This window comes from Taurulus bubalis (assembly GCF_910589615.1).
Source record: "Taurulus bubalis genome assembly, chromosome: 17".
NCBI lineage: Eukaryota > Metazoa > Chordata > Actinopteri > Perciformes > Cottidae > Taurulus > Taurulus bubalis.
The window spans coordinates 23355368-23427456 of NC_136605.1; the positions used below are offsets into that span (position 1 = coordinate 23355368).

At 46.0% G+C, this 72089-nt stretch overlaps 2 protein-coding genes across 2 annotated transcripts in view; one reads left to right on the forward strand and one right to left on the reverse strand.

Annotated features, from left to right (window-relative positions):
• Positions 1–4981: 4981 nt before the first annotated feature.
• LOC306749630 (uncharacterized protein) lies at positions 4982–43405 on the forward strand (the record flags this gene model as incomplete). Its single annotated transcript, XM_079232941.1, has 22 exons — positions 4982–5107; positions 6049–6126; positions 6626–6691; positions 11688–11839; positions 11913–11997; positions 12299–12401; positions 17706–17868; positions 20598–20712; positions 25705–25911; positions 31763–31819; positions 32306–32374; positions 32464–32553; positions 32724–32833; positions 32934–33402; positions 34560–34688; positions 34782–37616; positions 37908–38055; positions 38805–38916; positions 39126–39285; positions 42189–42290; positions 42369–42455; positions 42569–43405. The coding sequence occupies 22 exons, from the start codon at positions 4982–4984 to the stop codon at positions 42731–42733; spliced, it is 5628 nt and encodes a 1875-aa protein (XP_079089067.1). The 3' UTR covers positions 42734–43405.
• A 21947-nt stretch (positions 43406–65352) lies between these two features.
• The window catches only part of radil2a (Ras association and DIL domains 2a), a gene marked incomplete at its 5' end in the record, with an annotated part of 41493 nt that continues 34756 nt past the window's right edge, over positions 65353–72089 (reverse strand). The window contains 3 exons of the mRNA XM_079233115.1: positions 65353–65475; positions 65558–65697; positions 68790–68905. Of these exons, the coding sequence (XP_079089241.1) occupies positions 65385–65475; positions 65558–65697; positions 68790–68905 (347 nt within the window). The 3' untranslated portion in view covers positions 65353–65384. The remainder of the gene's footprint in view (positions 65476–65557; positions 65698–68789; positions 68906–72089) is intronic.

Genomic DNA, 72089 nt, shown 5'->3' on the forward strand with positions numbered 1-72089 from the left:
GCAGTGAAACATACACAACGCAGTGAAACATACACAACGCAGAAAAACATACACAATGCAGTAAAACATACACAACGCAGTGAAACATACATAACGCAGAAAAACATACACAATGCAGTAAAACATACACAACGCAGTGAAACATACATAACGCAGTAAAACATACACAACGCAGTAAAACATACATAACGCAGTGAAACATACACAACGCAGTGAAACATACATAACGCAGTGAAACATACACAACGCAATAAAACATACACAACGCAGTGAAACATACACAACACAGTGAAACATACATAACGCATTAACACATACATAACGCAGTGAAACATACACAACGCAGTGAAACATACACAACGCAGTGAAACATACATAACGCAGTAAAACATACATAACACAGTAAAACATACATAACGCAGAAAAACATACACAACGCAGTGAAACATACACAACGCAGTGAAACATACACAACGCAGAAAAACATACATAACGCAGTGAAACATACATAACGCAGAAAAACATACACAACGCAGTAAAACATACACAACGCAGTGAAACATACACAACGCAGTGAAACATACACAACGCAGTGAAACATACACAACGCAGTAAAACATACATAACGCAGTGAAACATACACAACGCAGTGAAACATACATAACGCAGTAAAACATACACAACGCAGTGAAACATACATAACGCAGTGAATTATACATAACGCAGTAAAACATACACAACGCAGTAAAACATACATAACGCAGTGAAACATACACAACGCAGTGAAACATACACAACGCAGTGAAACATACACAACGCAGTAAAACATACATAACGCAGTGAAACATACACAACGCAGTGAAACATACATAACGCAGTAAAACATACACAACGCAGTGAAACATACATAACGCAGTGAATTATACATAACGCAGTAAAACATACACAACGCAGTAAAACATACATAACGCAGTGAAACATACACAACGCAGTGAAACATACATAACGCAGTAAAACATACATAACACAGTAAAACATACATAACGCAGAAAAACATACACAACGCAGTGAAACATACACAACGCAGTGAAACATACACAACGCAGAAAAACATACATAACGCAGTGAAACATACATAACGCAGAAAAACATACACAACGCAGTAAAACATACACAACGCAGTGAAACATACACAACGCAGTGAAACATACACAACGCAGTGAAACATACACAACGCAGTAAAACATACATAACGCAGTGAAACATACACAACGCAGTGAAACATACATAACGCAGTAAAACATACACAACGCAGTGAAACATACATAACGCAGTGAATTATACATAACGCAGTAAAACATACACAACGCAGTAAAACATACATAACGCAGTGAAACATACATAACGCAGAAAAATATACACAACGCAGTAAAACATACACAACGCAGTGAAACATACATAACGCACTGAAACATAGATAACGCAGTAAAACATACACAACGCAGTAAAACATACACAACGCAGTAAAACATACATAACGCAGTGAAACATACATAACGCAGTGAAACATACACAACGCAGTAAAACATACATAACGCAGTGAAACATACACTACGCAGTGAAACATACATACTCCAAGCTCCCCCCTGATGTCTGAGGTCGAACAGGACCGGTGATAAAGGGCAGCCCTGGCGGAGGCCAACACCCACCGGGAACATGTCTGACTTACTACCAAGGATACGAACACAGCTACTGCAGTACAGAGACCGGATGGCCCGTGCCAACGGGTCCGGCACCCCATACTCCCGCAGCACCCCCCACAAAAAACCCAGAGGGACCCGGTCGAAAGCCTTCTCCAAGTCTACAAAGCACATGTAGACTGGTTGGGCAAACTCCCAGGACCCCTCCAGTGATCTTGCGAGGGTAAAGAGCTGGTTCCCCCCCCCCCGCTGAGAACAGCCTGGGGTAGGCCCTGCTTTCCCTTCCTGAGCCCGTCGGATGGTCTGCCAGAACTTCCTTGAGGCCAACCGAAAGTCCTTCTCCATGGCCTCTCCGAACTCCTCCCATGCCCGAGTTTTAGCATCCGTGACAACCACAGCTGCAGCCCTTCTGGCCCGTCAGCTGCTTCAGGAGACCCCTGGGCCAACCAGGCCCGAAAGGCCTCCTTCTTCAGCTTGACGGCTTCCCTCACCCCCGGTGTCCACCACCGGGTTCTCGGTTGCCGCCACGACAGGCACCGATGACCGTCTGGCCACAGCTCCTAGCGGCTATGTCCACAATAGAGGCTTTGCACATGGTCCACTCGGATTCCATGTCCCCAGCCTCCCTCGGGATGTGTGAGAGGCTCTTCCGGAGGTGGGAGTTGAGGACCTTCCGGACAGGATCCTCCACCAGATGTTCCCAGTTCACCCTCACTACACGTTTGGGCTTGCCAGGTCTTTCTAGCCGACTCCCCCGCCATATGATCCAACTCACCACCAGGTGGTGATCAGTTGACAGCTCTGCTCCTCTCTTCCCCCGAGTGTCCAAGACATACGGCCGCAGATCAGATGATACGATTACAAAGTCAATCATTGATCTCTGGCCTCAGGTGTTCTGGTACCAGGTACACTTATGAGCCACCTTATGCTCTACATGGTGTTCGTTATGGACAAACTGTGGCTAGCACAGAAGTCCAACAACAAAACACCATTCGGGTTCATATCGGGCAAGCCGTTCCTCCCAATCACGCCCCGCCAGGTTTCTCTGTCATTGCCCACGTGAGCGTTGAAGTCTCCCAGGAGAACTCAGGAGTCGGCAGGCGGCGCCCTTTCCAGGACCCTCCCACCGACTCCAAGAAGGCCGGATACTCTGAAATGCTGTTCGGTGCATAAGCACAAACAACAGTCAGAGCCTTACTCTAAGCAACCCGTAGACGCAGGGAGGCGACCCTCTCGTTCTCCGGGGAAAACTCCAACATAGCGGCGCTCAGTAAAACATACATGTCGTCCTGCTGTTTAGAAAGCGTCTTCCTTTAGGAGCGAATGAAAGAGAGCCGGTCTAGCTGACCTCCATCCAGAAAGAAGTGAACTATCGGCCAACACTGACTGCGTCTGAGGCCTCTGCAGTGTTCTGGGTTATTATTTATTATGATCTATCTGGAGGAGCAGCTCATCAGCAGCTGCTCCACATGGCGGCTGCAGAGCAGCAGAGCTCTACTTAGGATGGGAGCTCTTTTAGCAGTCAGGTCTTTCATGTTGGGGACATGTTGTGAGTGACAGGTGAGAGGAGGCGGGTCTCCATTGGCTTCTCTCAGGGGACATTTCTGATCTCAGATTATACACATGGAGTCATACAGAGGAAGCTGGTTGAACAGAATGCACTTTGAAAGTATTGAGCAGTGAGAGTGCAGAGAACCGGCTCTCTGGCCAGATGTTCATGTTGGTGACATGATACATATATATATATATATATATATATATATATATATATATATATATATATATATATATATATGTGTGTGTGTGTGTGTGTCTCTGTACGCCTGAAGTAGGAGCTGTGTTCATAATATCGAGCGCACAAAGGCCCAAACAAACCTGTCCAACATGGGATCTGAGGTCACCTGGTTTGCATTTACAGATAGTATGTTCATGTAATAAGTGGAACACATTAAAGGATAATATACATAATATATAATAATACAAGTTTGGATGGCCACAAATGAAAACAAACCTTTACTTTGAACAGTCCTTGGCGCTGCCACTGCCTTGAATAAACGCATCAGTCAGTCTGAGTGGAATCTTTTGTCTGTGCATATACATGTGTTCAGTAAGATACAGATATTAAACATTTATTTATTTACAATGTTCAGTGGTTAGTTTTGTGTTGTTTCTGTTTTTTAGATATGTGTCGTAAACATGAGAGTTCATCGCCCTCCAGTGGCCACAGTAAGAAACCGCACCACTATATTTAAATCACAGTTTTCTGGCGTGGCGATTAAACGTCAAGATGGACGTATTACAATCCCTTTACTTCCGGTTATCACTTTCAAAATAAATAGTAAATGCAACTCGATCTAGAGAAACGTCTCCAAAGAAGTTATTAAACAAAACCTTCTTTAAGTACTAAAGCATGCAGGTATACACTGAATCTTTTGATGCACAGAATATATATTATTTTATTTTAAGCGATTGCATCTTTATAAATCAAAGCAAATCAATCTTCTTTGCACTGAATATCTTTGTCAAACAATACATTTAATTTAATATCAACAACATGCAGTTTGTATCTTCGTTATTCTATTTCCTGCTGCACTGTGTTGTCTTCTTGTAGTGTGTGTGGCACATTCTACTGTTTTGAGTTGTATTGCTGTTGTATAGTACAATTCAAATGTATATTCCTAGTTATATGTTTATTAATTATTTTCTGCTATTTCTGTCCTGCATCAAGCTGGATTTTTTTATTTAATTGAATTTAAACATTGTTCATGTTTAAGAAAGGCATATATAAACTTGTTGGTGGTTTTATTTTGTAGGTTTTATTTGATTTAACATTGATCATGTTGAAGAAAGAAATATATGAACTTGTTGATGTTTTTTTAGGTTTTATTTTATAATGTTTAAACATTGTTTATGTTTCAGAAAGAAATACATGAACTTGTTAATGGTTTTATTTTGTAGGTTTTATTTGATCTAAATATTGTTTATGTTGAAGAAAGAAATATATAAACTTAAAGATGGCTTTTTACTCTTTTTTTATGTTTTATGTTTAAGAAAAAATATATTAACTTGTTGGTGGTTTTATTTTATTTAAACATTGTTTATGTTTCAGAAAGAAACACATAAACCTGTTGATGGTTTTATTTTGTAGGTTTCCACCGGAAGCTGTTCGGCGGCCGTGACGTCAGAGAGTGTGAGTGTTTGACAGATGTTCATCGGCTCCATCCCGAGTCCCGCAGGAGGAGAGCCGCGCTTGTGGATTAAACTCCCGCAGAGGAGCGACCATGTCCGGGGAGAAGACGACGAGTCCCTGCGGGAAATTCCAAGCCAACATTTTTAATAAAAGTAAATGTCAAAACTGCTTCAAGTCCCGCGAGCTGCATCTGCTGACCGACACCGGCATGGAGCAGGTAAATAAACCACTCTTTATTAGTGCTTTCTGCTACATAAAACACTTGTATTAGTGCTTTCTGCTAAATAAACCACTCTGATTAAATAAACTGCTAATCCCTATTTTTAAAGCAGAAACTACTTTGAGTCCTGAAACATGACGTCACTGTCCGCTCCTTTGTTGTTTACGTCATAAAATGGTCTTATTTTAGCTTTAGTTTTAATTTTTAAGTCAAACTTTCACTTTTATTCAGTTATTGTGAAGTACTTTAGGAATATGCATCAAGAAAACACCTTTGTGACTCGTAGTCGGATTATTAGATGTTAGAAGGTGAAAAACATACAAAAAACATACAAATATAAACATAAAAACGTAAAAAAAACATTGAATAATGCCTATCTGTGCTGTGTTAGCTTGTTAAATGCATGTGTTGGACTGTACACACATTATCAGCAGCTCCTTCCCCCCAAATTAATATTAGTAGATATAAATAATATATATGAAACGAATGCACAATAGAGTGAAATGCTCGTAAAAATAAGAACAAAAATACTGTCTTTCTTTCTGGGATTTATTTTTCCCATCAGACTAAATGAAATGTTCTTCTGCATCGTTACAAAAGATGAACTCAACTGAAACGTGTCATAACCTTTTGTTGTGTTTGCTGTTAATTAAAAAAAAGAAGCATTTTTGACGGTGGAATCAGAAAACATTTGTGTTTTCACTACATATATGATGAATAGTTATTCACATATAATAATGTGTTATTCCTCTTCCTGGCCCCTGTTCCTTCAGCTGTTGCTCAACCTGCAGACGCTGCTCTTCATTCTGTTCTCAGAACTCAGACCTGCAGATATTTCATTTACTATCACATGAGACCAAGAAAAAGCATCACAGGAAGTAGAGAGAGACATGTAATTGATGACATGAACAGTTGCTGATGACTTCCTCTCCTCTCAGGCCAAACCGCTGTATGGAGGCTGGCTGTGTCTGGCTCCTGAGGGGACGGACTTTGACAACCCCATGCAGAGGTCCAGGGTACATGAGGACCTTTACCTGCTACTAGTACTTCTTCACTGTGTACCTGAGTACTTCTTCACTGTGTACCTGAGTACTTCTTCACTGTTTACCTGAGTACTTCTTCACTGTGTACCTGAGTACTTCTTCACTGTGTACCTGAGTACTTCTTCACTGTTTACCTGAGTACTTCTTCACTGTGTACCTGAGTACTTCTTCACTGTGTACCTGAGTACTTCTTCACTGTGTACCTGAGTACTTCTTCACTGTGTACCTGAGTACTTCTTCACTGTTTACCTGAGTACTTCTTCACTGTTTACCTGAGTACTTCTTCACTGTTTACCTGAGTACTTCTTCACTGTTTACCTGAGTACTTCTTCACTGTTTACCTGAGTACTTCTTCACTGTTTACCTGAGTACTTCTTCACTGTTTACCTGAGTACTTCTTCACTGTTTACCTGAGTACTACTTCACTGTGACCCTTGGTGGTGATTTTGGTTTGTTTGTGTCTCGATGGCAGAAGTGGCAGCGGCGCTTCTTCATCCTCTACGAAGACGGCAGCCTGAGCTTCGCCCTGGACGAACTGGTGAGACCCAAACACACACGAGGCAGCCTGCTCTGTGTGTATGTGTGTGTGTGTGTGTGTGTGTGTGTCTCCAGTGTGTCTCCAGTGTGTCTGCAGTGTGTCTCTAGTGTGTCTCCAGTGTATCTCCAGTGTGTCTCCCGTGTGTCTGCAGTGTGTCTGCAGTGTGTCTCTAGTGTGTCTGCAGTGTGTCTCCAGTGTGTCTGCAGTGTGTCTGCAGTGTGTCTCTAGTGTGTCTCTAGTGTGTCTCTAGTGTATCTCCAGTGTGTCTCCAGTGTGTCTCCAGTGTGTCTGCAGTGTGTCTGCAGTGTGTCTCTAGTGTGTCTGCAGTGTGTCTCCAGTGTGTCTCTAGTGTGTCTCCAGTGTGTCTCCAGTGTGTCTGCAGTGTGTTTCTAGTGTGTCTGCAGTGTGTCTCTAGTGTGTCTCTAGTGTGTCTCTAGTGTATCTCCAGTGTGTCTCCAGTGTGTCTCCAGTGTGTCTATAGTGTGTCTGCAGTGTGTCTCTAGTGTGTCTCTAGTGTGTCTCTAGTGTATCTCCAGTGTGTCTCCAGTGTGTCTCCAGTGTGTCTATAGTGTGTCTGCAGTGTGTCTCCAGTGTCTCTAGTGTGTCTCTAGTGTGTCTCTAGTGTATCTCCAGTGTGTCTCCAGTGTGTCTCCAGTGTGTCTCTAGTGTGTCTCTAGTGTATCTCCAGTGTGTCTCCAGTGTGTCTCCAGTGTGTCTGCAGTGTGTCTGCAGTGTGTCTCTAGTGTGTCTGCAGTGTGTCTCCAGTGTGTCTCTAGTGTGTCTCCAGTGTGTCTCCAGTGTGTCTGCAGTGTGTCTGCAGTGTGTCTCTAGTGTGTCTCTAGTGTGTCTCTAGTGTATCTCCAGTGTGTCTCCAGTGTGTCTCCAGTGTGTCTATAGTGTGTCTGCAGTGTGTCTACAGTGTGTCTGCAGTGTGTCTCTAGTGTGTCTGCAGTGTGTCTCTAGTGTGTCCGCAGTGTCTCCAGTGTGTCTCCAGTGTGTCTGCAGTGTGTCTCTAGTGTGTCTGCAGTGTGTCTCTAGTGTGTCCGCAGTGTCTCCAGTGTGTCTCCAGTGTGTCTGCAGTGTGTCTCCAGTGTGTCTCCAGTGTGTCTGCAGTGTGTCTGCAGTGTGTCTCTAGTGTGTCTCTAGTGTGTCTCTAGTGTATCTCCAGTGTGTCTCCAGTGTGTCTCCAGTGTGTCTATAGTGTGTCTGCAGTGTGTCTGCAGTGTGTCTCTAGTGTGTCTGCAGTGTGTCTCTAGTGTGTCCGCAGTGTCTCCAGTGTGTCTCTAGTGTGTCTGCAGTGTGTCTCTAGTGTGTCTGCAGTGTGTCTCTAGTGTGTCTGCAGTGTGTCTCTAGTGTGTCCGCAGTGTCTCCAGTGTGTCTCCAGTGTGTCTGCAGTGTGTCTGCAGTGTGTCTCTAGTGTGTCTGCAGTGTGTCTCCAGTGTGTCTCCAGTGTGTCTGCAGTGTGTCTCCAGTGTGTCTGCAGTGTGTCTGCAGTGTGTCTCTAGTGTGTCTCTAGTGTGTCTCTAGTGTATCTCCAGTGTGTCTCCAGTGTGTCTCCAGTGTGTCTATAGTGTGTCTGCAGTGTGTCTGCAGTGTGTCTCTAGTGTGTCTGCAGTGTGTCTCTAGTGTGTCCGCAGTGTCTCCAGTGTGTCTCTAGTGTGTCTGCAGTGTGTCTCTAGTGTGTCTCTAGTGTGTCTCCAGTGTGTCTCTAGTGTGTCTCTAGTGTGTCTGCAGTGTGTCTCTAGTGTGTCTCTAGTGTGTCTCCAGTGTGTCTCTAGTGTGTCTGCAGTGTGTCTCTAGTGTGTCTGCAGTGTGTCTGCAGTGTGTCTGCAGTGTGTCTCTAGTGTGTGTCTAGTGTGTCTCTAGTGTGTCTGCAGTGTGTCTCTAGTGTGTCTGCAGTGTGTCTGCAGTGTGTCTGCAGTGTGTCTCTAGTGTGTGTCTAGTGTGTCTCTAGTGTGTCTGCAGTGTGTCTGCAGTGTGTCTCTAGTGTGTCTCTAGTGTGTCTGCAGTGTGTCTGCAGTGTGTCTGCAGTGTGTCTCTAGTGTGTCTCTAGTGTGTCTGCAGTGTGTCTGCAGTGTGTATCCAGTGTGTCTGCAGTGTGTCTTCAGTGTGTCTGCAGTGTGTCTCTAGTGTGTCTCCAGTGTGTCTCCATTGTGTCTCTAGTGTGTCTGCAGTGTGTCTGCAGTGTGTCTCTAGTGTGTCTGCAGTGTGTCTCTAGTGTGTCTGCAGTGTGTCTGCAGTGTGTATCCAGTGTGTCTCTAGTGTGTCTCAAGTGTGTCTGCAGTGTGTCTCTAGTGTGTCTCTAGTGTGTCTCCAGTGTGTCTGCAGTGTGTCTCTAGTGTGTCTGCAGTGTGTCTCTAGCGTGTCTGCAGTGTGTCTGCAGTGTGTCTCTAGTGTGTCTCCAGTGTGTCTGCAGTGTGTCTGCAGTGTGTATCCAGTGTGTCTCTAGTGTGTCTGCAGTGTGTCTCTAGTGTGTCTCTAGTGTGTCTCCAGTGTGTCTCTAGTGTGTCTGCAGTGTGTCTCTAGTGTGTCTGCAGTGTGTCTGCAGTGTGTCTCTAGTGTGTCTGCAGTGTGTCTCTAGTGTGTCCGCAGTGTCTCCAGTGTGTCTCTAGTGTGTCTGCAGTGTGTCTCTAGTGTGTCTCTAGTGTGTCTCCAGTGTGTCTCTAGTGTGTCTGCAGTGTGTCTCTAGTGTGTCTGCAGTGTGTCTGCAGTGTGTCTGCAGTGTGTCTCTAGTGTGTGTCTAGTGTGTCTCTAGTGTGTCTGCAGTGTGTCTCTAGTGTGTCTGCAGTGTGTCTGCAGTGTGTCTGCAGTGTGTCTCTAGTGTGTGTCTAGTGTGTCTCTAGTGTGTCTGCAGTGTGTCTGCAGTGTGTCTCTAGTGTGTCTCTAGTGTGTCTGCAGTGTGTCTGCAGTGTGTCTGCAGTGTGTCTCTAGTGTGTCTCTAGTGTGTCTGCAGTGTGTCTGCAGTGTGTATCCAGTGTGTCTCTAGTGTGTCTCCAGTGTGTCTGCAGTGTGTCTCTAGTGTGTCTCCAGTGTGTCTCCATTGTGTCTCTAGTGTGTCTGCAGTGTGTCTGCAGTGTGTCTCTAGTGTGTCTGCAGTGTGTCTCTAGTGTGTCTGCAGTGTGTCTGCAGTGTGTATCCAGTGTGTCTCTAGTGTGTCTCAAGTGTGTCTGCAGTGTGTCTCTAGTGTGTCTCTAGTGTGTCTCCAGTGTGTCTGCAGTGTGTCTGCAGTGTGTCTCTAGTGTGTCTGCAGTGTGTCTCTAGTGTGTCTGCAGTGTGTCTGCAGTGTGTCTCTAGTGTGTCTCCAGTGTGTCTCCAGTGTGTCTCTAGTGTGTCTGCAGTGTGTCTGCAGTGTGTTTCTAGTGTGTCTGCAGTGTGTCTCTAGTGTGTCTGCAGTGTGTCTCTAGTGTGTCTCCAGTGTGTCTCCAGTGTGTCTCTAGTGTGTCTCCAGTGTGTCTCCAGTGTGTCTCTAGTGTGTCTCCAGTGTGTCTGCAGTGTGTCTTCAGTGTGTCTCCAGTGTGTCTCTAGTGTGTCTGCAGTGTGTCTCTAGTGTGTCTGCAGTGTGTCTCCAGTGTGTCTGCAGTGTGTCTGCAGTGTGTCTCCAATGTGTCTCTAGTGTGTCTCTAGTGTGTCTCCAGTGTGTCTGCAGTGTGTCTCTAGTGTGTCTCTAGTGTGTCTCTAGTGTGTCTGCAGTGTGTCTCCAGTGTGTCTCTAGTGTGTCTCTAGTGTGTCTGCAGTGTGTCTCTAGTGTGTCTCCAGTGTGTCTCCAGTGTGTCTCTAGTGTGTCTCTAGTGTGTCTGCAGTGTGTCTCTAGTGTGTCTCTAGTGTGTCTCTAGTGTGTCTCCAGGATGTCTGCAGTGTGTCTCCAGTGTGTCTCCAGTGTGTCTCTAGTGTGTCTCTAGTGTGTCTCCAGTGTGTCTGCAGTGTGTCTCTAGTGTGTCTCCAGTGTCTCTCCAGTGTGTCTCTAGTGTGTCTCCAGTGTGTCTGCAGTGTGTCTCTAGTGTGTCTCCAGTGTGTCTTCAGTGTGTCTCAAGTGTGTTTTTAGTGTGTCTCTAGTGTGTCTCCAGTGTGTCTGCAGTGTGTCTCTAGTGTGTCTGCAGTGTGTATCCAGTGTGTCTGCAGTGTGTCTCCAGTGTGTCTGCAGTGTGTCTCTAGTGTGTCTGCAGTGTGTATCCAGTGTGTCTGCAGTGTGTCTCCAGTGTGTCTCCAGTGTGTCTGCAGTGTGTCTCTAGTGTGTCTCCAGTGTGTCTTCAGTGTATCTCTGGTGTGTCTCCAGTGTTTCTCCAGTGTGTCTCTAGTGTGTCTCTAGTGTGTCTGTAGTGTGTCTCTAGTGTTTCTCCAGTGTGTCTGCAGTGTGTCTCTAGTGTGTCTCTAGTGTGTCTCTAGTGTGTCTCCAGTGTGTCTGCAGTGTGTCTGCAGTGTGTCTCCAGTGTGTCTCCAGTGTGTCTCCAGTGTGTCTCTAGTGTGTTGGGATCAAGCCGTCATCTTTAGTACAGATGTGGTCCAGACTGCAGCAGATGTTTGGGGTTTAGCTCTAATGCTCACATCCCCCTCTCTGATCCCCTCAAATCTCTTTCTCTGCTCACTCAACGACTCAGCTGCTCTCTGTGTGACTGTCAGTCCTCTTTGTCCCGGATCAGTCCTCTCTCTCTCTCTCTCTCTCTCTCTCTCTCTCTCTCTCTCTCTCACGCCGCGTTCACACCAAAGCGTTGTGTATTTAACGTGTGAGTAGATTACATGTAAAGTCAATGCACAGACGCGAAAGGTTGCAAAAAAGCAAATTGTGCGCCGGGCGCCGTGAATGACACGTTTATATAATATTATGAACCCAGACATGATGTTCCCACGTATGTGGAGTTTACACAACTAGTATAAAGCAGAACTGGTGGTTATTTCCATGGTGGAAACGGTAACTGTTTTTACGGAGATAAGCTGTGAACGCAGCATGAGACTGATTTGGTAACGAGCTCAGCAGGATGACTCAGCTCTGACCCCTCAGCCCAGCACGCTGCCTCAGGGGACGCTGCACCTGGACCTGACGGCGGACATCGGGGACGCCGAGCCTAGGACGGGCCAGAGGAACGCGCTCTGCATCGCCACGCCGGAGCAGCACATCTTCATCCGCGGGGACAGCAGAGACATCATCAACGGGTCGGTGTCCCCTGGAGAAGAACCGGTGAGGAGGAGTCGCTCTCTGTAACCGAGTCTCTCCTTTGTTCACCAGGTGGACCGAGCAGCTCGCCGTCTACCTGCAGACCAACAAGCAGAACCAGAAGAAGAAGCGCAGAGTGGAGCCTGCTGCCGCTCAGGTAGAAGCACCTGTCCTTCAAACCCTTCAGTCCACACAGGGCTTCAGCCACGACAACCAGCAGCCGGATCCTTACATCCAGCAGAGATGTTCATGCTCCTCAGATGATGAATCCTCATGGTTTTGACCCCCGACCTTTTCATCTCGGATGACCAAAGAGTTTTGCATTTCATGTTGAGGGAACATAAATAACAAAGTTATTTAGCTTTTTTTCCACAACGTTAGAATTAAAAATACACAAAACTATTTTTAAAACATGTTTCTGATTCGTTTGTTTGTTTGTTTTTCTAACAAAACTTTAGGAACTCAGTGCAGCAGCGGATCAGAGTGATGCATCCATCTGCTGGGGAGAAGAGACCATGAGGACTGAGCCGGATCCCCGGGGCCTGGAGGAGAGCCCTGCAGGTACACACACACACACACACACACACACACACACACACACACACACACACACACACACACACACACACATGTCCGTTGGCCAATCACAGCCACTTCCTGTCTCTCTCTCTCTCTGTCTTAACGTCCTGCAGATGTTCTCACACAGCTTTGTGCTTTGTGTTTATACTTTTCTTTAACCCTTTGTTTCACTGGCTGTAGTCATGGGAACCAGAGGAGTGAGAGCAGGAAGTTAACGTGTAGACAGAAACACTGAGATGTGAACCTGTGTCTTTAAAGCCACACATGACCATGAAAGAGCTCTGACACGCTTCCACATCACTCCTCCCAGTGGACTTTGACACGCTTCCTCATGACTCCTCCCAGTGGACTCTGACACGCTTCCTGAACTCCTTGTGGACGCTCATCTGGAGTCAGACTTCTAGTCTGGACACGTCCTGTAATGAAGGTGCTGCTGTCTGTAGGTACATGAGGCCTCTGAGGGCCAACCAGAGGGTCTGTAGGTACATGAGGCCTCTGAGGGCCAACCAATTAAATTCAATTCAGTTTATTTTATATAGCCCAACATCACAAATACAAGTTTGCCTCGGAGGGCTTTACAATCTGTACACATGACATCCCTATCCCGGGACCTCACATCGGATCAGGAAAAACTCCCCCAATAAAGATAGTAAAAACCTTTTCACAGGGAAAAAAAGGGAAAGAAACCTGAGGGAGAGCAACAGAGGATCCCTCTCCCCGGATGGACAGAAGCAATAGATGTCATGTGGCCAGAATGAATAACGTAACGGAGTTACAGCACATTCAATGAATGTGACAGAAATTATTCATATAACGAGTAGTATGCATGGTCCATGATCCAGATAGCCACGATGCATTAAGCAGAAGGAGGTAGAGAGGAGGGGCATCCCAGAGGCATTAGGAGGACAAAGCACGGCCATGGCAGCTGGCAGGACCGGTTCCAGGCCGCTTCCATCAGTAGGGCCATGGCAGTAGGCAGGACCGGCTCCAGGCCAGTTGCATCAGCAGGGCCATGGTTGCATCAGCAGGGCCAGGGGGGAGGACCGGGGTCCTCCTCCTGGTTCCAGGCAGCCACGAATCCATGGAAAAAGAAAGTAGAGTTAGTAATATGCATTGAAGAGACAATCACTTATCCAGAAGGAGAGAAAGAAGAGGTGAAGAGGAGAGGAGGAGCGAAAGAGGAAGAGAAGGAAAGGAGGAGCTCAGTGTATCCTAAGATGTCCCCCAGCAGTCTAGGCCTATAGCAGCATATCTAGGGGCTGGACCAGGGCAAACCTGAGCCAGTCCTAACTATAAGCCTGAAACAGCCCTAACTATAAGCGCCATCAAAGAGGAAAGTCTTAAATCTACTCTTAAATGAGGTGACTGTCTGCCCCCCGGACTGAAAGTGGAAGCTGATTCCACAGAAGAGGAACCCGATAAGTGAAAGCTCTAGCCCCCAACCTACTTTCTAACACTCTGGGAACCACAAGAAACCCTGTATTCAGTGAGCGTAATGCTCTCGTGGGGTAATATGGCACTATAAGGTCCTTAAGATATGATGGTGCATCACCTGTTAAGGCTTTGTAGGTAAGAAGAAGGATTTTAAATGTGATTCTTGATCTTACAGGAAGCCAGTGGAGAGCAGCTAGTACAGGAGTAATGTGATCTCTCTTCCGCGTCCTCGTTAGTACACGAGCTGCAGCATTCTGGATCAGTTGGAGAGATCCAAGGGATTTACCAGGGCAGCCTGATAAAACGGAGTTACAGTAATCCAGTCTTGAGGGAACAAATGCGTGAATCAATGTTTCTGCATCGCGTTGAGACAGGATGTGCCGGATCTTTGAGATGTTCCGTAGGTGAAAAAAGGCGGTCCTTGAGATCTGTTTCACGTGGGAGCCAAAGGACAGGTCCTGGTCAAAAATGACTCTGAGATTCCTTACGGTGGTGGTAGATGCCAGAGCGATGCCATCCAGAGAAACCATATCATCAGATACTTGATTTCTGAGGTGTTCTGGGCCGAGTAGAATAACTTCAGTCTTATCCGAGTTCAGCAGCAGGAAGTTGCAGGTCATCCAGGTTTTGATGTCTTTAAGACACGCTTGAAGTTTGGCGACCTGGTCGGTTTCATCTGGCTTGATCGACAGATATAGTTGAGTATCATCGGCATAACAGTGAAAGTTTATGGAGTGTTTTCTGATAATATTGCCTAAAGGAAGCATATATAAGGTGAATAAAATTGGTCCAAGCACAGAACCTTGTGGAACTCCATGACGAACGGCGGTGGTCATCGAGGCCTCATCGTTTACAAATACAAACTGAGATCATCTGATAAATACGACTTAAACCAGCTTAGAACCTGCTGTATCCTTAATACCAATCGACTGGTCTAGTCTCTGTAATAAGATGTCATGGTCAATGGTGTCAAACGCTGCACTAAGGTCTAACAAGACTAGTACAGAGACAAGTCCTTTATCAGCACTAAGGTCTAACAAGACCAGTACAGAGACAAGTCATTTATCAGCACTAAGGTCTAACAAGACCAGTACAGAGACAAGTCCTTTATCAGCACTAAGGTCTAACAAGACAAGAACAGAGACAAGTCCTTCATCAGCACTAAGGTCTAACAAGATCAGTACAGAGACAAGTCATTTATCAGCACTAAGGTCTAACAAGACCAGTACAGAGACAAGTCCTTTATCAGCACTAAGGTTTAACAAGACCAGGGGACAAGTCCTTTATCAGCACTAAGGTCTAACAAGACCAGTACAGAGACAAGTCATTTATCAGCACTAAGGTCTAACAAGACCAGTACAGAGACAAGTCCTTTATCAGCACTAAGGTCTAACAAGACCAGAACAGAGACAAGTCCTTTATCAGCACTAAGGTCTAACAAGACCAGAACAGAGACAAGTCCCCTATCTGATGCAACTAGAAGGTCATTAGTAATTGTCACTAGTGTCTCTGTGCTATGATGCTTTCTAAACCCTGACTGAAACTTCTCAAATAAACTATTGTTATGTAAAAAGTCACACAACTGGTTTGCGACTACCTTCTCCAGTATCTTAGAGAGGAAGGGAAGGTTAGAGATAGGTCTGTAGTTAGCCAACACCTCTGGATCCAGAGTGGCTTCTTAAAAAGAGGTTTAATTACAGCTACTTTAAAAGACTGTGGTACATGACCCATAAGTAAAGACCCATTGATAATATCTAGTAGAGAGGCACTAACTAAAGGTAAAACTTCCTTAAACAGCTTAGTCGGAACAGGGTCCAGGAGACAGGTAGACAATTTAGAAGTAGAAACCATTGAAGACAGTTGGTCGAGGTTGATGGTAAAAAATCCATCCAGACACATAGCAGGGCCCACAGCCTCCTCCATGGCCATCCCACCTGAGGATGGACCAGCAGCAATGTTCCCTCTAATTTTTTTCAGCACTGAGCAAAATTTTTTTTTTCTGAGCGCACATTTCAGCACTGTGAGCAATTCGCAACCACGCGACCTGCCGAAAATGACCACAAGCCTGCGTTAGCCATAGAGGATTCAAAGAGATGACAGCAAATGCATCAATATGTATACACGGTGGATATTTATTCAATATCCTTTGTAATGGCTGGGCTTTGGGAACATTTTAATGATGGTGTTTTACCAGTCAGTTTAGTTGAACTTAAAGGATCTTTGTTGAACTTCAATAAGGGGAGGTTATGACTGGTTCACTGGTTATGACTGATAATGATATATATAAAAAAATAAAAGTATCAAAGGTGTTTAGTCATTTCTCAGCAGGTACAACATTTAAGTGGACCTTTATTTAAAGAAAAATGCTAATGCAGTGCTTAACAATAATTATAGGCCTATTAAATTGACATGGTGTCAGTTTTCCTAAAGGTAGCCTATATAAACAATTTAATAACTTCATATTCTTCATATTTAAATATGTCTGAAAGTTTCATCCTACCTGTGTCAGTTTGGACTATGTCATCTAGCCCTTCATGTTTGAACGTTAGGCAGACCTTTTTCTGGGGCGCCTGCTCTGCTTTCTTTTCTCCATGGTAGCCTATAGCTGCTGGAGCAGGGCCCGCCAAGAGGAGCCTAAACAGCGCCGGCCCGAGCTCATGTGGCGCTCTGGGCGAGCTTCACTCCTGGCGCCCGGAGGAGGACAGCGGGGTGGGGGTGCTAACGGAGGCAGAGCGCTAGCAGAGGTACAGAGAGCGCATGTCGAGAAACGGGACGCTGATTGGCCAAGAAGACTCGACACGTCACATCAAAGATCTTATTATTGTGAAGATGGCTCACTCCTATCTCAGAAACACTGGCGCAAAAAAGATTTTTAACCCCTGAAAAAAAATTGTTTGTGCGGTCTGAAAAATGTGCGCAGTCTGAAAAATCTATTGCGCTGCCACTTCGACTGGCCTGCGCGGCCGCGCACGCACGCAGCATAGAGGGAACACTGACCGGCAGTAGTCGAGGGCAGGAGATCACCGATCCTGTCTCTAATAGCCAGAATCGTATCATTGAAGAAGTTCATGAAGTCATTACTACTGAGGTCTATAGGAATACACGGATCCACCGAGCTATGACTCTCAGCCAGCCTGGCCACAGTGCTAAAGAGAAACCTAGGGTTGCTCTTGTTTTTCTCTATTAGTGATGAGTAGTAGGCTCCTCTGGCATTACGGAGGGCCTTCTTATATGTTCTCAGACTATCCCGCCAAACCAACCGGGACTCCTCCAGACCGTTGGAACGCCATATGCCCTCAAGCTTCCTGATGCTTGCTTCAATATGCAGGTCTGAGGGTTGTACCATGGAGCGAGCCTCCATGGTACAACCAGAGGGTCTGTAGGTACATGAGGCCTCTGAGGGTCAACCAGAGAGTCTGTAGGTTCATGAGGGTTTTTTCTTCTTAAGTCATCTCCTCTCTCTCTCTCTGTGTGTGTGTGTGTGTGTGTGTGTGTGTGTGTGTGTGTGTGTGTGTGTGTGTGTGTGTGTGTGTGTGTGTGTGTGTGAGAGAGTGGTTACTGTAGAAAACTCTTCTAACCACTAAGTGTTGTATCTCATTATCACAAACCAGATTAAGCTTCTTTGTTTAACTTTAAAAATGTCTTATGCTGTGTTAAGCATAACTCTTGAGATAAACCCTGTTGACATGCAGTGAGAGGTCAACAGGAGAAAGGTTGACCTCGTGTGAACCCTGACACGATTTAAATCAGAATGACGTCATGAGCTCTTTGGCTGCTTGAAGCCGTCAGGAGGAAAGAAACCAAACTGTGTTTAACGGCTTGAAACCTGCTAGTGTTGTTTTCTACCTCCAGACAACTCGTCCAGCTGCCGGAGCCCCGCCTCCCTGGACCTGCTGACCAGTGGAGACACAGCCAGTAAAAACCAGCTGGACCTGCTGACCAGTGGAGACACAGCCAGTAGAAACCAGCTGGCCGAGGCCAATGACATCCAGACAGCAGCTAACAGGATCAAAAGGTTAGCAACGCATGTGAGGGTTAAACCACGTCTACAAGCTGTGTTTACTTCCTTACATTCTGCTGGAAGTGCCTTGGCGGGGGAGACGGGTAAATGTGCAAGCAATTATCTCAAAGGACATGAACTCAGTCTGAAGCGTCATTATCACAGCAAGCTGAGATCAAAGGCTCTCGCTCTGCCGTTACGCGTCTCTGCTTTCAAACGAAGCTCCAGAAGCTCTAGAAGCTCCAGAAGCTCTAGAAGCTCCAGGAGCTCCAGGAGCTCTAGAAGCTCCAGAAGCTAGAAGCTCCAGAAGCTCCAGAAGCTAGAAGCTCCAGGAGCTCTAGAAGCTCCAGAAGCTCTAGAAGCTCCAGAAGCTCCAGGAGCTCCAGGAGCTCTAGATGCTCCAGAAGCTCCAGGAGCTCCAGGAGCTCTAGATGCTCCAGAAGCTAGAAGCTCCAGAAGCTCTAGTAGCTTTAGAAGCTCCAGAAGCTCTAGAAGCTCCAGAAGCTAGAAGCTCCAGAAGCTCCAGAAGCTCTAGAAGCTCCAGGAGCTCCAGGAGCTCTAGAAGCTCCAGAAGCTAGAAGCTCCAGAAGCTCCAGAAGCTCCAGAAGCTAGAAGCTCCAGGAGCTCTAGAAGCTCCAGAAGCTCTAGAAGCTCCAGAAGCTCCAGGAGCTCCAGGAGCTCTAGATGCTCCAGAAGCTAGAAGCTCCAGAAGCTCTAGTAGCTCTAGAAGCTCCAGAAGCTCTAGAAGCTCCAGAAGCTAGAAGCTCCAGAAGCTAGAAGCTCCAGAAGCTCTAGAAGCTCCAGAAGCTAGAAGCTCCAGGAGCTCTAGAAGCTCCAGAAGCTCTAGAAGCTCCAGAAGCTCCAGGAGCTCTAGAAGCTCCAGGAGCTCCAGGAGCTCTAGACGCTCTAGAAGCTCCAGAAGCTCCAGGAGCTCGAGAAGCTCTATAAGCTCCAAAAGCTCCAGGAGCTCTAGACACTCCAAAAGCTCCAGAAGCTCTAGAAGCGCCAGAAGCTTAAGAAGCTCTAGAAGCTCCAGAAGCTCCAGAAGCTCAAGAAGCTCTAGAAGCTCCAGAAGCTCCAGGAGCTCTAGAAGCTCCAAAAGCTCCAGAAGCTCCAGAATCCTCTCTGCTGTGAGCGTCACGTGATCTCAGCTCTTCACTCGCTGCCTTGTGGGGAAACAAGAACACAGAATACTTAATGGCCTCTATTCGGGGGGCATTGAGTATTCTGTGTTTTTGATTCCCAAAAAGGCCAGAAATTCCAAAACGCTGGTGTAATTAGATGTGCAGCTTGTTCTCAGGACCAGCTGAGAGAGAGAGGCTGAGCAGCAGAGGAAGAGAGAGAGACAGAGAGAGAGAGAGAGAGAGACAGAGAGAAAGAGAGAGTGAGAGAGAGAGAGAGAGAGAGAGAGAGAGGCTGAGCAGCAGAGGAAGAGAGAGAGCGAGAGAGACTGAGGAGCAGAGGAAGAGAGAGAGAGAGGCCAAGCAGCAGAGGAAGAGAGAGAGAGAGAGAGGCTGAGGAGCAGAGGAAGAGAGAGAGAGAGAGAGAGGCCGAGCAGCAGAGGAAGAGAGAGAGAGAGAGGCTGAGCAGCAGATGAAGAGAGAGAGAGAGAGAGAGAGAGGCTGAGGAGCAGAGGAAGAGAGAGAGAGAGAGAGGCTGAGCAGCAGAGGAAGAGAGAGAGAGAGAGGCCGAGCAGCAGAGGAAGAGAGAGAGAGAGAGGCTGAGCAGCAGATGAAGAGAGAGAGAGAGAGAGAGAGAGAGGCTGAGCAGCAGAGGAAGAGAGAAGGAAGTGTTCTTCACTGTGTTCACGTTCCTTCAGACGGTAACATGAGAACAAGAACCATGTTCTGAGCTTCTGTCCCTCAGGAGGGTGAGGAGTACCTGGAGATCTCTTCCTCTTCCTCCTCCTCCTCTTCCTCTTCCTCCTCCTCTTCCTCTTCAACATATTTGATTCATCAAAGTCAGCTTCAATTCCTCCATTTGTGAAAACGTGCAGAAGAAGTGAAAGTAGTTTCTGTGATGCAGATGATTATATAAAGTGTAGCTGAAGAAGAACATTTAGACATATATACATAACATATAAATGAAGAACTATACGTCTGTGTTATAGCAGCAGACTAATGGCTTCTCTTTCCTTTTCTTGTATTTTGTTGTTAATTAGCTAATGTTAGCATGCTATTAATATGGATGCATATTAAAAGAACAGTAGGCCATTTAAAATCTTTATCCAAGAAAGACATTTTGTAAATCCTCACATTTAATGAGGTATAATCAAATGCTTTGGTATTTTTATTTGATTGACAGTTAATGATGAAGATGATCAGAATTAGCTAAAGGATTAGCCGACTCATTTCAGCACTGGATCCAGATCTTCCTCTTTCTTTTTGGATGTTGATGGAATTAATGTACTCTAAATACTGCAGTCCAACCCTTAAAATAGAAGACTGTGAAGGTTATCGTCCTTGAGGTGAACTTCCCATCATCACACATTGATTGATGCTAAACCCAACGCTTAATGGCTTCTCCTCACCAGACAGCGGAATGTATGGGTCGGGTGACTTTGGGCTCTGAAGGATGTCGGCTCTCACTCAGTCTCTAACAGCAACAACAACGGAGTGAGAGCCCATGTCCTTCAGGCGCTTTGCTCTGCTCAGGTCTGTCATCAAGCTGTCCTCTCCGTGTTCCTGTGGTGGACGTCATGTCAGAACAGGTCACATGTTCACCGTTATGTTTGTGTGTTCCAGCCACGCCGCTCCAACAGAGAGGATTCTGGGATCGGAGCCGGTCGGGAAAGAGCCGGGAGAAGGAACAGCTGTTTCCAGGACGGGGAGGAGCGAAGCTCGACCCAACAAGAGAGAGGTCCTTTCATTGAATTATCTTTATTTCAAAGAAACTGTGTACAGGTCAAACATAAATGTCACCATGTGATGCACTGCACCAGATTACAGCTCATAAGTATAGTTCAGATACGATACAGAGATACAGAGATACAACCATACAGAGATACAGAGATACAGAGATACAAAGATACAACGATACAGAGATACAGAGATACAACGATACAGAGATACAGATATACAGAGATACAACAATACAGAGATACAGAGATACAAAGATACAGAGATACAGAGATACAAAGATACAGAGATACAACCATACAGAGATACAGAGATACAGAGACACAACGATACAGAGATACAGAGATACAGAGACACAACGATACAGAGATACAAAGATACAGAGATACAACGATACAGAGATACAACGATACAGAGATACAGAGATACAACCATACAGAGATACAGAGATACAACGATACAGAGATACAGAGATACAGAGATACAGAGATACAGAGATACAACCATACAGAGATACAGAGATACAACGATACAGAGATACAGAGATACAACCATACAGAGATACAGAGATACAGAGATACAACGATACAGAGATACAGAGATACAGAGATACAACCATACAGAGATACAGAGATAAAGAGATACAACGATACATAGATACAGAGATACAGAGATACAGAGATACAGAGATACAACGATACATAGATACAGAGATACAGAGATACAGAGATACAACGATACATAGATACAGAGATACAGAGATACCAGTTCATATATTCTTATGTAACGTAGTAGTTTATATATTCTTATGTAACGTAGTAGTTTATATATTCTTATGTAGCGTAGTAGTTTATATATTCTCATGTAACGTAGTAGTTTATATATTCTCATGTAACGTAGTAGTTTATATATTCTTATGTAACGTAGTAGTTTATATATTCTCATGTAACGTAGTAGTTTATATATTCTCATGTAACGTAGTAGTTTATATATTCTCATGTAACGTAGTAGTTTATATATTCTCATGTAACGTAGTAGTTTATATATTCTCATGTAACGTAGTAGTTTATATATTCTCATGTAACGTAGTAGTTTATATATTCTTATGTAACGTAGTAGTTCATATATTCTCATGTTCTGCTTCTCTCAGCTGGAGATGTGTTGGAGTTCGTCTTGCAGTGTTTCTATCAGGAAACAGAAGGTTTGAGTTCTTGAGTGAAGTCGTCAGAACGGTTTGGTCTAAAAATACCCAGTGATTTTGTGTGCAGCACAAAAAACAAATATACAATTCAGCGTTGAGTTAAAGCCCCGTAAAAGATCTCCTCCTCCTCCTTTTTGATTAAAACAATCACCAAATTTGGACACATGTCTTCCATTGGAGGCGTGGATGTGATCCTCAGGGTGTTGTGGGACGTCATGGGGTCGCCTCCCTCATACCTCAGGGTGAGTCACCAGTTCTGTTCAACGCAGGAATCCTTTCAATCCGCCAGCGCAACACCTTTCTATCCTCTGCAGGTTTCTGCACGTCTACATGTCTGAAAAACACCAACACATGTCATCCAGCAGTTAAAGGAGCAGTTCAACCTTTGAGGCTCAAAAGAAGCTATCGTTTAGCTTCAGAGGCAAGCGGAGGGAAAGTATTCGGGGAACCAAATGAAATGGGACAGACAACAGATGTCAGATTAGTTAACGGGTAGAAGAGAGGATGAGGTGTTTGAGATGGAGGGTCAGACCTCAATGTGTTGTATCAACCAGCTGAGGAAAGCATAAGCATGCCTTGTGACATGAGTAGTATCACGGGAGTAGATCGTGTGTTCGTAGGAACATTTGATTACTCTCTGGGTGGTTTGTCATGAGACCAGTCTCTGTTCCAGCTGCTCTCACAGCCGGACTGGTTCCAACTTGATTCCCTCAGCCAGGTGTTACCAAGAGACGTGCCTTCAAACGATGAAGAGGAGGATCTTCGTTTTGATGAAGAGGATTTCTGTCGGCAGTCAGCGACAGAGATCGTGTGTGTGTGTGTGTGTGTGCGTGTGTGCGTGTGTGTGTGAGGGGCTGCATGTGTCAGCAGGTGGAGAAAGGCGGTGATTCTGATGAGAACTGGTTTTGATGCCCCGAAGGTGTTCAGCACGCCTGCTGTGTGTGTGTGTGTGTGTGTGTGTGTGTGTGTGTGTGTGTGTGTGTGTGTGTGTGTGTGTGCGTCCTCTTTCAGACATTCCTCTGGATCCTCAGACGTAGGAACAGACCCAGTCATGTTGGATTCTCGTCTTTATGAGCCTAAACTGAACCTGATGACTCTGCCTCTCTGAGGAACATCTGTTAGTGGATGATAGTCTCTGTGCTGCACTAGACCCCAGTGATTAAGGAGTGAGGACACATTAACGTGTGTGTGTGTGTGTGTGACGTGCTAACACAAACACACATGAAGCTGTCACCAGTTAAACCAGGTTTACTTCAGTAAGTCGGGCTCATTGACCTCATTCCACTTCTACCTCACGTCTCTTTGCACCATAACCTGAATGTTACATGAATATTCCTTTAAAAGCCTTAAAGGTCGTCTTGCTGAACCTTCAACCAGATGGTTTGTTACACAGAACTGTCTGGGAAACTTTAAAGAAATACTTGGCGCCTGATTGGTGGAACCGCCTGTCAATCAAACTCTTATGGAAGGTAGCTGGGCAGCGGAAACGTCTCAGTGTCGCCTCCTCTGGTAGAACTGATGCAGTGCAGCGTCTTTGCGTGAACCTTCAGGAGACGCCATGTTGGTTTCACACACACCTCTGAGCGTCTTCACACATACCTCTGAGCGTCACACACACCTCTGTGCGTCACACACACCTCTGTGCGTCACACACACCTGTGCGTCGTCACACACACCTGTGCGTCGTCACACACCTCTGTGCGTCACACACACCTGTGCGTCGTCAAACACACCTGTGCGTCGTCACACACACCTGTGCGTCGTCAAACACACACCTGTGCGTCGTCACACACACCTGTGCGTCGTCACACACACCTGTGCGTCGTCAAACACACACCTGTGCGTCGTCAAACACACACCTGTGCGTCGTCACACACCTCTGAGCGTCACACACACCTGTGCGTCGTCACACACACCTGTGCGTCATCAAACACACACCTGTGCGTCGTCAAACACACACCTGTGCGTCGTCAAACACACACCTGTGCGTCACACACACCTCTGTGCGTCACACACACCTGTGCGTCGTCAAACACACACCTGTGCGTCGTCACACACCTCTGAGCGTCACACACACCTGTGCGTCGTCACACACACCTGTGCGTCGTCACACACACCTGTGCGTCGTCACACACCTCTGAGCGTCACACACACCTGTGCGTCGTCACACACACCTGTGCGTCGTCACACACCTCTGAGCGTCACACACACCTGTGCGTCGTCACACACACCTGTGCGTCGTCACACACACCTCTGTGTGGTTTTGTACTCAAACACAGAGGCGGCTCTGGGCTTGGATTGAAGCTTCTGGTCTCACTAGAAGTGATTCATGGCGGTTATGTCTGTCGTCTCCTCGCTGGACTCCTGTGGTCACGACGGCTCAGCTCTGTGTTCCAGAGAAATGAAACCAAGTGAAGCAGAAGCCGTGAGAGTTTGTTTCAGTGGTGGGACATAGAAACATGAGTTTGTTTCAGTGGTGGGACATAGAAACATGAGTCTGTTTCAGTGGTGGGACATAGAAACATGAGTCTGTTTCAGTGGTGGGACATAGAAACATGAGTCTGTTTCAGTGGTGGGACATAGAAACATGAGTCTGTTTCAGTGGTGGGACATAGAAACATGAGTCTGTTTCAGTGGTGGAGTGCTTCTGTATCATCAGTGGTTTGATGATACAGAAGCTGCTCCAGAGGATTTCCCTGTAAACACTCGGCAGCACATTCTAACCCATGTGAGGGTTTCTGTGTCTTTGTTTTGGTCGCCAGGAGAAGGTCAAAGGAGCCGCCCAGAGTTCATTCAGGCCTCCTCTTCCTCCTCTTCCTCCTCCTCCTTCTCTTCCTCCAGCTTTGAGGCTTCTTCCCCAGACAGAGGACTGTGTCTGCAGCGGTCAGTGCCTGTTTAAGAAGAAGAAGAAGAAGAAGAAGAAGCTCCGTGTTTCTACAGAGAATGTTCTGTAACGTCAGAGTGAAGAGATTATAATACAAGACGGAGAATGGATATTTTCAAGTAAACAAAAAGTCAACAATAAACCGGATTCAGACTGGAAGGATATATGTATGTATATATATATATATATATATATATATATATATATATATATATATATATATATATATATATATATATATATATATATAGATAGATATATATGTATATATATAGATATATATATATATATATATATATATATATATATATATATATATATATATATATAAATATATATATATATATATATAGGAATATAGGAAGAGTGAGGACGTGAGGACGTGAGGAAGAGTGAGGAAGAGAGGAAGAGTGAGGACGTGAGGAAGAGTGAGGTAGAGAGGAAGAGTGAGAATGAGAGGAAGAGTGAGGAAGAGAGGAAGAGTGAGGACGTGAGGAAGAGAGGAAGAGTGAGGACGTGAGGAAGAGTGAGGTAGAGAGGAAGAGTGAGAATGAGAGGAAGAGTGAGTAAGAGAGGAAGAGTGAGGATGAGTGAGGAAGAGTGAGGAAGAGTGTGGACATGAGGAAGAGTTGAACAGAAAGCTGCTCGGCCGGATCCTTCCAGCTGACGCTCTGCCAAGGATCCAGACTATCGGTTACTCTGCTGGATGGAATGCACACACACACACACACACACACACACACACACACACACACACACACACACACACACACACACACACACACAGACACACACACACACACACACACACACACACAGCCGTCCTGATTCAGAAAACCCTCACGTCTTCACACACACACAGCCGCTATAAAGTGAGCAGCTGTTGTCTGTGTGTGTTTCCTTCACAGGAGCTCCAGCCTTGTGGGGACCTCGTCCAGCCTTGTGGGGACCTCGTCCAGCCTTGTGGGGACCTCGTCCAGCCTTGTGGGGACCTCGTCCAGCCTTGTGGGGACCTCGTCCAGCCTTGTGGGGACCTCGTCCAGCCTTGTGGGGACCTCGTCCCCCAGAGGAGAGCCAGGTCTCTGGACCGCAGGACGTCCGACACCGTGATGCCGGTGAGACGCCCCGTCTCTTCAAACTACCAATACTCATCAATACTAAATGTTTCTGCATGAGGAGAGTGAACTAAAACAAAACATGGCTGCCCGGTGGCGACCACTGGAGGCGGAGCAGCTCATTACACACTCGATGGTTCAGAGAACCCACCGAAGTATTCACAGCCTTTTACTTTATTAAAAGTAATAATACTGCACTGTGAGAACTAAATACTAGTTAATATATTATTATATATAACATTATTATTATTCATGTATTATGAAGCAGGGTTTACTGTTGGTTGAGCTGGAGCTCATTTTGAACTATTAACTCATGATTATTCTCACTATGGATTCATCTGATGATTATTTTCTCCATTAATTCATTGATTGTTTGGTTTGTAGAAGAAGAAGAAAACATTTAGTTTGGTAAAAAGTATAATATTTCTCTCTGAAATAGGTGAAGTATAAGTATAAAGGAGTAGAAGTAGAAGTACCATAAGTAAAGTACTTTTCTCTACTGCTTACAAACGTAAAACTTAAACTATGAGTATGAACTGCATTTAGAAACATGATAAATACTTTTCTAGTTCCAAACATATCTTTTCATCACTTAGATCACTTGTATTTCTCAATAAACAAAGTTTACACAATGAACCACCAAGACAAAACCAACACAAACACGTAAACCTTTCTAACGCTGCTCTACACACACGTCTCATTACTGTTGTTCTAACGCTGCTCTACACACACGTCTCATTACTGTTCTAACGCTGCTCTACACACACGTCTCATTACTGTTGTTCTAACGCTGCTCTACACACACGTCTCATTACTGTTCTAACGCTGCTCTACACACACGTCTCATTACTGTTGTTCTAACGCTGCTCTACACACACGTCTCATTACTGTTCTAACGCTGCTCTACACACACGTCTCATTACTGTTCTAACGCTGCTCTACACACACGTCTCATTACTGTTGTTCTAACAATGCTCTACACACACGTCTCATTACTGTTCTAACGCTGCTCTACACACACGTCTCATTACTGTTCTAACGCTGCTCTACACACACGTCTCATTACTGTTCTAACGCTGCTCTACACACACGTCTCATTACTGTTGTTCTAACGCTGCTCTACACACACGTCTCATTACTGTTCTAACGCTGCTCTACACACACGTCTCATTACTGTTCTAACGCTGCTCTACACACACGTCTCATTACTGTTCTAACGCTGCTCTACACACACGTCTCATTACTGTTCTAACGCTGCTCTACACACACGTCTCATTACTGTTGTTCTAACGCTGCTCTACACACACGTCTCATTACTGTTCTAACGCTGCTCTACACACACGTCTCATTACTGTTCTAACGCTGCTCTACACACACGTCTCATTACTGTTGTTGTAACGCTGCTCTACACACACGTCTCATTACTGTTCTAACGCTGCTCTACACACACGTCTCAGTACTGTTGTTCTAACGCTGCTCTACACACACGTCTCATTACTGTTCTAACGCTGCTCTACACACACGTCTCATTACTGTTGTTCTAACGCTGCTCTACACACACGTCTCATTACTGTTGTTCTAACGCTGCTCTACACACACGTCTCATTACTGTTCTAACGCTGCTCTACATACACGTCTCAGTACTGTTCTAACGCTGCTCTACACACACGTCTCATTACTGTTGTTCTAACGCTGCTCTACACACACGTCTCATTACTGTTGTTCTAACGCTGCTCTACACACACGTCTCATTACTGTTGTTCTAACGCTGCTCTACACACACGTCTCATTACTGTTCTAACGCTGCTCTACACACACGTCTCATTACTGTTGTTCTAACGCTGCTCTACACACACGTCTCATTACTGTTCTAACGCTGCTCTACACACACGTCTCATTACTGTTGTTCTAACGCTGCTCTACACACACGTCTCATTACTGTTGTTCTAACGCTGCTCTACACACACGTCTCATTACTGTTGTTCTAACACTGCTCTACACACACGTCTCATTACTGTTGTTCTAACGCTGCTCTACACACACGTCTCATTACTGTTCTAACGCTGCTCTACACACACGTCTCATTACTGTTGTTCTAACGCTGCTCTACACACATGTCTCATTACTGTTGTAACGCTGCTCTACACACACGTCTCACTACTGTTGTTGTAATGCTGCTCTACACACACGTCTCACTACTGTTGTTGTAATGCTGCTCTACACACACGTCTCATTACTGTTGTTCTAACGCTGCTCTACACACACGTCTCACTACTGTTGTTCTAACGCTGCTCTACACACACGTCTCATTACTGTTGTTCTAACAATGCTCTACACACACGTCTCATTACTGTTGTTCTAACGCTGCTCTACACACACGTCTCATTACTGTTGTTCTAACGCTGCTCTACACACACGTCTCATTACTGTTGTTCTAACGCTGCTCTACACACACGTCTCATTACTGTTGTTCTAACGCTGCTCTACACACACGTCTCATTACTGTTGTTCTAACGCTGCTCTACACACACGTCTCATTACTGTTGTTCTAACGCTGCTCTACACACACGTCTTTACTATTGTTCTAACGCTGCTCTACACACACGTCTCATTACTGTTCTAACGCTGCTCTACACACACGTCTCATTACTGTTCTAACACTGCTCTACACACACGTCTCATTACTGTTGTTCTAACGCTGCTCTACACACACGTCTCATTACTGTTGTTGTAACGCTGCTCTACACACACGTCTCATTACTGTTCTAACGCTGCTCTACACACTCTTCTCATTACTGTTCTAACGCTGCTCTACACACACGTCTCATTACTGTTCTAATGCTGCTCTACACACACGTCTCATTACTGTTGTTCTAACGCTGCTCTACACACACGTCTCATTACTGTTGTTGTAACGCTGCTCTACACACACGTCTCATTACTGTTCTAGCGCTGCTCTACACACACGTCTCATTACTGTTGTTCTAATGCTACTCTACACACGTCTCATTACTGTTCTAACGCTGCTCTACACACACGTCTCATTACTGTTCTAACACTGCTCTACACACGTCTCATTACTGTTCTAACGCTGCTCTACACACACGTCTCAGTACTGTTCTAACGCTGCTCTACACACACGTCTCATTACTGTTGTTCTAACGCTGCTCCACACACACGTCTCATTGCTGTTGTTCTAACGCTGCTCTACACACACGTCTCATTACTGTTCTAACGCTGCTCTACACACACGTCTCATTACTGTTGTTCTAGCGCTGCTCTACACACACGTCTCAATACTGTTCTAACGCTGCTCTACACACACGTCTCATTGCTGTTCTAACGCTGCTCTACACACATGTCTCATTACTGTTCAAACGCTGCTCTACACACATGTCTCATTACTGTTCTAACGCTGCTCTACACACTCTTTTCATTACTGTTGTTCTAACGCTGCTCTACACACACGTCTCATTACTGTTCTAACGTTGCTCTACACACACGTCTCATTACTGTTGTTCTAACGCTGCTCTACACACACGTCTCATTACTGTTCTAACACTGCTCTACACACACGTCTCATTACTGTTGTTCTAACGCTGCTCTACACACACGTCTCATTACTGTTGTTCTAACGCTGCTCTACACACACGTCTCATTACTGTTCTAACGCTGCTCTACACACTCTTCTCATTACTGTTCTAACGCTGCTCTACACACACGTCTCATTACTGTTCTAATGCTGCTCTACACACACGTCTCATAACTGTTGTTCTAACGCTGCTCTACACACACGTCTCATTACTGTTGTTGTAACGCTGCTCTACACACACGTCTCATTACTGTTCTAGCGCTGCTCTACACACACGTCTCATTACTGTTGTTCTAATGCTACTCTACACACGTCTCATTACTGTTCTAACGCTGCTCTACACACACGTCTCATTACTGTTCTAACACTGCTCTACACACGTCTCATTACTGTTCTAACGCTGCTCTACACACACGTCTCAGTACTGTTCTAACGCTGCTCTACACACACGTCTCATTACTGTTGTTCTAACGCTGCTCTACACACACGTCTCATTACTGTTGTTCTAAAGCTGCTCTACACACACGTCTCATTACTGTTGTTCTAACACTGCTCTACACACGTCTCATTACTGTTGTTCTAAAGCTGCTCTACACACACGTCTCATTACTGTTGTTCTAACACTGCTCTACACACGTCTCACTACTGTTGTTCTAATGCTGCTCTACACACACGTCTCATTACTGTTGTTCTAACGCTGCTCTACACACACGTCTCATTACTGTTGTTCTAAAGCTGCTCTACACACACGTCTCATTACTGTTCTAACGCTGCTCTACACACACGTCTCATTACTGTTGTTCTAACGCTGCTCTACACACACGTCTCATTACTGTTGTTCTAACGCTGCTCTACACACACGTCTCATTACTGTTGTTCTAACGATGCTCTACACACACGTCTCATTACTGTTCTAACGGTGCTCTACACACACGTCTCATTACTGTTGTTCTAACGCTGCTCTACACACACGTCTCATTACTGTTGTTCTAACGCTGCTCTACACACACGTCTCACTACTGTTGTTCTAACGCTGCTCTACACACACGTCTCATTACTGTTGTTGTAATGCTGCTCTACACACACGTCTCATTACTGTTGTAATGCTGCTCTACACACACGTCTCATTACTGTTGTTGTAATGCTGCTCTACACACACGTCTCATTACTGTTGTTGTAATGCTGCTCTACACACACGTCTCATTACTGTTGTTGTAACGCTGCTCTACACACACGTCTCATTACTATTGTTGTAATGCTGCTCTACACACACGTCTCCTTACTGTTGTAATGCTGCTCTACACACATGTCTCATTACTGTTGTTGTAACGCTGCTCTACACACACGTCTCATTACTATTGTTGTAATGCTGCTCTACACACACGTCTCATTACTGTTGTTGTAACGCTGCTCTACACACACGTCTCATTACTGTTGTTGTAATGCTGCTCTACACACACGTCTCATTACTGTTGTTGTAACGCTGCTCTACACACACGTCTCATTACTATTGTTGTAATGCTGCTCTACACACACGTCTCCTTGCTGTTGTAATGCTGCTCTACACACACGTCTCATTACTGTTGTTGTAATGCTGCTCTACACACATGTCTCATTACTGTTGTTGTAACGCTGCTCTACACACACGTCTCATTACTATTGTTGTAATGCTGCTCTACACACACGTCTCATTACTATTGTTGTAATGCTGCTCTACACACACGTCTCATTACTATTGTTGTAATGCTGCTCTACACACACGTCTCATTACTGTTGTTGTAACGCTGCTCTACACACACGTCTCATTACTGTTGTTGTAATGCTGCTCTACACACACGTCTCATTACTGTTGTTGTAACGCTGCTCTACACACACGTCTCATTACTATTGTTGTAATGCTGCTCTACACACACGTCTCCTTGCTGTTGTAATGCTGCTCTACACACATGTCTCATTACTGTTGTTGTAACGCTGCTCTACACACATGTCTCATTACTGTTGTTGTAACGCTGCTCTACACACACGTCTCATTACTATTGTTGTAATGCTGCTCTACACACACGTCTCATTACTGTTGTTGTAACGCTGCTCTACACACACGTCTCATTACTATTGTTGTAATGCTGCTCTACACACACGTCTCCTTACTGTTGTAATGCTGCTCTACACACGTCTCCTTACTGTTGTAATGCTGCTCTACACACACGTCTCCTTACTGTTGTTTATAGGAAATAAGTTGACTTTGTGTTTTCTTTCCAGCCAGATTTATTAAACTTCAAAAAAGGCTGGATGGTGAAACTGGATGAAAATGAGCAGGTGAACCCTCTGAATGAACTGAATGATTCCTGAACATGTAGTGATCAACCTCTACATGTTAACATGTAGAGGTTGATCACTATATGTTAACATGTAGTGAACAACCTCTACATGTTAACATGTAGAGGTTGATCACTACATGTTAACATGTAGTGAACAACCTCTACATGGTTGTTCACTACATGTTAACATGTAGAGGTTGTTCACTACATGTTAACATGTAGAGGTTGTTCACTACATGTTAACATGTAGAGGTTGTTCACTACATGTTAATATGTAGTGAACAACCTCTACATGGTTGTTCACTACATGTTAACATGTAGAGGTTGTTCACTACATGTTAACATGTAGAGGTTGTTCACTACATGTTAATATGTAGTGAACAACCTCTACATGTTAACATGTAGTGAACAACTTCTACATGGTTGTTCACTATATGTTAACATGTAGTGAACAACCTCTACATGTTTGATTGTTTCCCTCCAGTGGAAGAAGTTCTGGTTTGTTCTGTCCATGGACACCCTGAGGTGCTACAAGGACTCAGTAGCTGAGGAGGTATTATCATATTAGTTTGGTTTCATATAGAAAACCAATAAGAAGTGTTACATTTATAATTTACAAATCTTTTCCTCTCTTTTCTTCAGGCTTCAGATCTGGACGCAGAAATCGACCTGACCAAGTGTTCCAGCGTGTCTGAGTTTCAGGTGCAGAGGAACTACGGCTTCCAGATCCACGTGAGAACCTTGAACACGTTCATGTCTAATGAGTAGAACCTTCCTGTGAACACGTTCATGTCTAATGAGTAGAACCTTCCTGTGAACACGTTCATGTCTAATGAGTAGAACCTTCCTGTGAACACGTTCACGTCGTCTGCGTTGACTCTAATGAGTGAAGCCTTCTTCAGACCCCACAGGGCGTGTTCACGCTGTCTGCCATGACGTCAGGGATCCGCAGGAACTGGATCCAGGCTCTGATGAAGAACATCCGTCCAGCTGCAGCCCTGGACGTGGCCAGGTAAACCTGTGTTCTGTGCAGTGTTCTCCACGTTCTCCGTCTAAACCTGTGTTCGTGCAGTGTTCTCCACGTTCTCCGTCTAAACCTGTGTTCTGTGCAGTGTTCTCCACGGTCCCTGCAGCGCGCCCGCGGCGCTCTCCAAACCCGACGTGACGCAGGACTCCCCCGCCTCCGCAGAGCGAGACCCTCGTAAGCATCGGAGCGTGATGCAGCGCCGGAGGGAGGGCCGCTATAGAACCTTCGACTGGGCCGAGTTCAGGCCGCAGAACCGACGGGCCCTGGACACCCAGAGGACTGCGGCCCTGTGCTCGCTGCAGCTGGGGGAGCTGGACAGGAGGAGCCGGAGGGAGCAGCGCAGGAGGTGCTACGAGGGCATGCTGGGCTTCCCTCTGGGCCGGGAGAGCAGGGCACTGAGCCCCCGGTCGCAGCAGAGAGTGGAGGAGGAAATGGAGGAGTGCTGGAAGCTAGTGGAGAAGACGGCGTTCCGGCTGGAGAGGAACGTCCCGCTGATCGCAGACGCCAAAGACGCCGAGGAGGCGGAGAAGCTGCTGGACGGCTACAGGACGGGGGTGAGAACCCATGATGACAGGAAGTAGGAGCGTTGCTTTAATAGCAAGAGAAAAAGTCATTAATACGATGGGTTCTGGTGGAGGATGATGAGTCACAGAATATGAACACATTGAAAACATTAATAGAAGCTTAGAATGAACACAAATATAAATATGTGTTACATTTTAGTGAGTTTAGCAGATATTCACGGTCCCAGAGGATTATATTATTATATTATCATTACATGACATTACATTACATGACATGGCATTATATTACATGAGATTACATGACATTACATGACATTATATTACATGACATGACATTACATGACATTACATGACATTACATTACATGACATTATATTACATGACATGACATGTTATTATCTTACATGACATTATATTACATGACGCTACATTACATTACATTACATGAGATTACATGACATTACATTACATGAGATTACATGACATTACATGACATTATATTACATGACATGACATTACATTACATGACATGATCTTACATGACATGACATTATATTACATGACATTACATTATATTACATGAGATTACATGACATTACATGACAATATATTACATGACATGACATTACATGACATTACATTACATGACATTATCTTACATGACATTATATTACATGACCTGACATTATATGACATTACATGACATGACATTATATTACATGACATTACATGACATGACATTACATTGCATGACATTATATTACATGACATGACATTATATGACATGACATTACATGACATGACAATACATGACATTATATTACATGACATATCATTACATGACATGACATTATATTACATGACATTATATTACATGACATTATATGACATGACACTACATTACATGACATATCATTACATGACATATCATTACATGACATGACATATCATAACATGACATCACATTATATTACATGACATGACATATCATTACATGACATCACATATCATAACATGATATCACATTATATTACATGACATGACATGACATTATATTACATAGTCTATAGTATGGTCGTAAAAGATGACATCATCAGGTCTTCATTCAACAGAGTGAAGCGTCTCAACATGTGATTAACATCCTGTATCATGTGAGATCTTTTCATTTGAACTGGTTTCTGCTGCAGGTGGAGGATCTCAAGGCCCAACTGGAGGAGTCGGAGCGTCTCAGACTGGAGCTGCAGGCTCAGCCCGGTCCAGCAGCACTCTACCCGGCTCAGCCCGGTCCAGCAGGACTCTACCCGGCTCGGCAGCAGGTGCACGTTGCTCCTCACCTCCTCTCTCCGTCTTTGAGTCCCGTGTCTTTGTTCTTTGTTCTTTGTGTCACCTTCTCTCTGTTGTCTTTACAGCCGGACCCGCCTCTAACGTCGTCGAACATGAATGAAAAGCCGCCGTGTGAAGGAACCAGAGAGCTTCTAGAGGAGCAGAACCGCATCAATGCGCAGGAGCAGCTCGGCCCGGCCTCAGAGAAACAACTCCTGTTTCCTCAGAGCGGACAGACTGCAGATGTAAACCAGAACCATCTGGACAGCAGCGACCGTGAGCAGGTTCCCATCTCAGAAACGCAAATAGATGACGGTGACTTTGGCTCATTGGTCCCGCAGCCTTCAGAGGGCGTCTGCGTGGAGCTGCTTGTGCCTCCGGTGGTGAGGAGGCTGTCCCGGGAGCTGGAGCTGCTCACGGGACAGAACCAGGCCCTGGACCAGCGCAACCAGGAGATGCTGAACCAGTTGACGGAGGCCGACCGCGAGATAGAGAGACTGAAAGCGGAGCTCCAGTACGCCAAACCCCACCGCCTCCCCGAGGCGGAGCAGCTGGCGCGGACCAGGGTGCAGGATCTGGAGAGTGAGCTGACCTCCAGAGACCGGCGGCTCCTGGAGGCCCAGACCAGAATCGCCTCCCTGGAGGAGAACGTGAGGGAGATGGAGGTGCTGCTGCGGCCAGACGGCCCCAGAGAACCGGAAGAAACGGGCTTGGGGAACAAGGGGTACCTGCTCCGGTGCTTCGAGGCCACCGAGGCCAAGCTGACAGAGCTGGAGAGGAAGCTCGACCAATCAGAGTGGACCTGCGGGGAGCTACGTGCGCAGAATGCTGAGCTGAGGGCAGCCGAGGAACGTCACGGTCAGACCAACGAGGAACGTCAGGGTCAGACCAACGAGGAACGTCAGGGTCAGACCACAGAGGAACGTCAGGGTCAGACCACAGAGGAACGTCAGGGTCAGACCAACGAGGAACGTCAGGGTCAGACCACAGAGGAACGTCAGGGTCAGACCACAGAGGAACGTCAGGGTCAGACCAACGAGGAACGTCAGGGTCAGACTACAGAGGAACGTCAGGGTCAGACCAACGAGGAACGTCAGGGTCAGACCACCGAGGAGGAGACGGACATCAGGAGGCTGGAGGAAGAGTTGGAGAAGACGAGGGGTGAAGATGGAGAGAGCAGCGGATGTGTTTCTGGTGAAGAAAGGATCCAGCAAGTGATAGACGGGATGGTCATGAGGTTGAAGGCTTTGAAGAGATTACTGGAGGTGATGAAAAAGTTTGATTTTGGTGAGATTTTGGTAAGAGAGGAGGAGGAGACGCCCACCGTGGAGAGTCAGCTGAGGTGGGAGGAAGAGTTCTGGGGTTTCCTGCTGGACAAGCTGAAGGCCGAGCCGTCCGAGGAGCTCCTCCTCCTCAGCGGGGAGAAGCCTGTGGAGGAGGAGCTGCGTCACCTGGCTGAGGAGGAGCTCCTCCTCCTCAGCCAGGTGACGCAGCGCATGATGGCGGAGCAGCAGATGCTGCTTCTCGGACACCGCCTCTCTGAGACGAGCGCAGGCACAAGGTTGAAGGAACCGGACGTTATCTGGAGCATCGGAAGTGAGACAGAAACCAGTGAGATGGAGGAGAGCAGAATGTCAGAGTTCAACCACCAGATGGAGTGTTTCAGGAGCGCCACACGGGTGAAGATCTCTCTGCTGAACCGCCTCGCCTCCTCTATCGGCTCCTCGGCCCACGACGCGCTCCGGCTGACGGCCGACCGGCTCCAGGAGCGACCCGGGTCCGGGTTCCTCCACTCCACCGCCACGCAGGCGCTGCACTGCTGCCAGATGAGCCTACTCCGGTCCAGATACCGGAGCCGGCGGGAAGAGACCGAGCAGAACCGGCTCACTTCTGCTCTCGTCTCGATGGAGGAGAACCGGGAGCTGAGGGCGAGACTGTCGGAGCTAGAAGCACAGCAGACAACACCGTCGTGGGATAAGACAGACAGGTATAGCCAGACAGAGGAAGCTCACCCACAGGTCACAGGTGTTACGCTACAGGACACAGGTGTTACTCTACAGGACACAGGTGTTACTCTACAGGACACAGGTGTTACTCTACAGGACACAGGTGTTACGCTGCAGGACACAGGTGTTACTCTACAGGACACAGGTGTTACTCTACAGGACACAGGTGTTACGCTGCAGGACACAGGTGTTACGCTACAGGACACAGATGTTACGCTACAGGACACAGGTGTTTCTCTACAGGACACAGGTGTTACGCTACAGGACACAGGTGTTACGCTACAGGACACAGGTGTTACTCTACAGGACACAGGTGTTCCGCTACAGGACACAGGTGTTACTCTACAGGACACAGGTGTTACGCTACCGGACACAGGTGTTACTCTACAGGACACAGGTGTTACGCTACAGGACACAGGTGTTACTCTACAGGACGCAGGTGTTTCGCTACAGGACACAGGTGTTACTCTACAGGACACAGGTGTTACGCTACCGGACACAGGTGGAGGTGCTACAGGGGAGGCCGAGAGCCTGGAGTCTCACTCCTGTGCTGAAGGTCAGGTGGGGATCCAGGAGACGGCAGATGGAAACACAGGGAAAAGTGATGCGTCCCACGAGGAGGTGGAGCCTTTGGGAGAGGAGGCGGAGCCTTTGGGAGAGGAGGTGGAGCCTTTGGGAGTGGAGGTGGAGCCTTTGGGAGAGGAGGCGGAGTCTTTGGGAGAGGAGGTGGAGCCTTTGGGAGAGGAGGCGGAGCCTTTGGGAGAGGAGGTGGAGTCTTTGGGAGAGGAGGCGCTGAGGAGAAGAGTGGAGCAGCTGGAGGAGCAGCTGGCCGCCACGGCAGAGGAGTTGAAAGAAGAGCATGATGGGAAAATTAGTTCTGTTCTGCAACACGAGACGGAGATGGAAACGCTGAAGGTGAGTGGAGCGCTTAGCACAGACTTTATGACTTTATGACTTCAGAGGGAAGTTAGGACGTATTCAAAGAGAATGTGCACATCATGAAGAGAATTCATTAGACAAAGGTGATGCAACCAGTGGCCTGAAACAGAGGAGTGAAGATAAAAGCCTTTAAGTAAAGTTCTCTTCATAGTAAATGGAACTTCATTTTGCGATATCGATACACATTATCGGTATATATATATATATATATATATATATATATATATATATATATATATATATATATATATATATATATATATGCAGGTCACGTGTGAGCGCGGCTTCGCCTGCATGGAGGCGTCTCACCTGAAGGTGGTGGAGGAACTGCAGCGCCGACAGCAACAGGAAGTGGAGCGCCTCCTGGTGGAGAGAGACGGGCTGCTGGAGGAGGAGAGCGTCGCTACTGCAACCGGTGAGCCGACACGCATCTCCGGACCACTACGGGTTTTATTTTGAAAGTCTGCCTTCAGCTTCAGCCCTCGTTCTGTTTCTGCTTAAAGCCTTAATCATGTTTTATAGACATCATGATCTCTATGGTCTTATCTGTGTTGTATCCAGTTTGTGGCCCAAAGAAGGATTTACATCTTTAATTATCGTACATATGTTTTGTTTAAATAAAGTAAAAATGTATATATTTAAAGCAAAACAATTATATCATGAAAATATTCAATATGAATGTATGTTTTAACACATATTTGTATTCTTTGGTCTTACTTCTCTTTGAGGGATAATAATGTTCTAAGCTTTTTTAGCCCGTATATCGTTACATTTTGGTAAATTGGCACCAATTTAATATAATATAATTAGCTATTATCAGTTCATCATCCATGTAGAGAAAAGTATATCTGTATATTTGATAAACAAGTCAAATTAAAAACGTGCTGATTCCTTTTTCCTGATTGCTGAAGTTTCTTATTAAAAAGTCAAATCAAATTAAATATTCAAAGATCAAAACGTGCTAAATTTTTTTAAGTTATTCTTCTCAACTAAAGAAGAAGAGTTTGTTGTCATCAGTAAAGTTAAATTACTATTATAGTTGTATGATTAAGTTTTTAATTAATCCTTTTAATTATTATTCACCTGTAATGTAGTTGGTCAACATGCAGTTTGAGCTTTACTTTGTTGTTAATAAGTTAAATGTACATTATATAATATCTCCAGCGCTGGCAGCCGTCCAGAAGGCTCAGCGGCTGCAGCTGGAGAAGCATAAGAGATGTCTCTGTCAGAGCGGCTCAGGAGACGCTCACCTGGAGGACGCGCTCAGACGGCACAGGTAGAGATATATATATGTATATATATATATATATGTATATATATATATATATATATGTATATATATATATATATATATATGCATATATATATATATATATATATATATATATATATATATATTTATATATATATATGTATGTATATATGTATAACCCGTTAACAAACTAAGCCTCTCGTGGGTTCTAACATGCCGTGTTCTCGCTGAAGGGAGGAGCTGGCGTCGTACCTGCGGGAGCTGGAGGTTCTGTCCCAGCAGTTCTCTCTGAAGTGTCTGGAGAACGGACACCTGGTCCAGGCTCTGGACGCCGAGAGGAAGGCCTTGTGTCAGTGCCAGCAGGAGAACCAGGACCTGAGGACCCGGAACCAGGCGAGGGCTCCATACACTCTTTAATCCATTATGATGCATTAACCCATCATGATGCATTTACCCATTATGATGCATTAACCCATTATGATGCTCTTCTAGTAGAGAGAACGTCATATATCATTACAGTACCTCTAAAGAGAACATTATATATCATTACAGTACCTCCAAAGAGAACATTACAGTACCTCTAAATCAGAATCAGAATCAGAAACCGTTTATTGCCAGGAATGTTTACACAAACAAGGAATTTTTCTAGGCGGAAGGTGCATACATTAGACACGAGACAATCAACAATCAACGACAACATCAGTGCAATGATATTAAATCAAGTATAAGATAAAGTGCTCAGACTAACCGGTAAGAAGAAAGAAAAGAAAGAAATAGTCCTGGGGTGACAGAGTCAGTCAGTGGGGAACCCGGGCTCTGTTGATGAGCCTGACTGCCGACGGGAAAAAACTGTTGGTGTGGCGTGAGGTCTTGGTCCTGATGGAGCGTGAGGTCTTGGTCCTGATGGAGTGTGAGGTCTTGATCCTGATGGAGCGTGAGGTCTTGGTCCTGATGGACTATAAGGTCTTGGTCCTGATGGAGTGTGAGGTCTTGATCCTGATGGAGGGTGAGGTCTTGGTCCTGATGGACTGTAAGGTCTTGGTCCTGATGGAGTGTGAGGTCTTGGTCCTGATGGACTGTGAGGTCTTGGTCCTGATGGAGTGTGAGGTCTTGGTCCTGATGGAGCGTGAGGTCTTGGTCCTGATGGAGTGTGAGGTCTTGGTCCTGATGGAGCGTGAGGTCTTGGTCCTGATGGACTGTGAGGTCTTGGTCCTGACGGAGTGTGAGGTCTTGGGCCTAATGGAGCGTGAGGTCTTGGTCCTGATGGAGCGTGAGGTCTTGGGCCTGATGCTCCAGGGTGAGAGGGGTCAGCTACGATCTTTCTAGCTGACTTCAGAGTCCTGGAAGCGAACAAGTCCTGGAGGGACGGCAGATTGCAGCCAATCACCTCTCAGCAGAGCGGATGATGCGCTGCAGCCTGGCCTTGTCCTTGGCAGTGGCTGCAGCGTACCAGACGGTGATGGAGGAGCAGAGGATGGACTCAACGATGGCAGTGTAGAATTGCACCATCATTTTCTTTGGCAGGTTGAATTTCTTCAGCTGCCTCAGGAAGAACATCCTCTGCTGGGCCTTCTTAGTGATGGAGCTGATGTTCAGCTCCCACTTGAGATCCTGGGTTAGGGTGGAGTCCAGGAAGAGGGAAGGACTCCACAGCGTTGACGGCGGAGTCACACAGGATGAGAGGGGAGTCACACAGGGTGAGAGGGGAGTCACACAGGGTCAGAGGGGAGTCACACAGGATGAGAGGCGAGTCACACAGGGTGAGAGGGGCGGGTGGGGCTGCATTCTTTCTGAAGTCCACCACCATCAGAATCAGAATCAGAAACCGTTTATTGCCAGGAATGTTTGCACAAACGAGGAATTTAGTTAGGCGGAAGGTGCATACATTAGACAATAGACATTAGACGAGACAAACAACAATCAACGACAGCAACAGTGCAATGATGTCTAAATCAGATAAGGATAAAGTGCTCAGACAACAGATAACATTAATATAAGTGTATGTTAAAGTGACGTGTGTGTTTAAGTTAAAGTTAAAGTTAAGTGTATGTGGCATGAGTGTTTAAATATGAAGTGTGCAGTGGAGTGACCGGTAAGAGGAGAGAAAGGAAGAAAAATAAAAAGGAAGAAAAATAAAAATAAATGGTCCGAAAGAATTCTCCGAGAATAGTCCTGTGATGGTAGTCAGTCAGTGGGGAACCCGGCTCTGTTGATGAGCCCGACTGCCGACGGGAAGAAACTGTTAGTGTGGCGTGAGGTCTTAGTCCTGATGGACCTCAACCTCCTGCCAGAGGGGAGGGACACAAACAGGTTGTGTCCAGGATGAGAGGGGTCAGCTGCGATCTTTCTTGCCCGCTTCAGTGTCCTGGAAGTGGACAAGACCTGGAGGGATGGCAAATTGCAGCCAATCACCCTCTCCGCAGAGCGGATGACGCGTTGCAGCCTGGCCTTGTCCTTGGCAGTGGCTGCAGCGTACCAGACGGTGATGGAGGAGCAGAGGATGGACTCAACGATGGCAGTGTAGAACTGCACCATCTCCACTGTCTTCAGGCCGTTGAGCTCCAGGTTGTTCTGGCTGCACCAGGTCTCCAGGTGGTCAGTCTCCCACCTGTAGGCAGACTCGTCCCCACCAGAGAGGAGTCCAATGAGGGTGATGTCATCCGCAAACTTCAGGAGCTTGACGGACTGGTGACTGGAGGTGTAGCTGTTGGTGATGTGTTTCTCCAGCTTCACGTGCTGCTTCCTGTCAGCCAGGAAGTCTGTGATCCACCTGCAGGTGGAGTCGGGCTCGTGCAGCTGGGAGAGCTTGTCCTGCAGCAGAGACGGGATGATGGTGTTGAAGGCAGAGCTGAAGTCCACAAACAGGATCCTGGCGTAGGTTCCTGGGGAGTCCAGATGCTGGAGGATGTAGTGGAGGGCCATGTTGACTGCATCGTCTACAGACCTGTTGGCCCTGTAGGCGAACTGCAGAGGGTACAGGAGTGGGTCAGTCAGAGTTTTGAGGTGGGACAGGACCAGGAGTGGGTCAGTCAGGGTTTTGAGGTGGGACGGGACCAGGAGTGGGTCAGTCAGGGTTTTGAGGTGGGACAGGACCAGGCGCTCAAAAGACTTCATGACCACAGAGGGCAGCGACGGGCCTGTTGTCATTAAGTCCTGTGATCCTGGGTTTGTTGGGGATGGGGATGATGGTGGATATATATATATATATATATATATATATATATATATATATATATATATATATATATATATATATATATATATTTATATATATATATATCATCGTTTGTCCTCAGGAGCTGAGCGGTCGCCTCTCAGCTGAGATCTCCAGACTCTGTTCTCTGGCCCAACAGGACCAGCTGCCTCTGCGGCCGGACATGGGCGTGTACCAGATGGAGGTACGGCTATTTTATTAATCAGTGTGAAGGAGTGTTCCTCTAGACATGAAGCTGATTATGGGATGTCTCTGCTCTCAGATCACCCTGCGAGTGAAGGAGTCTGAGCTCCAGGGACTGAAGCAGGAGATCACGTCTCTGAGGGACGACCTGCAGACGGCACTGAGGGTGAGAATCACACTCCTGAATAACATGCTGTGCATCACAGAAGAGAACTCAGAAGAGTTCTCTCCTCTGTGCATCAGAGAAGAGAACTCAGTAGCTCCTCCTTCCTGTTACAGGACAAGAGGAGCGCCACCAAGAAGAGCAAAGACCTGCACACAGAGCTGAGCATCAGCAGGGCCAAGGCAGAGAGAGACACGGACCAGCTGAGGGAACACCTGAGGCTGACTCGCCAAGTTCTGGACCGGACTCTGGACCGGACTCTGGACCAGACCTCCTCCTGAACATGACTCTGGACCAGACTCTCGACTGTTTATGAAAGAAACGTCACGTTTGTCTTCACTGGAACACGGAGAACGTTTCCTGTATCTTTACCCACAAAAAATATTTTTAAAACTACAAATTAATTTAATAAATCAGGTTTAATTCATTTGGTTTTAAATATGTTCATATCAGTTATTAACCTTTTTTCATCATTTACAGTTATTTTTGACTCAATGGTGAAAAACTGCAACGTTTAATAGATGTTTCCCAAAAATGATCTTGATGTTGTGTTATGTATATATTTTTATCTGTACAGTCACTGTGTGTGTGTGTGTGTGTGTGTGTGTGTGTGTGTGTGTGTGTGTGTGTGTGTGTGTGTGTGTGTGTGTATGTGTGTGTGTGTCTCTCGTAACCTCTGCTGTTTGTGTCGTCATTAAACTGGTCAAGAATTTTCTATTTTATCAACTACATAATTTAAATTAAACTTTACAAAATTGCAGGTAGATGCTTGGTACACTTTCCAGGTTGAGAGTTACCGTCGCGGTTTATTTTATTTTGTTAATGAGCTCATCCATGAAAGAGTTTTCTTAAATCCTTGTATATAATATATAATCTTATATATAATATCATTGTGTTCATGTGGAGGAAGAAGAGCTTCAAGTCATCCTGATCAATAAAGTTAAGCACTGAAACTGAGTGATTATTTCAAAATAAAAGCCCTGATTACCGTTCCTCTTAACAGCATATAGTGGAACACATACAATCAACAATAAATACTAACATCTTAACATTTATTGTGCAAACTGTAATGAGTACTGCTGTATACGCGCTAGTAAAAACTGCATTAACTTGAGTACAACGTCTGAGGTACTTGTACTTTACTTTAATGATTCCATTTCTTCCTCCAGTCTTTACTCCACACCTTCAGGTCAAGATCTTCCATAAAAACATACATATATAAACCAAAAGGTTTAACGATGAATTATTTTAAATGTTTTGTTGAAAACACTTCTGCACTTTGTTAAACCAGGACTTGTAATGTAGAATGTTCACCTTGTTTTACTGAGTGAAACATCACAACACTTCTCCAGTCTGAGCTTCCTCTACAAGAATGAACCATCTTTTAACTTTTTACATTTTAAACAAAAGAGCATAATACAGGTTCAGTACAGCTCAAGACAAGAGGATAATATATATATATATATATATATATATATATATATATATATATATATATATATATATATATATATATATATATAAAAATAAATAAAAGACATTTAAGACATCGATATATATATATATATATATATATATATATATATAGTCAAATAGGATATACCCTTTCGTTGTTGTTCTATGTGCAGCATATGCAGTATTTAAAGATATGATCAATATATATTCCAATATATAATATGTATAAATACATGCCACACTTGGAATCACTTTGTAAAAGTGGGCCCTTGTTATTTTTAGGGAAAGTATTCAGAAAACTCTTTTCTGCGTTGAGGGACACTTTCTTTTAAACTCGGGCTTCGTTTTTCTCGGGGCTTTTACTTCGAAAGGACGCCGTTCTTTTCCGGTGTGCACGGGGTTTCCTGCTGTCACTTGACGCTAAAAAAAAAAGGAAGATGGTGTCCATGATGACAACTTTAAACATAGCGACAGTAGCCAGAGGGGTTCGTGACTGCGGGACAGCCATTTAAACACAACAACAACAACAACAACATGGCCGTCTCGTTGTGGAGTCGCGAGCGGGCTTCGTGTCATCATGAATCCTTCCCGCGCTGACGTCGCTCGGCCAGATAACATGGAGGCGCTGCTTCTGTTTACCTCCGCGACGCTCCCGGAGAGCAGCTAGCCGGCTACCGGGCGTGTTTCCGGGCAGCGCGTCCCGCGGAGGCCGCTGAGAACCGGCTGCTCCAGGTGAGAGCGGCCGCTGTGAAGCGCGTGCATGTGCTGTGAGCCGCTCGTGCACGGGCCTACCTGTTACCAGGTGAGCTCACCTGCTGTGAAACACGTGCACGTGCTCGCTCGTGCACGGGCCTACCTGTTACCAGGTGAGCTCACCTGGAGACCTGGTCCGGGTCCTAATCAGAGACAGTGTGAATATTAATATTCTGTATTTGTAAACTAAATACTAAAGTTATTAAAGCAATAAAAACACTTTCCGTTGTAAAACACACTTTGTGTGTCTTTGTTTACACAATACAACTCTTATTCTGTCTTTTATTTATTTTCATGTTTACATTTGTTTTAAATGGTGTTTTTACTGTTTGCTGGTCACAGCTTGAACCCTGCAAATACAGTTATTATTATTATTATTATTATTATTATTATTATTACCATCCACACTTAATATGTGTCAGCTTCTCTTCATCGTGTGAATTAAAGGCTGGTGAGCTCTTTATCACAGCAGTGTAAGTGTTATTCCTGCACGTTAACCGTTTATTTATTTTATTTTAATATACAAATCAAATGCTTTTTTTAGAAAGAGAGAGAGAGAGAAGCTCGACAAGGGACAGGTGCGCGGCGAGCCAGCGGGACACCGTGAGGGTCCAGCCCTCAGACCACCAGCCCACCGCGCTGGGCTCGGACACACGGGTCACCCGTCCAGCCTCGAGCAGAATAAACCTCCGCGCAGGAATATGACCTGGTGCTAAACTAGAAAATCAGAATATGTTCCCAAAACCTCACAACCACCAAATAACTGAACAGTAAAATAAGTCACCAAGCAACACGAGAACCGACCGTCACACACGACCCGGGTCTCGAGAGAAAGGGACTACCTTGGTTATCTTAGGCTTTCGGCTCGGATGCTATCAAACTACCAACAATTGTTAAATTTATGACAAACTCTTACAAGGGGATTTAATACTTATTAAACCCGCTCTCTACCCGTAGACACCCAGCGGTGTCCAGCAGACAGTCAGAGGTCAACCAGTCACCGTAACTCTCTAGTTCATTACAACAAATATGTGGCTGTGATGTAAGTGTGTCCTGTATCTTTATCAGTGAGTGGAGCCGTGATGGATGAACCTCGGACTCCCCTCGGGGCTGCCGGGGCGGGTCGACGTGGAGCTCTGCCTCTGGCTCTCTGAGGGCTCGGTGCCAAGAATTGAGGAAATCAAAGAAATGAGCTACGAACGCACTGACTTGATGTACACTTTGATATCAATCAATATTTATTTCACCAAAGATAGAAAAGTATTCACCAGTTACAAATGCAACTTCAAAAGTACTTAGAAGGCACATCTCAACGGCCCGTTACCTGTCGACTGGCAAGACTCTAGGGGCCCATACATGACTTCTGCTTTACCTTTGTCTCAGGCTGAGGCCGGCTCACCGCAGGGCTGTGTCCGGGGCTTTAGGTTTGTGTTCTCTGACACCATATAAGGACCTTTTTTGGTGTTGAAGCTGGTAGTCAGGGCTCCACGTTGATCAGAGATTCACATCAAAATGACAGGTTGTCCAACATGTCAAAAAAGAAGATATTCAGTTAATAAGTAATTATGACCATGTATGTTCAGTTAATAAGTAATTATGACCATGGAAAGCAGCATTAGAGCAGAAAGCAGAGAATAATATTTTTTTTTCTGAGTTGTTTTTCTTTCTCTGGCATGAAAACGTTAGTTTTGTTCTGTTCTCCTTCAGTTTGACACAAACCACTGAAACAAGATGGCGGCTCTCTTTGAGGAAACTATCAGTCAGTGAATTTAAGGCACAGTTTTTGTTCTTGATTTAGCTTACCATTTCAACATTTTTTCATATACTTTCTTATCATTTACTTAACGGCGTAGTTACGTTTTTGCACCGTAAATAGCCATTATTCTCTGTTTAACGTAACAGTGCACTGCAAACGCTCCGACTCGGATTTGTTTGTAACCTGTTGCACTTGCTCCTCACTGCTACGGGCAATTAGCTAGCTGTCTTCCGCTAGCCGACGGCTACCGACGAGCTAGCCGGCTCCCTCCTGGATACTCCTGCCTGGACAGCCTCCCACCTGTCCTGCTCCGATAACCTGCCTGCTGCGGATCGTAGCGGTCACTTCTCCTGCTCTCCACTGCTCTTCACCTGGACAACTAGCTGGCTGGCCGCGGTCTCTCGCTAGCCGGTGGTTACCGACGAGCCAGCCTCTCAACTACCACTTCTCCAACTCCAGTCATTAAGTCTGTGACTACCGGCATAGCACCTCAGACTTAACATCACATCCCCGGGTGTTGCTTCATTCTACTTTGAGTAAAAAATAAAAAAAAACCTTTAGCCAGATCCTCCGGTGAGCCGGTTTAACGTTAACGAGTGACTGGTGAACTGAACCAGACCGGGGGGTGACGGCATGTTTCATCACGTTACGTTTTTTACAAGACTGAACTGTAACGGAACATAACGTAACTTTAACGACAATACACAACCCAAACACGTTAGCTAACGCGATAGCAAGCTGACTAGCTTCCATTAAAAACAAGTTTGAGGAACATGAAGACGCTGATTGGCCAAGACTCGACTTGTCAAAGATCTTCTATTTTTGAGAAGATCACAACCTCAGCTTTTCTCGTGTCTCACTTCAATCTCAGAAACGCTGGCCGGCCAGTTGCTCTGCTCCGCTCTTTTTTTTTTCTTCGCGACTTATTGCCGGCGTAATAATCGCGCGACACAACGAATCGATAATGAAATTCGTTGCCAACACTTTTGATAATCGATTTTTATCGATTTTATCGATTCGTTGTTGCAGCCCTACTTTTCATTAAACCAAACCACACCCCCTGGATACTCATGCATGGACAAACCACGACTTCATGGGCGTGGTTGTGGATTATCCACCATTTTTCGAACTGACATCACTACAAGTGCAATAACCATCCCGGCTCCCTTCTCATTTGAACACCTCTCTTTTAAATTGTCTGGTCCCAAACCCCTGGTTATTGCAGTCATTTACAGCCCCCCAAAACCTAACCCTGCTTTTCCCTCTGATCTGTCTGAATTCCTCACACAACTCTGCGCCATCTCTCCATCCATTCTGCTACTCGGCGACTTCAACATACATGTCGACTCACCTGACTCCACAAACTCCACAGAACTCCTGGACATCTTCAACTACTTCAACATCACCCAACATGTCAACTTTCCCACCCACAAAAAAGGACACACACTCGACTTGGTCTGCACATCCGGCATTACCATCACCAACCTAACCAGTATTGACCTCACCATCTCTGACCACCTGGCTATCACCCTGGACATTGACACCCCCAACCCCCATGTTAAGCAGAGCCGCACCATAACATTCCGGAACATCAAATCCATCAACCTCCCCTCGCTCTCCTCCTCCTTGGCTGCCATCGTCTCTGCCTCTGCCCCTATTTCGACTGCCTCCCCCATTACACTGGTCAATTACTATAATGATGCACTCTCCTCCTGTCTCGACCTCACTGCCCCCAAAAAATCTGAACTCATCTCCTTCACCCACTCTGCCCCCTGGTACACTGACCAACTTCGCCACCTCAAAGTGCAGGGCCGTCAACTGGAACGCCTTGCAAAGAAAACTGGACTCACTGTTTATCTTGATGCCTACAAACTCCACCAACAAAAATACAAAGATGCCCTCAACGCTGCTCGCTCCTCTAACTACTCCTCCATCATCCAATCTGGCTCCAACAATCCCAAAACGCTGTTCTCCACCATCAACAAACTACTCAAACCCATGGACATCATCTCCACCTCCTTCACTACCACCAAATGCAACTCATTCCTATCCTTCTTCAACGACAAAATCATTACAATTCACAACCATCTAGCCGCCCCCTCCCCTTCCACTACCTCAACCCCCAGCCCTCAACATGACCCTCCCCCACCTCCAAGCTACTCACTCTCATCCTTCAGTTCAATCACTGAAACAGACCTCTCCTCCATAGTCTCCAGCATGAAGACTTCCACCTGTGCCCTCGACCCCTCCCTTCTTCTTTAGTCAAGGCTTGCCTTCCCTCTCTCTCCCCTCTCATCATAAACATCATCAACTCCTCACTGTCCTCTGGTCTCATACCCCCCCACCCCACTACTAAGCTCGGTGCCTTCACCTCTGTGCTGAAAAAACCTGGTCTTGACCCCGAAATCCCCAATAACTACCGGCCCATCTCCAACCTCCCCTGCCTGTCCAAAATCCTTGAAAAATCTGTTGCATCTCAACTCCAATCCCACCTCAATCTCAACAACCTCTATGAACCCTTCCAATCCGCTTCCGTCCAAAACACAGCACAGAAACTGCCCGACTGAAAGTCACCAACGACATACTTCTCTCTGCTGACTCTGGCTTCCTCACCATCCTCATCCTCCTTGACCTCAGCGCCGCCTTTGACACCATCAACCACTCCATCCTCCTCTCACGTCTCCAGCAATCCATTGGCATAACTGGCACTGTCCTCTTCTGGTTCACCTCATATCTCTCAGACCGACATCAATTCATTGCAATAAATAACTGTAAATCCTCCACTTCCCTAGTCACCCACGGTGTCCCCCAAGGTTCCATGCTTGGTCCCCTCCTCTTCATCATCTACATCCTTCCCCTTGGACAAATCATCCGTCATCATGGTCTCAGTTTTCACTGCTACGCTGACGACACCCAACTCTACCTCTCTTCCAAGACCATTACCTCTGTCACCCACTCCACTCTCACCACTTGTCTCACTGAAATAAAATCATGGATGCAACAAAACTTTCTCAAACTCAACTCCAACAAATCTGAAATACTCATTATCGGCCCTAACTCCCTCACCCGCTCAGCCCAGACCTTCTCTTTGAACATTGATGGCTCCATCGTCACCCCCTCCACCCAGGTCCGCAACCTCGGCATCATCCTCGACCCCACCCTCTCTTTCCTCCCCCACGCAAACCACATCACCAAAACTGCCTTCTTCCACCTCAGGAACATTGCACGCCTCCGGCCCTCCCTGTCCCCTGCCACCACCGAAATCCTCATCCATGCCCTCATAACATCCAGACTCGATTACTGCAACAGCATCCTCTACGGCTCCCCCAACAAAATCCTCAATATACTTCAATATGTCCAAAACTCTGCCGCCCGACTGCTCACCTCCACCCGCCGTTATGATCACATCACCCCGGTCCTACACAACCTCCACTGGCTTCCGGTCAAGTACAGGATAGACTTCAAACTACTACTCATCACCTACAAAGCCTTAAACAACCTGGCCCCTCCCTACCTTTCAGACCTCCTCCCCCTCCACGCCCCAACCCGTTGCCTCAGGTCCGCCGGCACAAACACTCTGAAGACCATCAGGACCAAGCGCCGGACCTGGGAGGACAGGGCCTTCTCAGATGCTGCACCCCTCCTCTGGAACGCTCTCCCCATCCACATCCGTCAGGCTCCCACCCTTCCATCATTCAAGCAACCCTCAAAACACACCTCTTTCAACTCGCTTTCACCTGCTAAACCCTGCACCCATCCTCCACTATGACCCTCAGCTTCTCCAGTTTTTCTTCCTTTTCATTTTTTGTCACAAAATATCCTGTTTGTTTGTTTTTGTTTGCTTTCTTTCATTTTTGTCCTGTTCTGTTTGTCTTTGTCTCTTGTCCATAATGTAAAGCGTCTTTGGGTATCTTGAAAAGCGCTATATAAATTGAAATTATTATTATTATTAAGTCCATTTGACTAAAATATAACCGGGAACTAATCTTTCGAGCATTAATGGTGGAACAAAGGCAAAGTTATCTGGTTTCTGTTTCTCAATCAAGACGATGAAACGTCATTTATCTGAAATAATATCTTCAGCTAACAGACGTCTGGAGGCTCTGGAGGTTCTGATGAATAATATAATAAATACTCTGCAGATGATGCGGTGAGAGTAATTAATATCCGAGCATCACAAACAGGTCGACTCTGTTGCCGACCGGCAGTAAGATGCGTGTTGTGTTGCAGATGGAGGCCGCTCAGGAGCCGCTCGTGACCATGGACCTGTCCTCCGGCTACTCGGTGACCCCGCTGACCCGCGGGCCCGAGGCCCCGGACCTGGCGCTGAAGCCGGAGTGGTACCTCGGCTCCCCGTACCGGTCCAGAGCCTCGTCCTCCTGCGGCGCGGCGCTGCACCCGGAGCCGGAGTCGCTGGGCCACTACATGAGCGCCACGCTGGCCCCCGGCTTGGATCTGTACCGCGACGGGGTCCACGGCGGCCTGTGGCGCCCGGGCTTCTACGGGCCCGACCAGACCGGTGGTCCGGTCCTGGAGAGCAGCGCCGGCGAGGAGAGCGACAGCGGCTCCGACGTCATTTTCCTGGTGTCCTCCGCCGAGGAGCCGCTCCTGTGCGGCTCCTTCCTGCCGGACAACGTGCAGCGCCGGTCCCCGGCCGCATCCTCGCCGCAGAGCGGCCGCTTCCTCGCTCCGCCTCCGGGTTCGTCCTCTGGAGACTCTGACGGCTCACTGGACATCCCCGTCCACCACGCCCGGCCCGTGGTGCTGCTGTCGGACCTCGCCGCCGTCTACGCCAACCCCGCCGCCTCGCCGCTGGACATCTCGAGCGACGACAGCGACGTTGTCGAGGTTTCGATCACCGACGATAAGAAGAAGGCGTCAGCCCGGAGGAGGAGCCTGGCGACGGAGACACCGCCGCAGAGCGAGGACGAGGACGCTCGGCCCAGAGAAGTCCGACGGAGCTCCAGGATCCGCAGACCTGCGTCCGACGCGCCGCCGTTCACCTGCGGCGCCTCACGGCACCGCTTGAGGAGGCGGGTCAAAAGCGACGCGGTGGGGATTTACAACGAGGGCGGCGACTCCGATGGCATGATGGACTACGCGGCGAGGCTGTGCGGCTCGGACGAGGAGCCGGCCTCGCAGCCGGACTCGCAGCCGGCCTCGCAGCCGGCCTCGCAGCCGGCCTCGCAGCCAAGCGCGTCGCAGAGAGTGAGCAGCGACTCGGAGGAGTGCGACCCAGACGCTCAGACGGACGTGAAGTCGCCGCAGAGGAAGCCGACCTCCCGGCGGCCGCCTCGCTGCAAAGTCTCGAGCCCCAAAAGCGTCGGTCGGCAGCGGAAGCCGCTCGGCCTCCGTGAGACCACTAGCGTACGGACTAAACGGAGAGCCGCAGGCAAGCGGCGGCAAAAGAAAACGAAGAAGAAACCGCCTGCCAGACGGAAGAGACGCGGTCGAGCGCCGACCGGACCGTCTGCTCTGTTCGGCCCCAGAGAGCCAGAGATCAAGCTGAAGTACGCCGGCGTGGCGGGGAAGAGGAAGACCAAGCGGCCGGGCACGTTCTGCCCGTTCGTCCACGTGAAGAAGAGGACGTGCCGCGTGGTGAACTACCGGGAGGAAGAGGAGGCGGTCCGGAGCGGCGCCCGGCAGCCGGCGGCCTACGGGCCTCCGTCCGGCTTCGTCCCCGATACGACCGGCTTCCGGTTGGCTCGGCTCACCTCGGGCGGCGGGGCGTGTCCGGCGGCGCAGCCTGTCCAGTGCAGCCTGTGCGGCCAGACGGCCAACGCCGCCGGCCTCGGGGACCTCCACGGCCCGTACCGGCCCGCCGCGCCGCCGCCGGGTCGCCGGCAGGAAGAGCGGTCGCTCGTCAGCAGGCGCTCGGTGAACTCCTGCGAGGGCGACGGTGATGACCGCTCCGCCGCCGGGACGCTGCCGGACGGGACGCTGCCGGACGGGACGCCGCCGGACGGGACGCCGCCGGACGGGACGCCGCCGGACGGGACGCTGCCGGCCCGGCTGGACGAGGGCTGGCTCCATGAGGACTGCGGCGTCTGGTCCGCCGGCGTCTTCCTGGTCAGAGGCCGGCTGCACGGGCTGGAGGAGGCGGCGCGGCTCGCACAGGAAACGGTGACCTGATTTAACCCTCTGGGGGTCATTTTCTTGATTTTACATAATTTCTTAAGTTCACTTTTTAAAGTCACTTACATATGACAGATGCCACGTGTGTTACATCTCACAAAGACGGATTTTCAAACTAAAAGCAAACTATTAAAATACATTTAAAAGACTTTAGATGAAATATTTAAATGATTGTGTAAAGTGTATATTATGTATTTTATTACTTTTTTAGTGGTTCTGCGTCACAGAAAGTGACAAAGTGCTTTTTCTTTTCAGAAATGTTCAGCGTGCCAACAGACTGGAGCGATTATGGGATGTTTCCAGAAGGCCTGTCCCAGGAAGTACCACTACAGATGTGCCGTTCAGTCAGGTGACCAATACAGGAAATAAAGAATAACAGGTCTAATAACAGAGGAGTCGCCAGTGTTTAAATGTTTTGTGTTTTAAATGTTCTGTGTTTTAACTTCTCCTGTGTTTAAATGTTCTGTGTTTTTAATCTTCTGTGTTTTTAATCTTCTGTGTTTTTAAACTTCTTCCGTGTTTCTCAGGCTGCGTCTTAAACGAGGAGAACTTCTCCACTAGGTGTCCGGAGCACAAGGTCAGTTCATGGTTAGAGTTTCAAGTCTTTCATCTTTCCTCTGAAACATGTTCATGTCGTCTGAACCACTGAAGACACAAAATACTTCATTCATGAAAGATTTGTTTCCCTCAATAACTAAAATGATGTCATTAAAATGAGAGAAACACTTTCACATCATGTGTTAAGTTTCATTCATTCACAAATACTCACACTGTGTATAAATACCACACTGTGTATAAATACTCACACTGTGTATAAATACCACACTGTGTATAAATACCACACTGTGTATAAATACTCACACTGTGTATAAATACCACACTGTGTATAAATACCACACTGTGTATAAATACTCACACTGTGTATAAATACCACACTGTGTATAAATACCACACTGTGTATAAATACTCACACTGTGTATAAATAAACATCACATGTGATCACATGTGATCAGCTTCAGTCGGCTGCTGTCATCAGAAACCGTCGCCGCTTCAGAGGAAAAGACGTGTAAAACATACTTCCTTGCATCCTCTCTCCTCGTGTCCTCTCCTCGCTTGGTTTCCTTGGTCTCTCCATGCATCCCTGGTGGGAGGGACTAAGACGCAAGGAAAGGACGCAAGTGAAGGAAACGGGGATGTAGTTTAGACTTGGGATGTACCCAAGGTGTGAGGAGCTGTGTGGCCACTAGGGGTCAGTAGAGATCAAGGTGTGAGGAGCTGTGTGACCACTAGGGGTCAGTAGAGATCAAGGTGTGAGGAGCTGTGTGACCACTAGGGGTCAGTAGAGATCAAGGTGTGAGGAGCTGTGTGACCACTAGGGGTCAGTAGAGATCAAGGTGTGAGGAGCTGTGTGACCACTAGGGGTCAGTAGAGATCAAGGTGTGAGGAGCTGTGTGACCACTAGGGGTCAGTAGAGATTCATTCCAGCTGTCGGTGGTGTGTGTGTTTGTTGTTTGTGTTAATAATGTGTGTTTTGTGTCACCAGAACAAACTGCTGGTTGTGAACCGGCAACACAAGAGATGACGAGAAAGACCTTCAGGAGGTTTGTAACATTTAAACAATCAGAGAGCGGCAACACACTCTCCTTAATGTCAACGTAATGTCTTTTCTCTTCTTCTTCTTCCAGAATGATCCTTGGATCTCCTCGGCTGTTTAAACAAAAACAAAAGAACACTGATTAATTTGAACGAGTTAACGTTCTGCTAAGATTTCACATCAAAGACGGATCGACCCGGGGCCACTTCATTATAAGAGGTGTGTGTGTGTATGTGTGTGTGTGTGTGTGTGTGTGTGTGTGTGTATTCTTGAAGGTCCACACTAGTCACACACATGTCTGTATTAATTGAACATCGTTATACGACAGTTTAAAGAACTTTATTGATGTTTTATTTGTTCACATCTTTTTAAACTGTTCAGTCTTCACGTAACAAAACGTTATTTATGTTCATGAAGCTGAGTTATGTTGTTATTTATGTCCATGTGTAGACTTTAATCTTCCTTTTGTTCTTTTCATTTAATACAAGTTGTAACTACATGCAACTCCTTGGAAGCACTTTTATTTATAAGATTGACGTCAGCGTTCAATGTTCTGTGAAGATTGTTATGTTCACATTAAAGGGTCAGTTCAACTAAATCACAAAGAAAATGAATCAACAATTAAAGCTGCGAGCAGCTGTGAGCGGGTCCTCGCTTATCCCGGCACATTTGGGGTAGCCGGCAGGTCACCGACTCGCCCAGTTCAAACAGTACACACCGGTTTCAAGTATGAGCATTTCACATACCAGTCTCTGCTTTTGGCAGGTGACAAGATTGAACATTCACATTGATGTTGACAATTGAAGTTGAAGGTTGATTGTTCACATTGATTGTTCACATTGATGTTGAAGGTGCAGTGGACGGCGCGTAGTAGCCTGTTGAGTGAAAACGTTGCGAGCGCACAAGCCATACTCCTGATGGTCTTGATATCACTTTAGAACAGAATTTAAGTCGATTGTATGAAATTTGTAGGAGGAGTAGTATTTGGCGTAAATTAGCATAAATGGGCCGAAAATGCCAAATTGGCCGAAGTACTGTAGCGCCCCCTATTGTTCAAATCGGACGCCTGATTTATTGCAAGTTAGGGGATGCGATGTGCACATATACCCCAAGTTTGGAGTCGTTTGTCCAAATAGTTTGAATGTTATGAGTGTTTAAAACCAAGACACGCCCCTAAGAGGTTGATTGGTCGATATCTCCTCAACGCAATGAGATATCAAATACATTTCAATGCAGCATTTATGATCCAGTGCCATTGATAATAAGTACCAAGTTTGGTATGAAACGGACAAAGTGTTTAGGAATAAACTACAATAATGTGTTTTTCACAAAATCCAAGATGGCGGAAAATATTCATAGGCGGACTTTATGGGTCTGAGAGGCTTTTTTGTAGAGCAGGTGGAGACGGACATGTGTGAATTTTTTCAAGTCAAAAAAACATTCTGGGCGAGGGGCGTCGCCGGTCCAACTTGTAGGCGGCGCTAGAGAGCCATTTTTTGGAACTTTTTTTCCCGGCTTTGATACATCTCTATTTTCACCAGGCCTGACAAGTGTTCCAAATTTGGTGAGTTTTTGAATATGTCAAGTCCCCCAAAAAGGCGCCCAATGTATAAAAATAATAATCATGAAGAATAATTAAAGCTGCAAGCAGCTGTGCGCAGGTCCTCGCTTAGCCAGCATGTCGCCGACTCACCCACTTCAAACAGTACACCTGTTTGAAGTATGAACATTTCACATACCAGTCACCACTTTCAGCAGGTGACCAGATTGAACATTCACAGCTTGATGTTGACGGTGCAGTGGACGGCGCTACTTACATCTGATGGTGACTAACTTGACTAATTGTGTTAAGAAAATGACATCGCTAAAAAGCATGCTGGGTAAATTATTTCACCAAAAAGGCCGCCCATACAGGAAGACTGTTCTTGTGCAGGAAGAGAATGCAACATACAGTTGGCATCATGTTTCTCTATGTGAAGAGTAGAGCAGGTCATGTAAATTAGATGTAAAGCCGATGTCGTTTGGCTGATTTACTTTTGCCAGTAGGTGGCGCTATGACAATCTGAACATTTGTCATGTACATGTCCTCAGGCATGGACCAGTATCATGCATGAGGAGTATTGGGGTAATAGCATCATGTATGGAGGAGTTACAACAGCTTTCTCTCATATAGCAGTTAGCTCAAAGTAGGTGCGTCTTTGCGTCCCCGTAAACGTCAATTCCCACGAGTGAAAACGCGCACGGAGCACAAGCCATACTCCTGAGGGTCTTGATATCACTTTAGATCAGAATTTAAGTCGATTGTCTGAAATTTGTAGGAGTAGTAGTATTTGGCGTAAATGCAAATATATGCTAAAATTAGCATAAATGGGCCGAAATTGGCAAATTGGCCGAAGTACTGTAGCGCCCCCTATTGTTCAAATTGGACGCCTGATTTATTGCAAGTTAGGGGATGCGATGTGCACATATACCCCAAGTTTGGAGTCGTTTGTCCAAATAGTTTTAATGTTGTGAGTGTTTAAAATCAAGACACGCCCCTAAGAGGTTGATTGGTCGATATCTCCAGTGCCATTGATGATAACTACCAAGTTTGGCATGAAAAGGACCAAGCGTTTAGGAATTAACTACAATAATGTGTTTTTCACAAAATCCAAGATGGCGGAAAATATTCATAGGCAGACTTCATGGGTCTGAGAGGCTTTTTTGTAGAGCAGGTGGAGACGGACATGTGTGCATTTTTTAAAGTCAAAAAAACATTCTGGGCGAGGGGCGTCGCCGGTCCAACTTGTAGGGGGCGCTAGAGAGTCATTTTTTGGAACTTTTTTCCAAGGCTTTAATAGATCTCTATTTTCACCAGACCTGACAAGTGTTCCAAATTTGGTGAGTTTTTGAATATGACAAGTCCCCCAAAAAGGCGCCCAATGTTCTAAAATAAGAATCATGAATAACCCTTTGTATTACAATAGATTCTTATTATAATAATAATAATATTATTATAATAATAATAGTAAGAATCCCAGCAATTTCAATAGGGTCCTCTCTTACTGACTACGTCAGTCGCTCGGACCCTAACTATTTGAATTGAGATTTTAATGATTGAAAAAGATACAAAAGACTTCCAGCTCCTTGAGGTTGAGGCTTCTCTGTTCATATTGTTGTAAATATAATATTTCAGTCGTAGACGAAACAAACACATGTTTGTTTTTGGAGACGTAAACATTATGACATAAACATTATGTCATGAACATTATGACTTTATCACTTTGATAATAAAGAAAACCTCAAAACATTCTGTAAATTAAAAAAGAGCAACTTTGTATTGAAAGAGATTTAATTGATAAAACAATGTTGGCTGATGAAAGAATGCAGTGAAGGGTATTTGTGTGATTTGGTGAACTGTCCCTTTAATATAAATGTGTTTCACGTGACGATGACGAGTTCTTGTTGAAGAACGGACGATTCGCTTTTCATTGTTTGATGAAAGAAAAAGATAATTCATGTTCTTTAATAAAAGTCATGAAACTGAACTGGTCTTTCTGTGTTGAAATAGATTCATAAACTGGTTCTACTTCTGCTTTATTAGGGTCCGAGCGACTGACAGTCAGTCCCGAGAGGACCCGATTGACATTGACCTGATTCTTTTTATTCCGTCTTTTTATGATTCCCATTCGGACTGCTTTTTGGGGGACTTGTCATATTCGAAAACTCACCAAATTTGGAACGCTTGTCAGGCCTGGTGAAAAACGCGATGTATCAAAGCCGTAAAAGAAAAAAGAAAAAAGTCTCTCTAGCGCCCTCTAGAAGTTGAACCGATGACGCCCCTCGCCCAGAATGTTTCACACATGTCCGTCTCCACCTGCTCTACAAAAAAGCCTCTCAGACCCATAAAGTCTGCCTATGAATATTTTCCGCCATTTTGAATTTAGTGAAAAACACAATTTTGCACTTTTCTCCTACGTGCTTCATCATCATTGTTGCTGGATCATCAACGCTGAATTGAACTTTCTTTGATATCTCATTGCGTTGAGGAGATATCGACCAATTAACCTCTTAGGGGCGTGTCTTGTTTTTAAACACTCATAACATTAAAACTATTTGGACAAACAACACCAAACTTTTTGTATATATGCACATTGGATCCCCTAACTTGCAATAAATTAGTGGTGCGATTTAAATAGTAGGGGGTGCTACAGTAATTCGGGCAATTTGGGATTTTTGGGCTAGTTTTGTCATTTTTTGCCTATATTTTTCTTTCTGCCAAAGACTACTTCTCCTACATTTTTTATGCAATCGACTTCATCTCTGTTCTAGGATGATCCCAAGACTCTCGTGAGTATGGCTTGTGCTTTTTTAGCATTTTCACCCAACGGCCTCGACGTGACGTGGACCGAAAGACACAGCTAACTTTTGCTAATCGCTATGTGAGAGAAGGCTATTGTAACTCCTAGATACATGATGCAATCTTCCCAATACTCCTCATACATGATGCTGGTCCAGGTCTGAATACATGTACATGAAGAAATGTTGAGATTGTCATAGCGCCACCTAGAGTGAAAATTAAATCAGCCAAACAGCATCGGATTTACATGCAATTTACATTACCTGGTCTATTCTTCACATAGAGAAACATGATGCATGTTGTCCAGCGTGTCTATATATATATATATATATATATATACATATATATATATATGTGTCATTGTTAATAATTATTTTCATGATTGAAATGATCATTATTATCCTCATTAATGTTATTATTATTGCTTAGTGGTCTAAATAAATACACACATTTGGGAACAATAAGATAAATATGGGGTGATTATTGATTATTGATGTGATGATACATGTTGATATCAAAGCGTGCATCCTGAAGCGTCTTCGTTTTGATGAGTGATTTTACATCTGGAGCAATAATACATAATAACACGTTTCAGTAATGTGTTTTTATTTAGAGATGTCGTGCTTCTTGTGTCCGTCCAGCAGAGGGAGCCAAACATCATGTTCTCCACTTGATGATGAAGATGATGAAGACTTTCCATTTGACTGAAGCTTTTCTTTCAGTGTTGGAGGAAGTATTCAGAAGTAACAACACTAGTACCACTGTGTACAAATACTCTGTTACGAGTCAAAGTCCTGCATCCAAATGTGAGAATATAGAACGTTAATTAAAATTATTAATTAAACTGTCCCTGTGACTGTTATACTAATATATATATATATATATATATATATATATATATATATATATATATATATATATATATATATAACATGCTTTCTGTTGAAAAGAGCAGGGGCAAACAGTGTAAAACTGATGTCTTTGAAAATGTTAATATTTCCAAGTCACATTGTTTTTTGGGAGTTTGACAGAATGAAACCAGGAGTTTCAGTTTACAGACGAAGAGATAAAAGTCAGTTATTAAGTCAAGAAACATGAAATCAATGTGACTTTAAATGATAAAAGGGGTTTTCCATTGTGGCCTTTATGCTTTATTGAACCCTTTGAGGACGAGGATATCCTTCATGCAGTGACCCTCTCTCCTTACTTTGCCTCCGTCTCCAGACAGGACGTCCTGTCTGTGTCTGAGGGAGGGGCTTGATCCCAGAACCCCGCCTCCCAGCACCGGTACTGGGACGGTACTGGGACAGGAAGTCAGGGGGAGAACACTCACTCTTCCATGTTTGAGTTTCCTGCCTTCATTGTTCAAGAGGCGCAGGAAGAATGACCCTGTAGCGGAACATCTGATTATTATCTGATTATTATATGATTATCATATGATTATTATCTGATTATCTGTTCTGATTATTCAATTCAGTTTTTCAATTCAGTTTATTTTGTATAGCCCAACATCACAAATACAAATTATCCTCGGAGGGCTTAACAGTCTGTAACATAACATCCTGTCCCGGGACCTCACATCGGATCAGGAAAACTCCCCCAATAAAGACAGTAAAAACAGTAATGATTCAGATAATGAGTAGTAGGCATGGTCCATGATCCAGATAGCCACGATCCATGAAGCAGAAGGAGGTAGAGAGGATGCGCATCAGCAGGGCCATGGCAGCTGGCAGGACCGGTTCCATCAGCAGGGCCATGGCAGCTGGCAGGACCGGTTCCAGGCAACCACGATCCATGGCAGGGGGGAGGACCGGGGTTACATTAAAAGTGAACATAACATTAAAAGTATGAACATTGCATTAAAAGTGTTAACATAACATTACAAGTGTGAACATTACATTAAAAGTATTATGAACATAACGCTGAGCTCCTAAAAAGAGGATCCATGTCAGAAAGCTGACTCAGCACTTTATTCTCCGCCACTTTATTCCCCTTTATTATAAAATGTTTTAAATGGAGGCTTCAACTTTATTATAAAGTGTTTTAATGGAGGCTGAACTGAGGTGCAGGCAGTGGAAAGTGCTGACTAGTGGAAACCACAGAGCAGCTATAAACAGCAGCTGGTGGGCGACCACTGAAGCAGGCCGAGGCCGACACGCCCAGTGGCTCCTCACTCCTCACCCAGCGGCTCCTCACTCCTCGCCCAGTGGCTCCTCACTCCTCACCCAGTGGCTCCTCACTCCTCACCCAGTGGCTCCTTACTCCTCACCCAGTGGCTCCTCACCCAGTAGCTCCTCACCCAGTGGCTCCTCACTCCTCACCCAGCGGCTCCTCACTCCTCACCCAGTGGCTCCTTACTCCTCACCCAGTGGCTCCTCACCCAGTAGCTCCTCACCCAGTGGCTCCTCACTCCTCACCCAGTAGCTCCTCACTCCTCACCCAGTGGCTCCTCACTCCTCACCCAGTGGCTCCTCACTCCTCACCCAGTGGCTCCTCACTCCTCACCCAGTGGCTCCTCACTCCTCGCCCAGCGGCTCCTCACTCCTCACCCAGTGGCTCCTTACTCCTCACCCAGTGGCTCCTCACCCAGTAGCTCCTCACCCAGTGGCTCCTCACTCCTCACCCAGTAGCTCCTCACTCCTCACCCAGTGGCTCCTCACTCCTCACCCAGTGGCTCCTCACTCCTCGCCCAGCGGCTCCTCACTCCTCACCCAGCGGCTCCTCACTCCTCGCCCAGTGGCTCCTCACTCCTCACCCAGTGGCTCCTCACTCCTCGCCCAGCGGCTCCTCACTCCTCACCCAGTGGCTCCTCACTCCTCACCCAGTGGCTCCTCACCCAGTGGCTCCTCACTCCTCACCCAGCGGCTCCTCACTCCTCACCCAGCGGCTCCTCACTCCTCACCCAGTGGCTCCTCACCCAGTGGCTCCTCACTCCTCACCCAGCGGCTCCTCACTCCTCACCCAGTGGCTCCTCACCCAGTGGCTCCTCACTCCTCACCCAGTGGCTCCTCACCCAAAGGCTCCTCACTCCTCACCCAGTGGCTCCTCACTCCTCACCCAGTGGCTCCTCACCCAAAGGCTCCTCACTCCTCACCCAGTGGCTCCTCACTCCTCACCCAGCGGCTCCTCACTCCTCACCCAGTGGCTCCTCACCCAGTGGCTCCTCACTCCTCACCCAGTGGCTCCTCACTCCTCACCCAAAGGCTCCTCACTCCTCACCCAGTGGCTCCTCACCTAGCGGCTCCTCACCCAGCGGCTCCTCACCCAGCGGCTCCTCACTCCTCGGCCAGCGGCTCCTCACTCCTCGCCCAGTGGCTCCTCACCCAGTGGCTCCTCACTCCTCACCCAGTGGCTCCTCACTCCTCACCCAGCGGCTCCTCACTCCTCACCCAGTGGCTCCTCACCCAGTGGCTCCTCACCCAGTGGCTCCTCACTCCTCACCCAATGGCTCCTCACTCCTCACCCAGCGGCTCCTCACTCCTCACCCAGCGGCTCCTCACTCCTCACCCAGTGGCTCCTCACTCCTCACCCAATGGCTCCTCACTCCTCACCCAGTGGCTCCTCACTCCTCACCCAGTGGCTCCTCACTCCTCACCCAGCGGCTCCTCACTCCTCGCCCAATGGCTCCTCACTCCTCACCCAGTGGCTCCTCACTCCTCACCCAGTAGCTCCTCACTCCTCACCCAGTGGCTCCTCACTCCTCACCCAGTGGCTCCTCACTCCTCACCCAGCGGCTCCTCACTCCTCGGCCAGCGGCTGCAGCCGGCCGGTAGTTTCCTGCTGCAGATGTCAGTTCACTCACACTTCATACGAGTGTTTGAGCACAAAGACAGAACAACCAAAAAGGTTCTCAAAGTCAAAATAATATTTATTCCATAGTTTTCAAAAAATACTGTGCCATATAAATATTACAAAATACTATGAATAATACTCTGTCAATATACATGAAGTTTAAAGACAAGTGGGATGGAAACACGGAGCTGGAGCGCCTGTTGTTCTGGTGAAACATTGTGAAACATGACGAAACATGGTGAAACATGGTGAAACAGAGAAACATAGTGAAATATGGTGAAACATGGTGAAACATGGTGAAACAGAGAAACATAGTGAAACATGGTGAAACATGGTGAAACAGAGAAACATAGTGAAACATGGTGAAACATAGTGAAACATGATGAAACAGTGAAACATAGTGAAACATGGTGAAACATAGTGAAACAGAGAAACATAGTGAAACATGGTGAAACATAGTGAAACATGATGAAACAGTGAAACATGGTGAAACATGATGAAACATAGTGAAACATGGTGAAACATGGTGAAACAGAGAAACATAGTGAAACATGGTGAAACATAGTGAAACATGATGAAACAGTGAAACATGGTGAAACATGATGAAACATAGTGAAACATGATGAAACAGTGAAACATGGTGAAACATGATGAAACAGTGAAACATAGTGAAACATAGTGAAACATGGTGAAACATGATGAAACATGGTGAAACATGATGAAACAGTGAAACATAGTGAAACATAGTGAAACATGATGAAACATGGTGAAACATGATGAAACAGTGAAACATAGTGAAACATAGTGAAACATGGTGAAACATGATGAAACAGTGAAACATGGTGAAACATGATGAAACAGTGAAACATAGTGAAACATGATGAAACAGTGAAACATAGTGAAACATGATGAAACATGGTGAAACATGATGAAACAGAGAAACATAGTGAAACATGGTGAAACGTAGTGAAACATGGTGAAACATGGTGAAACGTAGTGAAACATGGTGAAACATGGTGAAACATGGTGAAACAGAGAAACATAGTGAAACATGGTGAAACAGAGAAACATAGTGAAACATGGTGAAACAGAGAGACATAGTGAAACATGGTGAAACATAGTGAAACATAGTGAAACATGGTGAAACATGGTGAAACAGAGAAACATAGTGAAACATGGTGAAACATGGTGAAACAGAGAAACATAGTGAAACATGGTGAAACATAGTGAAACATGGTGAAACATGGTGAAACATAGTGAAACATAGTGAAACATGGTGAAACAGAGAAACATAGTGAAACATAGTGAAACATGATGAAACAGTGAAACATGGTGAAACAGAGAAACATAGTGAAACATGGTGAAACATAGTGAAACATGATGAAACATGATGAAACAGTGAAACATGGTGAAACATAGTGAAACATGGTGAAACAGAGAAACATAGTGAAACATGGTGAAACATGGTGAAACAGAGAAACATAGTGAAACATGATGAAACAGTGAAACATGGTGAAACATGGTGAAACAGAGAAACATAGTGAAACATGGTGAAACATAGTGAAACATAGTGAAACATGGTGAAACATGGTGAAACATGGTGAAACATAGTGAAACATAGTGAAACATGGTGAAACAGAGAAACATAGTGAAACATAGTGAAACATGATGAAACAGTGAAACATGGTGAAACAGAGAAACATAGTGAAACATGGTGAAACATAGTGAAACATGATGAAACATGATGAAACAGTGAAACATGGTGAAACATAGTGAAACATGGTGAAACAGAGAAACATAGTGAAACATAGTGAAACATGGTGAAACAGAGAAACATAGTGAAACATGGTGAAACATGGTGAAACAGAGAAACATAGTGAAACATGATGAAACAGTGAAACATGGTGAAACATGGTGAAACAGAGAAACATAGTGAAACATGGGGAAACATGGTGAAACATGGTGAAACATGATGAAACAGAGAAACATAGTGAAACATGGTGAAACAGAGAAACATAGTGAAACATGGTGAAACATAGTGAAACATGGTGAAACAGTGAAACATGGTGAAACATAGTGAAACATGGTGAAACATGATGAAACAGTGAAACATGGTGAAACAGAGAAACATAGTGAAACATGGTGAAACATAGTGAAACATGATGAAACATGATGAAACAGTGAAACATGGTGAAACATGGTGAAACATGATGAAACAGTGAAACATGGTGAAACAGAGAAACATAGTGAAACATAGTGAAACATGGTGAAACATGGTGAACATAGTAAACAATAACGTTCATGACGTGTCTGGTCTGTTTATCAAACAAACTCATCTGTGTTGTGTTTGAGTCTCTCTTCTAGCCTCATCTTGGTCTCCTCCTCCTCCTAAAGATCTCTGGAGCTGTAAGAGCTGACAATGTTCACCAGCTGCTCTCTAACTGGTATAGTGAAGCTTTACTGGTTTCTCTTCTGTCCCACTGGTTTTCTCTGTAGGCTGCATGTGTGTATGAAGGCACTATAAAACACATGGAGGTGAGTGGAGGAGGTTCATCACTATGACTCTGATCCACCGCTATGATAAACAACATAGATCACAGCTCATAAACCAACAGGTAGCATCACTGATCTCTGTCGTTACAGATCAATACTTAAAGAACGGTCTTTCCTGTGATATACAAGTGGAGATTTTATTTTGGATGTTGAAAATGACCAACTGCTAAATCCCAGTAAATTGAGATAACTCTGCCTGCTCCCAATGTGGTGTTCCTGGTTTTGGGGATTTTTCTAGAAAAGACAGAATATGAACACATATATTTGTCCGAACATGATGAGACAGATCTTCCCTCCAGCAGATAAAACAGCCGTAGTGTGAAAACAAATCATTCTGGTTGTGTCCAGACGTGGATCTGGATCCCGAGCAGCTCGATGAAGCTCGTCGGACCGAATCCTGTGAACTCAGACGTTGAAATGGATGTTTTCTTTACTAGACGGCCTCAGGCGGCTCTCCTCGCTGCGGAGCAGGAAGTGTTCACACTGAAGCACGAGGCCAACGTACTCCCAGTATTCCATTGCCCTCCACCGTCTCACACAGCGCTCCTTCAGCATTTAGTCAGAGCCCTGGACGCTGGTCTGGGAGTTCATCTTAGCCACGAGCAGTCTGAGAGAGTCAGCTGGAGATCGGATCAGTTCCCTGCCACTGACATGAAGACAGAGATGTAAACTCACTCTCAGGGAGGAGAGGTCAGGCGGAGGTTTGTTATGTGTACTTTAATACTCACGTGTTGTACTCCATCCCCACCACGCTGGTGCCGTTCACAGCCAGGATGCGGTCGCCCGCCCTCAGCTTCTGGCACCGAGCCGCCGGAGAGTCGGGAACCACCGACTTCACGTAGATGCCGCTCATTCTCAGCTGAGTTTTCTATGGAAACAGGGAACAGGAAAAGTCGGTCCAGACTGAAATACCTCACAAACTATTGGAGGCATTGACATGAAAGACTAATAACTTTCATTCAGTTCCACCATCAGGTCTAATGTTAACGTTCAGTTCCTCCATCAGGTCTAATGTTAACGTTCAGTTCCACCATCAGGTCTCATGTTAACGTTCAGTTCCTCCATCAGGTCTAATGTTAACGTTCAGTTCCTCCATCAGGTCTCATGTAAACGTTCAGTTCCACCATCAGGTCTAATGTTAATGTTCAGTTCAGTTCCACCATCAGGTCTAATGTTAACGTTCAGTTCCACCATCAGGTCTAATGTTAACGTTCAGTTCCTCCATCAGGTCTAATGTTAACGTTCAGTTCCTCCATCAGGTCTAATGTAAACGTTCAGTTCCATCATCAGGTCTAATGTTAATGTTCAGTTCAGTTCCTCCATCAGGTCTAATGTTAACGTTCAGTTCCTCCATCAGGTCTCATGTAAACGTTCAGTTCCACCATCAGGTCTAATGTTAATGTTCAGTTCAGTTCCACCATCAGGTCTAATGTTAACGTTCAGTTCCACCATCAGGTCTAATGTGAACGTTCAGTTCCTCCATCAGGTCTAATGTTAACGTTCAGTTCCTCCATCAGGTCTAATGTAAACGTTCAGTTCCATCATCAGGTCTAATGTTAATGTTCAGTTCAGTTCCTCCATCAGGTCTAATGTTAACGTTCAGTTCCACCATCAGGTCTTATGTTAACGTTCAGTTCCATCATCAGGTCTAATGTTAATGTTCAGTTCAGTTCCTCCATCAGGTCTAATGTTAACGTTCAGTTCCTCCATCAGGTCTAATGTTAACGTTCAGTTCCTCCATCAGGTCTTATGTTAACGTTCAGTTCCACCATCAGGTCTCATGTTAACGTTCAGTTCCACCATCAGGTCTAATGTTAATGTTCAGTTCCACCATCAGGTCTAATGTGAACGTTCAGTTCCACCATCAGGTCTCATGTTAACGGTATATATATATATATATATATATATATATATATATCCATCCATCCATTTTCAACCGCTTATCCGGGGTCGAGTCGCGGTGGCAGCAGGTTCAGCAGGCCGACCCAGGCTTCTCTCTCACCCGCAACATTTTCCAGCTCATTCTGGGGGACCCCGAGGCGTTCCAAGGCCAGCCGGGAGATATAATCCCTCCAGCGTGTCCTCGGTCTTCCCCGGGGTCTCCTACCAGTTGGACGTGCCTGGAAAACCTCTAATGGGAGGCGTCCAGGAGGCATCCTGACTAGATGCCCGAACCACCTCAGCTGACTCCTTTCGATACAAAGGAGCAGCGACTCGACTCCAAGCTCCCTCCTGATGTCCGAGCTCCTTATCCTATCTCTAAGGCTGAGCCCGGCCACCCTACGGAGGAAGCTCATTTCGGCCGCTTCTATCCGAGACCTCGTTCTTTCGGTCACGACCCAGAGTTTGTGGCCATAGGTGAGGGTTGGAACGTAGACCGACCAGTAAATGGAGAGCTTTGCCTTCCGGCTCAGCTCCTCTTCACCAGGACGGACCGGTACAGCGCCTGTTTTATTGCTGCAGCCGCACCGATCCGCCTGTCGATCTCCCGCTCCACCTTAACCTCACTCGTGAACAAGACCCCGAGATACTTGAACTCCTTCGCTTGGGGTAGGCAGTTTGTCCCCACCTGGAGGGAGCAATCCACCGGTTTCCGGCAGAGCACCATGGCCTCAGATTTGGAGGTGCTAACTCTCATCCCTGCCGCTTCACACTCGGCTGCAAAACGCCCCAGTGAATGCTGGAGGTCACAGTCCGAGGAGGCAAACAGGACCACATCATCCGCGAACAGCAGAGAGGCGATCCCGAGACTCCCGAACCGGATCCTCTCCGCCCCCTGGCTGCGCCTAGATATCCTGTCCATGAAGGTCACGAACAGGACCGGTGATAAAGGGCAGCCCTGGCGGAGGCCAACACCCACCGGGAACGTGTCTGACTTACTACCGAGGATACGAACACAGCTCCTACTGCAGGCGTACAGAGACCGGATGGCCCGTGGCAACGGGTCCGGCACCCCATACTCCCGCAGCACCCCCCACAAAAACCCCCGAGGGACCCGGTCGAAAGCTTTCTCCAGGTCTACAAAGCACATGTAGACTGGTTGGGCGAACTCCCAGGACCCCTCCAGTAGTCTTGCAAGGGTAAAGAGCTGGTCCACTGTTCCACGACCGGGACGGAATCCGCACTGCTCGTCTTGAATCTGAGGTTCGACAATCGGTCGGAGCCTCCTTTCCAGCACCCTGGCATAAGCTTTTCCCGGGAGGCTGAGCAGTGTGATGCCACGATAGTTCGAGCACACTCTCCGGTCCCCCTTCTTGAAGATGGGAACCACCACCCCGGTCTGCCAGTCCATGGGCACTGTTCCCGACCCCCATGCGACACTGCAAAGGCGTGTCAGCCAAGACAGCCCAACAGTGTCCAGCGCTTTCAGCATCTCAGGGCGGATCTCATCCACCCCCGGCGCCTTGCCACCAAGGAGCTTTTTGACTACCTTAGTGACCTCTCGGGGTAGGCCCTGCTTTCCCTTCCTGAGCCGCCGGATAGTTTGCCAGAACCTCCTTGAGGCCAACCGAAAGTCCTTCTCCATGGCCTCCCCGAACTCCTCCCATGCCCGGGTTTTAGCATCCGCGACAGCCACAGCTGCAGCCCTTCTGGCCTGCCGGTACCTGTCAGCTGCTTCAGGAGACCCCTGGGCCAACCAGGCCCAAAAGGCCTCCTTCTTCAGCTTGACGGGCTTCCCTCACCCCCGGTGTCCACCACCGGGTTTTCGGGTTGCCGCCACGACAGGCACCGATGACCTTCTGGCCACAGCTCCTAGCGGCCGCGTCCACAATAGAGGCTTTGAACATGGTCCACTCGGGTTCCATGTCCCCAGCCTCCCTCGGGATGTGTGAGAAGCTCTTCCGGAGGTGGGAGTTGAAGACCTCCCGGACAGGATCCTCTGCCAGACGTTCCCAGTTCACCCTCACTACACGTTTTGGGCTATATATATATGCACGCTGGAGGAAGGAGAGTTCTTACCATCCCGTCCACCAGTGCCAGGCCGAGCCCGTGAGGTCCTCTGTGAAGCTCCACCGCAAACACTTCCTCTCTGTCTTCTTCTACACTCTCCCACTTCCTGTCAGCTTGTCCACTGGCTGACAAACAACAGAGAGCACATTTAGCAGGTGTGTGAATAACAACACATTGGAACAGGTGTGTGAATAACAACACATTGGAACAGGTGCGTGAATAACAACACATTGGAACAGGTGAATACTCAGACTGGTCCTGAACTCAGTGACCCGTTAACAACAACTACTATAGATACCAGAGTCCTTCTGTAAAGAAAGCTTTGGCAAAAGTTAAATGAGGAAGTTCTTGTTTCTCACATCATCTGATTATACAATAATAATATCATAATTTAACAGCACACATAATGTAATTTTCCTGATCTCTAATCCCAGCTTTGGTGCACATGCATGGTTCCCAGAGGAAGAACCCTACTGATTGATGTATGAAACGTGGCTCAGACGTGTTCTCCTGAGGATGAACTGTGAGAACGTTGTAGACCCTCTTATGTTTTATTACGTCAGGTCAAATATTCACTTTGTTTAGAGCAAACATCTAAAAGAGGTTTTGCCTCTGAAGCTGTAGCTTCTGAACGCGACATCTCAAGAATGTTTTACACATTTGGAACGTTGATTTTGGGTCAAAGGTCAATGAGACCTACACAACTTAAACAGCTCAAGAACATAACAATTTTACACAAATGTCTAAAAGGGTCAAAAGATGAGGTGAAGACGTGGAGGTCATCCAAGTTTATGATTGTGTTCTAATTTACTAAATGAACATCATGCTGTATTGAAGAAGACTTGAAACTAGAGATTGAGACATAAACTCATGTTTACAATGTTTACTGAGGGAATACATCAAGAGAAGTAGAGTCACTTATCCCTCGTGTTATATACACTCGTACACGGGTCATTTTGACCCCCAAGACAACACAAGGGTTAAATAGACTTCTATACAACCAGAGGAGTCGTCCCTTGGTGGTCAGGAGAGAGAATGCAGCTTTAACACATGAAGCATATACTTCTATACAAACAGAGGAGTCACCCCCTGGTGGCCAGGAGAGAGAATGCAGGTTTTAAAACACTTCCGCATCTGGAGGATGCTGCATGATCACAACAACAACGGAGCAACAGCCCCCCGCCCCTGTTCCTCCCCTACAGCTCCTGATCGCCCCCCCGCCCTTTCCCATCATGCACCCTGTCTGCCCCCCACGCAGGACCTGCCCCGAACAATGCCGCCACCGATTAAGATTCCACGCACCAACCCAACTGTAAATTCCCATGACGGATCGGCCGCTGCTCTTTTCTCTCCTGACATCACCACCTCTCTGTAATTCTTGGGGTCGGATTAAAGGATTACCAAACTTTGAAAATAACATGACCCGTTAGCCAAAAGCAAAGAGGTAGATGCACTGGAGGCTCCGCTCGGTCCCCATCAGAGGAAAACAACTTCACGCCACATAAACATGATTTTCAAATTTACTTGAATAAGTGTCTGATTCATTTATTTATTACACAATATTAGTTTATTCATTTGACTTCATTTGAACTTTAAAAAAATCCAGAAAAGACTTACAAGCCATAGTTTTTATTTGTATAGTTCTTTAAACTATTTGTAATCTTCCTGAATGTATAAGTAAAAACTAAATATTTTCACTATCTGTGCTGATTATTTCTCTCATTAATGGATTGATGGTTTAAGTCTATGAACCATGGGACACATCCATCACTGCGGCGGCGTCTTGTATTTCCAAAGAAACAATCAAAAAAATTATATATTAAGAAAAAACATTAAATAGAATACGATATAAACAAGGAAAAGAAGCAATTGATCAATTTCAAGAAGTTGTGACTGTTGATGTTTGACATTTAGGCTTGAAAGATTATCAACATAGTTTGACTTTATAAACTGTGCAGATTAAGAACGTATTAAACTATTACATATACTGCTAACTAGGACAGATGTACACAGAGATGGTGCCAGGTGGCTTTTTCTTCTACATAATCCCCAAACCCTATAAGTAAATGACTTTTATGAAAGGCACCAACAGAGAAAACACAAAACAACAAGTAACCAATGAGAGTAAAGACATGTGACTGGGATCAACACAGTCCCTCAGCTTTAAACCCTCATGGCCACATGGAGTCTGTGAGGGAGCGACTAAACTCAAACACATGTGAGCAAGCGGGTTCCTGGAGCTCGGGTTCAGGTCTGAGGAGCTTCAGGACCATCAGTTACCATTTATTCATCAATAAATCCGCCTGTGTGTTGGTTTTAAACTCATTGGGTCCACATTTTCAATTAAAAAACAGCAGAAATGTAAGTTGTACTTATCTTGTCCCTCAATTTAAAACAATAACAATCATTATAACAACATTTCATGGCAATCCATCCAAAAATGTGCACAGGTCATCGGATGATCGATAATAAAAGCAGTGTGTTGCAACGTCAACGCGCCAGACAGGAAGTGACGCCGCCTACAGGCGACCAAATGAAACACACCCTAAAATGATTGATTTATCAAGTTTAAAAAATAGTGGAACACATTTGGGGGAATTTAAGTACACAACGCCCAAAAAATAACATAGGTCTCGTCTTTTTAATGCAGATAACGTTTCATATTAGACCTTTAAATTCATGGAATCAGTGCTCACTGACAGACTTTGGTGTTTTAAAATGTTTGTTTAGATTCACCAAAGACACACACTAACAATCAACAACCACCAAAGACACACACTAACACTCAACAACAATCAAAGACACACACTAACAATCAACAACCACCAAAGACACACACTAACATTCAACAACAATCAAAGACACACACTAACAAACAACAACCACCAAAGACACACACTAACACTCAACAACAATCAAAGACACACACTAACAATCAACAACCACCAAAGACACACACTAACACTCAACAACAATCAAAGACACACACTAACAATCAACAACCACCAAAGACACACACTAACAATCAACAACAATCAAAGACACACACTAACAATCAACAACCACCAAAGACACACACAAACAATCAACAACCACCAAAGACACACACTAACACTCAACAACAATCAAAGACACACACTAACAATCAACAACAATCAAAGACACACACTAACAATCAACAACCACCAAAGACACACACTAACACTCAACAACAACCAAAGACACACACTAACAAACAACAACAATCAAAGACACACACTAACAATCAACAACCACCAAAGACACACACTAACAATCAACAACAACCAA